Here is a 72,089-nt window from a genome sequence, read left to right on the forward strand (position 1 = left end):
TGCTTCTAGGATTCTATTCCATGACATGAATCTAGACAAAGCTGAAGCCATTAGAGAAAGTAATGCAATAAGACTGTCCAAACCATCCTCGTTTTTATTGAGTCTATATTGTCAGATAGATTCTAAGGATATTGACACTGATTAATGTAAATGTTATATAGTCCTGTAACAAATTGAACACATGCTGTAAAAATTTTCCAATTATAGTCTAGTGTATTATAAAATTTCTTTCAATATTTAAAATCTCTTTGCTATATTCAAAATGTATGAATTACAGGTACTATAATATGAAGGAAAACATCAAACCAAATATACACACATTACCTGCCATTTTTTACACCCAAAGAAAGTTGAATATACACCCAAAAATCTATCCTCCTGATGCTTTATCCCTAAAATCCTGAACACGAAACACTTAAAACCTAAACCCTAACCCCTACCCCGTAAACCCTAAAACCCTAAACCCTAATACCTAAAACCCTTAAACCATTGTAAAAAAAACAAACAGTATTTTATAACATAAAAACAAGATTCTAAAGTATATATATATCTATATATATGTAAAATGTGAAATACAAGAAAATTCAGAAATACACCCAAAAGAACACTGCTTTTACACCCATATTTTGTAACTATACACCCAAAGAGTTATCCACTGCTGCTGGTACCCTAAACTGATAATTCATAACACGTCTTTGATATTGGCTGGAATTTGAATGCACCGCTGATGCAGCATCAAAGAGGTTTAACTGAATATAACAAACTCACATATTAGCTAAACTATTAACGAGAAAAATAAACTCAATCACCACATATTTAAAGAACATCACTTTTACCTCGTTTAAACCTTTTGTTTTCTTCTTTTTTGTGGCATTTGCAATCTGTTTCTCCAACTTTGAACCTAGCCTATTTTTTGGACGTCCTCTTGTTCGAATCCTTGGAGGGCTTTGAAGCTCGTTAACGGATTCCAAATTGGCGTCTTCGTGAGATAAAAAATATGTTCCCTTCCTTTTGGCTTTCAATGATTCCATCTCAACCATGACGTTATCGTACGCACGGTACAGAATTGTAGTCAGCTCCTCCGATTCTGATGCAAATTCGCAAATATTTTGCGAACGAAAAATCAATTGGTCAAACCTTTTGCTTCTTGGCTCCAACAGTGGCTCGTCATGGCTGCTCTTGATGTGTGTGTGTAGCCTCTTTACCTTTTTGCTCCATTGTTCCAGTATATATCTAGGTGACACTTGGCTTACTTGTTCAAAGCTTAACACGCTTAGTGCGTGACGGCACAGTATCCCTTTTGACTCGAATAATAAGCATTGGCATTTTACCTCGGCTACTACTGAGTCATAAGTAACCACAAACTTGTTGAATATTAAGCTGGAAACTTGTTCTCCAACTTCGTATACTGAATAGCCTAGATCGGAATTTGTTAATCTAGTTATGCAATTCTCCTTTCCTCTGAATTGTGCTTGGACTTTCCTAAACTTTTGATGAGTGTACACATCTTGAAATTGAGCTTCAATGGAGGATTTGGTTGCACACGGTATGACCGTATGAAAATCTGCAGCATATGATTCTCTCTCTGCTTGCTCCCTGCTTTCGAGGCAATTATCGTATTGTTTGACAAATTGAATAAGCGAGCTGTTCCGGGTAATAAATTTGTTAAAAAATGAATGCATGCTCTCACTCCTTTGCGTGCTTCTCATCCCTGCTCAGAATTGATGATCCAAATAGATTGGAACCTATATATGACGGTCTTCATAGAGATCTGTAGAATACATCCAAACACAGACTATAAATACACCCGAAGAAAATTAAATTTACACCTCTGCTGCAGATTTTAAACAAACATTACCTGAAAGCCACTTGTTGTCCACAAGACCAAAATTCAGCAGAAATTCATTCTAATTCCTATCAAATGAGTCTTTACTATGAGAGTTCCAAACAACTTCGCTCATTTCTTGTTCAATTTCTGCATGTCCCTTGTACTCATTTAATTTGCTTGGAATCTTCTTCATGATGTGCCAAATACACCAACAGTAAATTATTGTTGGCATACAGGCCTCTAAAACCCTTTTCATTGATGCGCATTGATCGGTGAGAAACCCTTTCGGAGCATTTCCTCCCATGCAACGAAGCCAACATTGAAATAACCATTTGAATGATTCAATTTCTTCGTTTTTCATTAAAGAGCATCCAAGAAGTGTTGACTGACTATGGTGATTCACCCCGACAAAAGAACCACAAACCAAATTATACCTGAAACAAATTACCATAGTGTAGAATGGAAAATCATTACGTACACCCAACAAATGCTTTGTATACACCCGAAAAATACCTAATATACACCTCTGCGGCAGATTCATAAAACACATTAATTTAGAATCATAAAAAGGGACAGTTTATTACCTGTTTGTATTGTATGTGGTGTCAAATGAAATAACATCTCCGAAATACTCAAAGGCAGCTCTACTTCTTGCATCGGCCCAAAAATTCAGCTTAATCGATTGATCCTTCTCGAGTTCAAGCTCAAAAAAGAAATTCTAATTCTTCTCTTTCATTCGTAACAAATATTTTCCGAATTCCTTTGCATCTTCTTGTTCAGAAACATAACGCACTTCTCTCATAATGTAATTCCTCACATCCTTTCAATAAAATTTAACTCGCGATGACCACCGGCAGCTGCAACAAATGATTGGTAAGTTTTGCTTGGTCTAATACCAACCTCCTCGTTATTCTCTATTGTACGACGAATGGACATGCTTAGTTCCATGTGTTGTTTGAGCATCTCTGCTTTACTTGGACAGCAAGGGTGTGAATGATCCAGCACAACCTTTGAAATGATCCAAGCACCAACATCCTTCAATGTGTGTATATAAATTCTTGCAGGACAGTTTAAACCGGCTGTCGAATTCGTCTTCTCGGTCGGAGATATTTTAGATTTCCATTTTCCCTCTCTGCTACATGTAATCAATTGATTCTTAATCTTGTTTCTCTTCCTATTTATGCTCCGAACTCTTGTAGAAAACCCTGCAGCCTTGGCGTAGTTCCTATAAAATTTTCCAGCATCTTCAAGGGTGGTAAAGGTCATTCCAACGTTGGAAACAAACTGGTCATCAGCAACAGAGAGAGGCTGTAGAATTACACCCAATCAGGTCTAATCTAATACACCCGAACGACAATAACTCAACTAAAATAACAAAAAATCATAAACTGTAAATACACCCATGCTCCCCCAAAAAATACACCCAAAAAATTCTGATCTACACCCGAGCGTCTGCTATAAATTGCAGATAATTAATAAAAACTAATACATTAAATTCAATCCATAGATTTATGTTCACACGTTAGTTTCACAGTCAATGTTCACGAATTATTCAGCTACACCATGTCAAAAACAAAAAATACACCCAATCAGGTCTAATCTAATACACTCGAACGACAACAACTCAACTAAAATAACAAAAAAGCCATAAACTGTAAATACACCCATGCTTCTCCAAAAAATACACCCAAAAAAAATCTGATCTACACCCGAGCGTCTGCTATAAATTGCATATAATTAATCAAAACTGATACATTAAATTCAATCCACAGATTTATGTTCACACGTTAGTTTCATAGTCAATATTCATGAATTATTCAGCTACACAATGCTAGACAAATAACTGCAACAAAATTCAGAGTAAATCGTATGTAAATCAAACCTCAGCAACTACGTCAGATTCAAATTCATAATCCACTTTGCCCTGATTCAACTGATAATCTGAGGTTGAATCATCCATTATCTTCAAAACAAGTTCAAACTTTGATTTCAAAAACCAGAAAATCAAAAAGAAAACGAAACTGGAGTTACAGAGAGAGGAACTAACGTCAATGGCAAAGAACAAACCAGTGAGAAAAGAGGGAAAAAGAACGATCGAAAAAACAGGGGGAGAAGCGCGAAAAGAAGAACGAAGAAATTTGAAAAGAAGGAGAACGAAGAAGGAAACAAATCTTTTAAATTTGGAAGTTATATATAGCGCGTGTAACGGACGTAGCACTTGGAGCGAATTCTGGGGGGTTAGGGGTAAATTAACTTGTAATGCTTACAAGCCCTAATCGCATGTATGCAGAACTTTTTTGTTTGTTAAATTGCATTAGTTCAGTTTTCATAATACCAGTGGCATTAGTTAGCATCAGTTCATTTATGCATCAAGTTAACATTAGTTTATTTGTGCATCATTCATGTATTAAGTTAGCATTAGTGCATTTGTATATTATATTAGAACTAGTATTTTTATCCATAATACCATTACGAGAAAAAAAATTTTTAAATTATAGTTTACTTTGTTCTAACAATATAAATTATGCATGGCACTAAAGATTTATAAAATCAAACTACTTTTACAAAAAAGTCATAAGTTAACAAAAGTCTCTGGCTAAGAAGACCAAGATATCTGCAGATAAAAAATTAAATAATAAGATTTTTAGTTATTATTTTTATATAAAAAAGTATAATTTTTATTAATAATTAATTTTAACATTCGTTATCTAAAATTTAAAATAATTTAATGTGTATACTTTTATATTTAAAATATTTTAATTGTAAAAAAATATCGGAGGACATATTTTGATTTGTCAAATTACTAATATAAAATATAATTATATATAGAGTAAAAATAGTAGAGAGAAATAGAAAAATGGAGAGAGGTAGATGAGAGAATTTAGGAAAGGAGTTTATTAATTTTGAAAAAAAAAATTTCTCTCAATTTTAATAAGAGTGTCATGTGACACATTTGATTATTAAATTAGATAGTAATATATGATACATAATATAGGTATATTTCAATTAGATAGTAATATATGATACATATAGAAGTATAGTGAACTAAATTTTCAATGACCTATTTGTCCTTCGAACTTTATTTGCAAAATAACGTCAAGGACTTATTTGTCCTTCGAACTTTATTCCCCTTCCAACGTGGTACCATAACGGACACCTCGACACCGTTTCAGCCACATCAGCCAGTTCCATTTGGCGTATGAGAGACAAATAGACAGAAAGACTAAATTATCATCCGTTTGTTAAAGTCAAAGACTTTTTTATATTTAAATTTTGTTAAGAATGTATTTGTTAAAAATTTAAAAAGTCAGGATCTATTTGTCTTTTTCCCTAATTTTAGTACACCATTCCACGTCCCAAACAAAAATGTTGATATAAATGGCAGTATAGAACTATATATAGAAGGAATAATACAACTTTCATCAGATTGTATCACCTCTGCGATTTTGAAAAAATGATTCTGAAATTATTTTTTCATTTATTTACTATATATTCAACAATATTATGCTATGGCCTTTGACTTATACAAAATACTTATAAATGACTGATTACATACAAAAGATGACTAAAATATACATTTCACCTTACACCAATACCTAGCTGGTCATGAACACAGTTCATACTTCATAGGTAGTAAAACAAAATCTAAATTTTGGATCCTGAATTTTTTAGCAAAACAGCCACTTCAATTAGCCATTATACGGTGCTACGGGGTATTGGTTATACCACCTCAATTTTTTAATTGCTGACTTATATCTGAAATTGGGCCAAAGACATGTTTATAGTCCAAAATTTAATTTAGATGTCTAAATTATTACAATTAGAATTTCAATAATCAAATTGATACACAGCACAAATTTTAGAAATTACTTTAGAGATTTTCCTAAATTCTTCAGCAGTTGCTATTGCATCTTTAGCAGCAACTGTTTTCACTGCAGCCAAAGATCCACCCAAAGCTCCACGCTCCTCCTCTTCTTCCACGACAGCCTAAACTCTCTCAAGAAACTTGTCATCCTCCTCAAGAAGAAATGGACTGCATAATTTGTAAAGAACTAAGGTCGCATCAAGTATGAAAGAAACTGAATGTTACATTATATATAGGGTAAAACACATGCATAAACTAAATACAGAATAATATTACGTGAAAATCAAATAACGTTACTACATGTATGTTTTCGTTCATAATTTTATATAAATTGAATTCATTGAATTTAAATTAGTCATTATAATACTAAATCGAATGATACAATTTCCTCTATGCAGATAGAATTAGGTAACTGCAATTAGATTCGATTTACTTGATTGGCACCTGCAATCCATGTAAATAGATATTTATCAATTCGATTTACTCTTGGATTTTGCTTTTTTTTTTTTAATATTTTTAATACTTTTGAATTTTTATTATTATAAATTTTTAGTATTTTGTATACTCCTTGTATTAGAGATTTTTTATATTCTTGTACTATTAGTGCTCATTTTTTAATAAAAATATTATATATACATTAAAAATTAAATATTAAATTATTCGATTATACAATTATATATAAATATTGTTTAACTTGTTTTAAAGTCTAAATTATACTTCTAACTTAATTTTTTTATTTTGAGTACTTTTATAAATGACACTATTTCTACTTATTATCACTCCTTTTTATAAAGTAAAAAAATTATAAATCTAAAATTGATATAAAATAAAAATATTATATATATATATATACATATTTATAACAATATTGGATAAAATATATTATATATAATTTTTTTTACTGTAATTCTATTATGAGCCAACAAGCTCCGATACTAAATACTAAAAAAATATAATAATTTATAGTGTTTGTTTGGGCATTATTAGTTTGATAAAAAAATCTTTTTTCAATGAAAAAAAAATCTTTTTTATTTTTTAGCGTGTTTGGTAAATTTCGAGTAGTAAAAGTAAAAGTACGAGAAAAATCAAAAAAATATCTTTTTTGAGAAGTTGTAATTTACATTTTTTTAAAAGATATTTTTTCCTTAAAAAAATATTTTTCATGTAATAAATAAACAAAAAGTAATTTTATATTGTTATATCCAAATATAATTGATAGATAAAAAGATCTTTTTGTATGAGATACCCAAACATGAAATTACTTTTATTTTTCCATAAGATCTTTTAAAAAAAAAACTCGAAAAAAGATCTTTTTTCTTAGAAACTCACCCAAACAAGCCATAATACAGAACACATTTGAGAGGAATACTTTTTTTTCTTTTTTTAATAGTTTAAATTCACCTAGGAATCAACTAGTGAAACAAATATAGAAAAAAAACACAGCACAAAATACATCAATGACTGAGCAAAGAAAGCATAAAAAAACAGACTCATGCAAAGAAACAACACCTAATAACATCACACCTATAAGCACAAATCAATGACTGAGCAAAACATCACTCCTTCTCTATGCAGCAATTTTTCTTAATAAATATACAAACTAAAGAATAAGTACTACTCATTATGTATAAACAACTTAAGTTTAGATTCAAATTAAATGCTCTATGTAATCAAAATATCAACATACAATAGTAAATATAATAATGCAAAATAAACTATAGGAACTTATTAATTTGCGATGGTAAAAAGGATTAAATGCCATATGAGGATTAGTGATGATGAATCATTATTATTGTTGTGGTGAGCATACTTACACCTTCTATCTTGCACTAAAGGAAAAAAAAAAATTGGAATTTGTTTTAGTAGCTGCATATGCATATAAGAGATTAGATTAAGCATAGCGGCTTAATTTGTCTGTAAGTAGCTGTAGGTAGTTATACTCAGTAAAATGCAAAATCACATGAATAATATTAAATAAAAAATAAAAAATTAAATTTATGTTCAGTAATTCATCAAACATGTAATGTATAAAAACAACAAAATAATTCACCAATCAATACAATAAGTTGAATCAATAAATTTAAATACCAATCACAAAAAAAATAATAACTCAAAATTTAAAGTAATTCACCGTATATATAATGTACAAGGAGCTTGCAAAAGGAGCGTATTAGTGAAAATAATTGCTTTAAAATGAGCATTAATTTTAGAAAGAAAAATAAATGAATTAAAGTTAATTCACATAAAAAAATGCTATGAATTTAATTATATAATATTAGCATATATCAACTAAGCTCTAAATAACCAAATAATTTAATGTGCATAATAATTTTTTTCTAAATATAAGTTATTTTATTCCATTAAAGTAATTGAATATAAGTGATCCAAAAAGAAAATAATAACAAGGTTAAAATGGAAAATTTCATAAGATGATATTTTCTAACAACTATCAGATAGCTTACCTATCATCAAAGGATTAATCGTACTTTTTCTTGGAATGCATACTTGGCGAAACTAGCTATTTCTATGGGTGACATTGTGACAACCAATTCTTCTCGAAGACCAGCAGGTTTCCCGCTATCCATAGCTCCAAACTAGGTGTGCCGCTCTATTCTTGTCTTCGTTTATGTGTTCTTCTTAGAAATTATTCCACCATTTCCAAATTTTCTCAGAAGCGTCTCTCATTGGAAGTTCAGCTACGTCTCCCACTAGAAATTCAGCTTATCTTCATGCACCAACAATTGATTCAGGACATGAGACCAACAAGTGAGTAACTGATTCTTCCGATTGATTATATTTGGGATACATTGAATTTTTTGATTTGAGTTTTTTTTGCCAGAACCGCGATTTTATTATGCATGATTTTTCATAGAAAATTTTTATTCTTAAGCTCTAAATAAATAAATAAATAATTTAATATTCTTAAATTGTTTTATTTTTTTAAAGATAGGTTATTTATTCAACTAATGCAATTGAATATAAATGATCCAAACGAGAACAAAAACAAGATCAAAATGAAAATTTTTACAAGACGATATTTTTTAATAATTACAAAACACGAGTTTATCCATCATCAAAATACAGATACTAATCAAACTTTTTCTTCAAATGCATTCATGGCGAAATGAGCTAATTTCCATGGGTGACAGTCAAACGAGCTACTTCCATAGGTGCAGCTTCTTCTCGAAGACTAGTAAGTTCTGAATTTTCCATAGCTCCAAATCAGGTGTGCTGTTATATTCTTCTTTTTCGTCGGCTCTTCGAAGTTCTTCGCAGAGATTATCCCATGAGTAATTGATTATTTTGATTTATTATATTTGGGTACATCGAGTTATCACTGAAAATTTTCCATAGAAAATTTTTATTTTTTAGCTGACATCTCAGTTACCAAATTAAAGAGTACAAAGGCATTTGTCTGTACTGTTCTGGTAATTACTCTAATGGGAGATAGAAGAGCTGATAAGCCAATGAATATGCCGAAAAGATTGAGTACTGCGAGTTCTACTCTCTTGACCTGGTAAGTATGTCTTCTTCGTCTAAGATAGAGTCATCTAAAGAATTGCTTGTACCAAATTGTGATTAAAAAGTTGAATTGTTTGGTGTTTTCACTATCTGTCTGCTATAATTAAGACTGAAACCTAGATAAGTTGTTGATTTGGACTTTGCGACAATAATTTTTTGATGGGGTTAAATTGTTTAAGCCAAAAGTCTGGTATGTTTTGACTTGACTTGATTGTCTTCTTATCTTCTAGCAAACTCCTCCAATCTTGTGAGGAATTTATTCCAATGTCAGTTTTAGAATGTAGAATTTGGCATACTTCAAAGTAAGAGAGTGCAACTTAGTTTACAATCTCTAGTCCTATTTTTTTAAGAGTGTCAAATTAAACACTTTTAAATCAAAATTCAATTCACCTTGAACTTTTGGTCTACTGATTATCTCTCAAATAACCTAGTGCATTCTTCTTCCATTCTCTTTTAACCCCACAAAAACGGTAGGACAACTCTATGAATTTCATCGAAGTCTAGTAAAACTTAAAACAACTAAGAGTATAAATAGAAACAACCAGAGTTTAAATTGTTTCGTAGTTGAAGGTTATTTGACTAGTAACTGGGGAGAGATAAAGCATTTTAGGGGTAATGTTACAAGAACAAACATGACTGGAGAGGTCATACTCTAAAGATTGGAAGATACAATTCAATTATTGTTAGAAAAAGATGGTGCCATACCAAATAAGTTACTATGATAGTTAATTACAAAAATATTGTTAAATGAATTGAAGGAAAAAATAATATTAGCTGGTAATTATGATTCTTGAGAAACAAAACAAAGAATTTATCCACATTTTTCAACATATGAAAGTGGTATACAAGGAAGACAAATGGTTTCCGACCATGGGAGCAAATTGCTTTAAATAAAGCTAGTAGGTGGACAACTATGGAGTTCATGAATCAAATGATATATGCATTCACAATAAAAGATAAAGATGCTTAGTAATATAATAAGGTGTTTATGTAATATATACATATATGTGATTGGTGAGTCATGAAATTGTGATAATTTGTAACGTTAGGTGGATAGGTGTTACTAAAAAATTGGAAAATATATTCAATGTGCTGAGTTGGATTCAATATCCATGTGATCTAAATTTTTTTTATAGCATTATCAAAGGGGATTATTAGATTCATAAGAAACTCTTTTATAATTCTCCATCTTGAGTCGAGACTTTTAAGTTTGATCTATAAAAAAGAGACATTTAGGACAACTTCTTTAACTAGAACTTCCTTTCCATTATTGAAGAGTGGTGATATTTTTGAATGTTGCAGCTTCTTAATCACTTTTTTGTCTTTGATATATCCAAATGTAACCTTTTGGACCTCTGGACCACTGACAGAAATCCAAAATGTTTGTCTTGACTTTTAACATTATTGATCTGTAAAATTTCGGCCAACCTTTCTATAATTTTTATAGGAGTGTTATTGTTGAAAAATACATAAAATTTATCTAAATTTACCACTTAACAACTAATTTCACGGTAGCTTTGTAGTATGTTCAACATATTGAAGCATTTTGTCTCCTTACTTTATAAAATAAAATTGAGCCATTTGTAAAAAATAAGTGACTTACCTTCGAACGTCTATGATTCAATCTCATTCGAGTAATCTTCTATGATTCAATCTCATTCGAGTAATCTTTTGTATTTTTTTTAGTGTAAAAGATTTATAAATAACTAATCATATATTATTATATTAGTAAAAATAATTAATTTTCACAATCATTATTTAAAAAGTCATATATATGCATGAATTTAATTAATTTGTAATTATACAAAAAAGTTTATATTAAAATTAACTCACATATATGTAAAAAGATAACAACAACAACAACAAAACCTTGTCCTACTAGATGGGGTCAGCTACATGAATCAAACGACGCCATTGTACTCTATCATGTATCATGTCTACAGAGAGACCGTTTATATCATAGTTGTCAGAACCGAACCGGTCAAGTTACTGGGTTACTGGGTCATTAGTTGAACCGGTTAACCCGGTCCTGTGTAAATAAAAAATAAAAAATAGTAAAAAATTTTAAAGTTAAAATTTAAAATAGATATTTTTACTAACATTTTAAGAATATTCAGCTATTTTAAAATAATTTGAAACATAAATAATAAGCATTTTATTAATTTTACTCTATCATAAATATTTTATTTTGTTTTTATATTAAAATAATAATTATTTTCAAAATTTAATAATTTATTAATAAATTTATATCTATTATACTATTATATACTACAAGTATTTATTAAAAAATAATATTAATAAATATTATGTAATTATTAAAAGAAAAAATAAGTGAATTTAAAATTATTTTTAAATAAAAATATAATTAATTTAAAGATAAATGAGTTTATAACTAAAATTAAAATAAATTAAATAGAAGTAAATATATTCAATAAAGATATCTATATATATAATAATTTGTAAACACATTAATTAGAATTGTGATATCCTGGTGGTTGTGGGTTGTTCTTTTTATATTGAGGATAGGGGTTCGAATCCCACCTCATCCATTTTGCAAAATTTTAATTTCCAGCAGTTCGGTTGGATCAGTTTGACAGGTTCACACCGGTTTACTTCCTTATTCGGTCTAATTGACGGACCGGACTGGTTCAGGATCCAGTTTATCAGTTTTTCGGTCGAATCGACTGGTCCGGTCCGATTCACACCGGTTTACTTCCTTATTCGGTCTAATTAACGGACCGGACTGGTTCAGGATCCAGTTTATCAGTTTTTCGGTCGAACCGACTGGTCTGGTACGGTTCGCCTTTCACCCCTTATTCTGTCGGTCTTCTTCTGTGCTATTCCAACTCTCTCCCTTATATCTTCGTTCCTTAAAAATATAAATATTATTGAGTTTTTGCAAAGATCAAAATTGACAAATGTAATATTTACTTAAATTGATAATAATAATAATAATAATAATAATAAATTGTAGTTTTATATGAATAAATATTTTATTTGATCACCTACTAATTTAAAAACTTAGCTATACAAGGATATACATAAAATATATAATAATTAAAGAAAATATCTAGCAAAAATTGAATAAAATAACAAAAGAAGACAAAAATGTAAATCTTCTCCTTGCTGAGCCGTTTTTTCAAGATTACAACCTTACCACAAACACAATACTTACGTAGCCCAAAGATTGATTTTTAGTTTTTTGAAATCAATTATAAAATGAGGGAAAGAAAATAAATGAGAAATGAGAAATGAGAAATAATAATAATAATAATAATAATAATAATAATAGTAATAATAATAATAAATTGCAGTTTTATATGAATAAATATTTTATTTGATCACCTACTAATTTAAAAACTTAGCTATACAAGGATATACATAAAATATATAATAATTAAAAAAATATCTAACAAAAATTGAATAAAATAACAAAAAAAGACAAGAATGTAAATCTTCTCCTTACTGAGCCGTTTTCCAAGATTACAACCTTACCACAAACACAATACTTACGTAGCCCAAAGATTGATTTTTAGTTTTTTGAAATCAATTATAAAATGAGGGAAAGAAAATAAATGAGAAATGAGAAATGAGTTCTTGATTATTCTTTTTTTTTAAGATACCTATGTCCTAGCAAAACTTAATTATCTATAAATCTCTTTGAGATTCATAAGTTTTTCTATTAAGGTATATAAGTTGTCCTAAGTTTTCAATAGTTAAAAATTTATGAATGATTCATTTTATAATTCGAATTTATATGTTTTCATAAAAAAAAAGGTTAAAAACTTATTATTTGTTTTTATATTTAATTATATAATATTAATATTATACATAATTATATTAAAAAGAATGATTTAATTAAATAATAATATAAATATGATACTAAAATAACATAATAAAATCAAACTCATGATATTTGCATTGTATGTTTAATTAGACATGCTATGGCAATTACTAAAAATAACAATGAAAAATGATTTTTAAGACTCTTTTTGGACTGTATCTTTAAATATAGATTAAAGAAATGGAGACAAAAAGTAGAACTATGATGCGTGGATACTGACACGAATACAGGATACGCGAATTTAAAATTCTTATAAGACACGAGGACATAGTATATATATAAAATATAAAGTATTTAAAATATATTTTGTTTTAATCATTAATAATATATACTATTTCTAAACTCATTTTAAGAATACATATTAAGAATAAGTCTAAATTTGCTTACATATAATGGTATTTAGGTGTGTTCAAACGTGTCTGAAGAAAAATTTTTAATTTTTTATTAAGTCACGATTAGACACAGAAGATACGCGTGCGTCTGTGCTTCATAGGCTTAGAACGAGAAACAGAAAGATAAATACATAAAAAAAGTCTCGAAAATAGAAAAAAAAATTGTCACTCCAAAATAGGACGAAAAACTCAATCAAAAGAAAGAAATTTTTGTTAACTTTTTTTTTGTGTTGTTCTTGTAAAAATGACAAATTTTTAAATTTCAACTCTCTCTTCCTTTTTGTTTAAGAAAAGAAAAATTGATTTAATTTCTTATTCAAATTGATAATTTAGATGTTATATTTTTTAATTTGTGAATTTTGATTTTAACCATATGATTTCTTTCTATCACTAAAATTTGAAAATTTCTCATTTTTACGAGAACAAAATTAACAAAAATTTCTTTCTCTTGATTAACTTGTGTCCTAACTTTTGGAGTGACAAAAGAAAAAGATTTTTTTTTGAGACTTTTTTTTATATGTATTTATCTTTACTTCTCATTCTAAATATTTTTTTTGTCTCTATTTTATTTGACACCGTTCAGAAAGAGTCTTAAGAATCATTTTGATTGTTATTTTTTTTCCTATTAATTGCTATAGCATGTCTAAGTAACCATACAAATATCATGAGTTTAATTTTATTATATTATTTTAGTATCATATTTTTTTTATTATTTAATTTAATCACTCTTTAAATAAATTATGTATATTGATATTATATAATTAAATATAAAAACAAATAATAGGTTTTTAACTAATTTTTATGAAAACATATAAATTCGAATTCAAATGAATCATTCATAAGTTTTTAACTATTGAAAACTTAAGACAACTTATATACCTTAATAGAAAAACTTATGAATCTCACATTTTTAATAATTAGAGATTTATAAATAATTAAGTTTGGTTAGAACATAGCTATCTTCAAAAAAAAAAAAAATCAAGAACTCATTTTTCCTTTATTTTCTTTCTCTCATTTTATAATAGATTTTAAAATGAACTTTATGTTAAACTAACTTTATGTTTATAATATGAACTTTGTGTTTATAATATGAATTCCTGTTAATATTATGAACTTTATGTTTATAACATGAACTTTTATGTTATAAACATAAACTTTTATATAAAGGCCAAATAATTAAATGTAATTTCTATTTAATTTGACTCTTGACTTATAATTGGTTTTTTTAATTAAAATGAATTTATTCTTAAATTATAATATTATACACTTATATTATCTTAAAGTATTGGATAAAAATAAATTTTTTATCTTTAATATTAATTAATTATTTTTTAATTAATAAATAATTAGTCATTTTTTTATCCAATTTTATCATATTAACCATGATTTTAATTTTGACGCCACCACCTCCCAATGCCAGTCTCATTACCGTCATCATTAGCTTAACACTGGATCATAAACCTCTACAATTTGTTGCAGATTATAACTAAATCGCTACAAATCATAGCTATTTATGCTATATACGTGTTCATATGTATTCCGCAACGGGTAGAGACATTGCACTCGTATGCAAAGAAAAAATTCAATTGTTAGAACTTGTATATTAGATCATCAAATAATTTAATAATGTAAATTATACTTAAAAAAAGAAGAAAAAGGAAACTACAACTTCGAAGAGTTCTAGCTGAAGCTAGAGACTGAAGTTTGAGGCGGTCAAGAGTTTACGATGACAAAGTCTTTCTATTTTTAGTAACTCTTAAGTCGTAGGCTCCGCTTACACTAGCTTTTTGTCTCTCTTCTGGTTCCTCTTCCTTTATATAGAAGTAATCTTTCTTACACTGTCTTTTCAATCCTCAGTCTCATTCCCTTTATGTCTCCTTACAATGTACTAAAATAGATAAACAGATTCTCTTTTATGTCTCCTTACAACGTACTAAAATAGATAGACAGATTCCCTTTTATGTCTCCTTACAACATACTAAAATAGACAGACAGAGAGGTAGATTGTTATTTATTCACAGTTTTCTGATGTGTTTTGAAAATTTTCTTAAGTAGTTGTTTTTTCGTATGTTCTAGGTTTCTCTTTTGGCTCTCTTTGTGGAGTTGGTGAATTCTGGATTTTGATTGTAATGTTTGAAGCTTTTCTGAGTTTAAATGTGGGACTTTGCATTGATACTTCACATCAAGTGCAACTCAGCAGTTGCACCATTCTGAGCGCATTTGGTTCTTTATGTGCTGCACTAGTTTTGGTACATTTGCCATGGTTATTTGGAATTTGGGGCCAAATATTCAGGTTTTTCTAGGTTGAATTTTATAGTTAAATAGTTATAGTCAACAGTGAGATAAATAGCTCTAGGTTGAATTTTATAGTTAAATAGTTATAGTCAACAGTGAAATAAATAGTTTTAGGATGTTTTTATCCCAGTTTTTGTATAAAATCATCAATAATTTAGAATAAATATTGTAAATAATTTTTTATATAATTTTATTATTTTTATTCTCATAAGATAATCTAATTAATAATAAAAATTAATACTATTTCTAGTGTATTGTCTGTGAAATTATGCATTGATTAAAATGAAAGAAAAAACGTTTATTATTTATTTTTTTAATAACATAATAATATTATATTAATAAAATATTATTAAATTTTAAGTGATTCCAATATATCTTACCTGCATATAACCATATACTATATATTATAGGAAGATGTTCACATATGTCACTCTATTTGTTTGGAATATGGTATTTTAATTTCTACAACTATTGAGATATATATTAAATAATATATGTGGTCAAGATTTAATGAATAAAAATATCGTGCATATCAATCAAAAAAGGTATACAAAAAGCCTGCAACGGATTTTTTCTTTTTTCAGTTTGGAATGGATGAAAATGTCTAACTTACCCAACTTGGACCGTTTCATTGTAATATACAATGACTCCTTTTCTCAATGATTTATATGAATTATGTCCAGCCATTTTTTTCTAAGCCATTTTTAACAATAAAACTTTATTTTTTTTATTATTTTAAATTAACTCTTAAATATATATATTATCATAAATTTTATAGAATTAAAAGTTTATTAAAAACCGTTGAAAAATAATATTAGAATATTTAATTTTGCTCTTTTTTTATTTCTCTAAAAATTTTTTAATTTGTGAAAAATTTTAAAATTTATTATTTTATATATCATTTTCATATTTCACTGACAAAATAACAAAATATATATTAAAAATTTTAGTCATATTTTGCAATTTTATATATGAAAAATATGTAAAAATATTTTACTTAAATATTTCACTTCTATATAAGTGAAATATACACAAACTGAATCAAAGAAAAAAAAAATATTTGTTGGATCCTACTATAAAAAATTGTATTTTACGTTAAATGTATTTTTTATTTTTTATTTTTATCTGAACTATTTTTCAAATGTTACATTAAATAGCTTAAATTTATTATTTTTTGCACTTTAAATTAAATTAATTGAGTTATTTTTTTTACTTTGTAAATCTCAATTCTTTTTCACAATTTTTATTAATTATTAAGATTTTTTTTACAAGTTTAAAACTATTTTCAATATATATCGTGAAATATATGTTTTTTTATTTTTGTTTTTAGCATATACGTTTGTTCATTATAAATAAAAAGTCTATCTTAATTAAATTATGTATTTAATATTAACAATTAAATAATATTTTTTTCATATATCATTTTATTAATCTTTTATCTTTTGAGACTAAATTGGTAATTTTTTTGTAAATTTTGATTTGATATATTCATAATTTATTTTTACGGATTTTATTTTTTAAAAAGTAAAATTATTAAATTCTCGAGTTAACTTTTAAATTCTTACAAGTTTATGAATTTAGATTAATAAAATAAATAAATTTAATAATTAATAATTTAGATTTGAATAAGTTAAGATGAATTTGAGTAAATTTCATAAATTCATAAATTTACATAAATTTGTATAAATTGGATAACTCTCGAATATACTATATATTTTAAATCTATTTTGGCCTCTTAAGTATTAAAAGTTATAATTTTAAAATAAAAAAACATGATATCTAACTATATCTAATAAATTTTAGTTTTTAATATTGCACGATTTATGATTTGTTCAAAATAGATAATCAGGAGAGAGAAAAAATATTTAATAAAATAAAGTAAAATTTTATATATTGAATTTTGATTGCTTGATTGATGGGAAAAAAATAAATTATAAAAAGCTTGAAATTTTTTTATAGCAAAATATCTATTATCTATTATATATCTCTAATTTTACAACCAAAATGTGTCACATATAACTCTTATATTGCAATTAGAATTAAATCTTTCCCTCCAAAATTAAGAAATTTTTCTCTTCTCCTTACTAATTTTACAACCAATCTTATTACGATTGAATTCAAATCTTTCCATCCAAAATTAAAGAATTCTCCTATCCTCCCTCTTCCCTTCCACTATTTCTCTCATTCCTTCAACCACTCTATCTATTTTATATATCATTATCAATATCAATGACTACTTACTAATTTGACAATTAAAATGTGCAACATAACATTCTTTAATTGCATTAAAATTAAAATTAAAATTAAAATATACATATATTATGTATCATATATTACTATCTAATTTAACAATCAAATGTGTCACATGACACTCTCTTATTAAAATTGAGAGAAAACATTTTTTTCAAAATTAATAAACTCCCTTTCTAAATTCTCTCATCTACCTCTCTTTATTTTTCTATTTCTCTCTACTATTTTTATTCTATATATAATTTATATTTTATATTATTAATTTGACAAAGCAAAATATGTCATTTGATATTTTTTATAATTAAAATAAATATTTTTTCTTCCAAAATTAATAAACTCTCACTTTCACTCTCATTTTTCATCTTTATCTTCCTCTCTCTTTTCTCCCATTCTCTATTTTTTCTATTTTGCTCTTCTACAGAAAACAAAATGAACAAAATAATATAATTTAAATAAAAATATTATTATTAGTGTTATTATATACATATATAGTTTTTTAGTTTTTTATTTAGTTTTAAATTTTCACCAGTTATCTTTTTAATCTATATATTCATTTCTCTTTTTTCAAATATTTATTACATATAATTTGGAGAGAATACTAATATTATAATTAAAAATTAGAATCAAGATTCAAATGTTTTAAAAATATTAATTTTGAGTTAATTTTATAACTATCAATATAATTTTTTATGCTAATATCTAATTATATTTTTATATACATAGAGAGAAAAAATATTTTTTTAAATAGTAAATAGAAAAATTAATTATTTTATTTGTACAACAAACTTAACAGTTAACACCTAATTAAATGTAAAAGCATACACGTTAAATTATTTTAAATTTCAGATAACGAATGTTAAAATTAATTATTAATAAAAAATTAGACTTTTCATATAAAAATAATAACTAAAAATCTTATTATTTGATTTTTTATCTACAGATACCTTTGTCTACTTAGCCAGAGACTTTTGTTGACCTAAGACTTTTTTTTGTAAAAATAGTTTGATTTTATAAATCTTTTATGCTATGCATAATCTGTACTATCAGAACAAAATGTACCGTAATTTTAAAAAATTTATATTTCTATAATGTTATCACGAGTAAAAATACTAGTTGATATATAAACAAAAATATTTGCATGTTTTAACTTTCAAGTAATCTTTAAAATAAATTCAAATTCCATTTAGATGATTTATTTGATCAAATCAAACTTTATAATTTAATTATCAAAATAATAATTAAATAATAATTTAAAATATATTAAAATACTTGTTAGTATATCAACTTATAAATTTTAAACACTAAACGAATAGTAAACAAATCAAACTAAATTTGCCAATTAAAATTACTATTTAACAAAAATTCTCAAAGACATGATAACATGAAGTAATTATCATAATAGTTGGATGCCAAAAAAATTTTAGTATTATTTTTTTATTAATAAATATTCTATTATTGATAAATGTTAATAATTATAACCATAAATAATGATCATATTGTGAGTCAATTTAATAATCATATTTATATGTATTTTAATTTAATAAATAAGATATATTAAATTTTTTTAATGAAAATTATTATTATTATTATTAATCTATCTAAATTATTAATATTTTTTAATAAGTTTTAAAATGTTTATTTTTCACCTTATTATCCATATCATAATGATAAAATCCATGTGAAATAATTACATAAATTGTTAAAATGTGTTTAATAGCTAATATAGATATATATTCACAATATATAATTATATATATAAAAATATATAAAAAATACGTATGTATTTAGCATATTTTGTTTTTTGGGCACGCTACACTTTTTTTTCATCTAACATTTTAGATTCATTAAGAAGGTTAGTCTTGTCCTTCAAATTTTACTACGTGATAAATTTGTCTAAGGCTATTTGTTAGTACAAAGAAATGTACAAACTCACGTGCAGTCAATTTTACGTGAAATTGATAACTGAGAGCCGTTAGATGATTTGACTGATTTAACTAAATTTTCATCTAATGACTCTCAGCTATCAACTTTACATGAAGTCGACTGCACCTGAGTTTTCACCACAAAAAAGGGACAAACTCACGTGCAGTCAATTTTACGTGAAATTGATAACTGAGAGCCGTTAGATAATTTGACTGATTTAACTAAATTTTCATCTAATGACTCTCAGCTATCAACTTTACATGAAGTCGACTGCACCTGAGTTTTCACCACAAAAAAGGTACAAACTCACGTGCAGTCAATTTTACGTGAAATTGATAACTGAGAGCTATTTCGAGTGCTATATTATCTTCCTATATTATCTTCCCGCGTCCCTGCACGTTTCACTCATCTTCCCAAAATTTAACCCCAAACCTTCAGAAAATAAGAGTCTAGAGTAACTCTTCTTCTCCTCCAACGCCTGAGAGTAGTCACGGTCATGGAGAAACGCAGAGAGCAGAGCTTCTTCTTCTCCGACTCCTGAGAAAACCCGCCGTCCTCCGCCTTAGAGCAGAGCTGCTTCTTCTTCTTGTGATTTGTGAATCTGCATGTAAGTCCCCCGCGTTTGTACACAATGCTTCTTCTTCTTCTTCCACAGACTCCTCGTTGCAACGTCTTTGCCGGTCGCCGTCGCTGTGAGCCCTTCGCCATTGCACGTCGCCATCGAAGCTTCTTGTAAGTTTCTCTCTGTCTCTCCCTGATTATTATGTTTATTTTTTCAATTTTTGTATCTACTATTTTCATCATGAAATTCTGATTTGCTGTTAGATCTTCTTATTAGTATTAGTTTTTTTTTCTATCCTGAGGTTAGATCTTCATCCTTGTTACTACTCTTCTCTACTTTCTGCTATTCATTAGTAAGATCTTGATTTCTACCTCAATTTGATTCTGGTGCTGATTTTTGGTTTCTATGCATGAGCTTTTAAGATTGGTTATTTCTCTGTTGATTGCTTTGCTTGCTGAAAAAATCAGAGATTGTGGATTTTTTTTTTCTTGTAACTTTCACTACTTCGATTTTTCTGAATTAGCTCAATTTTACTGAGGATAAAAGAATGAGCATAGGAAATGGTAGCTGAAATTGTGTTTTTTTTTAGCTGCATAATGTTGTGCTTTTGATTGATTTGTGTATAATTGAGTTAGAGGCTTGTGTGTGTTATGCATGAGCAATCATTTTGGTTTTCCAATGATTTTTTCCCCGATATCAATGGAATCTGTGTTGGTGGCACTTTTGCAGGCGCTTTTTTTTTTTCGTTTTCACTTGCTTGGAGCACTTTTATCTTTCCCCTTTGTTCTGAGATTTGAAGAAATCTCTGATTTTGAATTACAATGGTGTTTATTTTTGTGTTGATATGCTGATAGAAAAACAATGATAAAAGGGCAGTCAAGTCAAATTGATTATATCTGTATACATTGTAGTAATGTTAAGGGCGAATGCTAGCTTTTGTTTTCTACAAACATTTATTTTTCTTTGAATATGAATGAGTTAAAAGATTAACTGATGCATGTTGACATTTTATAATATTCAGTAGAATATGTGATAGATCAGGATGAAAAGTTGCAGAAGTGTTCCAATATGAATGCCAAAGGGTAAGGACATTGGTTGAAATTGTCATTTCTCTGCGCATACATAATTACAAATCGTTTAACTCATCCTGCTCTTCGCATTCTTCCCTAATTGAAGCACACCTCTGGATTGAGTGTTGACAAAAATGTATGCTCTGTTAACTTAAATTGAATAATGCTGAAGTAGGCACAAACCTTAGGTATAATATAATTTGATTGTTGTTCACTTGTTGAAACGATTCAAACACTTTTTTTCCTTTAAAAAATTATGAGTAAATTGTATTTGCTCTGCGAACTAGTGCAAGTCAACTTGCAAGCCTGATTTGAATGGTGTTTTCGTATGAACATTGAACACTCATCTGAATTTATGTCATTATTTTGTAATGGTTTGTGACCTTACATATGAACTATAACATGTATTGGAATTTCACATTGCTTTTACTTGTACTTAATTGAATCCATTAATTTTCAATTCAGGTGATTGCTAAAATGACCAATGGTGGTGTCGATCGGAGTGTTGAGTGTACCGGAAGCCTTAGTGCTATGATCTCTGCATTCGAATGCGTCCATGATGTAAACTTCCTCAATCCTACTTACCATCAAACTCTTCTACTTAGGAGGGGACTTCTTCCAGTTGTGAATTTAAACTTTTCTGTGTAAATTTTGTAGGGATGGGGTGTTGCTGTGCTTGTTGGTGTGCCAAACAAAGATGATGCGTTCAAAACACATCCAATCAATCTCTTGAATGAGAAGACTCTAAAGGGTGCTTTCTTTGGTAACTATAAGCCACCTTCTGATCTCCCATCAGTGGTGGAAATGTACATGAACAAGGTTAGTTGACTTCATAATTAATCTATATAATGTTCACCATATTAATTTCAGATATATGGAATTTGTTTTTATCTTCTGATTTACCATGTAAACATTTTCTGATTAAAATAATGTGTACAGGAACTTGAACTGGAGAAGTTTATCACACATGAAGTGCCATTCTCAGAAATCAACAAGGCCTAAATAGAACACTTTATATTGAGATTGCCATATCACTTGAAGTTTGTAAGTGCAATAATCTAATATCTTCTCTTCTGCTTTTTGATGTGATATATAAAGGACAATGCTATAGAAATTAAATCCATAACTTTCTCACCTTGGCTTGTTACAGACATGCCCGAAAGTGGGAAAAAACGATGAGGTAAAAGTACGAAGCATATTTGGCCTGGAATGGTGTGAGCCATTAGTGACATTTGCACTATCCTGTGGAAGATGGTCTTCACCTGCGGTATGGTCTTTTTTTTTTTCTCGCTTTAGCTACTATTTAGCATATAATAGATTGGATTGGAATGACAATTTATGAATTATGAAGTATGAACAAATCATATATTCCTGCACTGTGTTAGAGAATTCAGAAAGCGTAAGTTAAAGAGCATTGTGACATTGCTATACGAGGATTTAACACACTGCACAAAATAGGACGGTGATTATTAAAAGGAAATAGAGTGACAGATATTTATCATTATTCTTTCTTAAATCAAGTTAGGATGAAAGTTTATTTATTTATTTTTATATTTAAAAATTTATTTGTCTTGTTATCTAATATTTTGTATATATTTTATTTCTATATTTAAAAGTTTATTTGCATTGTTTACTATTTTTTAAATAGAAAAAATAATTAAAAAAATATAGTTATTAAAATCGACGGTACCATTGTCGCTTTTTAAATTTAAAATAGACCAATTAAATCGACGGTCATTGTGTCGATTTTATATAATAATATCGACGGCAATGTTGTCGATTTTATTAACCAAGTAAAATTCACAAACTTATTATAGACAAAAATATTGTCGATTTTATTAAAACAAATATCAACAAAAAAGTTGTCGATTTTATATAATAATATCGACGGCAACTTTGTCGATTTTAGTAAGAAGGTAAAATTCTCAAACTAATATTATAGACGGAAATATTGTCGCTTTTATTAAATTATTATCGACGGCTAGACAAACCGTCGATTTTATTAGAATTTTAAAAAATTGACAAGCTTAACCGCGACTACCATCGCCGTCCATTTTGCCGTCCATTTTTAATATTATTGACGGCCTAGCCGTCAATTTGGCCGTCGATTTTAACGATGTTTCTTGTAGTGATCTCCTATTTGAATTGGCCTTAATTGATCTCTTATTACTTCTCCTAAGATACATATTACTAAGAGATAAGGATGATAGAATTTGAAATTCAAAATTTATTATTTTTGAATTACCAATTTAGTATTCCATTCAAAATACTTTTTCTTATAAAATAAATAGATTCTAAAATAAATATTTATATGAGTTATAAATAAAAATTTTTATTTAATAGAATTATTTTTATTTAAAGATTCTATTAAAATTAAATAAAAATGATTCTAAAATTTTATTTCTTTGATTTTATTAAAAAATATAACTATTTAAAACTATTTTAGTTAATATTATATACAAATTCTATATTCTATTAGAGAATATAATCTAACTAATTCAAAGTATTCCAACGTTTGTATTTTCTTATAAAAAAAAAAACTTTTTAAATTTCTTGTAGAAATTGATTGCACCTAAAAATCTTTTCTATTCCAAAGAGTTTTTGGGATTTTTTTAATCTCGAAGTGCATTTATTTGGAACTGTCATGCATCTAATACAGTGATAGTGATTGTGCTGATGAATAAGCTTTCAATGTTGTCCAAAAACCTTTCCTTTTACAAAGAGCTTTTTGGATTTTTTTATTTCGATATGCGTTTCTTTGGAACTGCTGCCATGCATCTAATATAGTGATAGTAATTGCGCTGTCCAAAAACCTTTCATTTTACAAAAAGTTTTTTGGATTTTTTATATGCATTCCGTGCGTTTCTTTGGAACTGCCATGCATCTAATATAGTTTATTTTTTTAGATCTCGAGATTCGTTTCTTTAGAATTACCATGCATCTAATACAGTGATAGTGATTGTGATTGCGATTGTGATTGCGCTGATGAATAAGCTTTCAATATCCAAAAATCTTTCCTTTTTACAAAGAATTTTTTGGATTTTTTTTATTTTGAGATGCGTTTTTTTTGGAACTGCCATACATCTAATATAGCGATAGGATTGCGCTGTCCAAAAACCTTTCCTTTTACAAAGAGTTTTTTGAATTTTTTGGATTTTTATATTTCGATAGGCATTTCTTTAGAATTGTCATACATCTAATACAGTGATAGTGATTGTGCTGTCCAAAAACCTTTCATTTTACAAATAATTTTTTGAAATTTTTTTTATATGCATTTCGTGCGTTTCTTTGATTATAAGTAAAAATTTTTATTTAATATAATTATTTTTATTTAAAGATTTTATTAAAATTAAATAAAAATAATTTTAAAAATTGTTTCTTTGGAATTTTTTTATCTCGAGGTGCGTTTCTTTGGAACTACCATGCATCTAATATCGTGACAATGATTACGTTGATGATTAAGCTTTGAATGCTTATCCAAAAATCTTTCCTTTTTTCAAGAATTTTTTAGATATTTTTTTGTATCTCGAAGTGCGTTTCTTTAGAACTGTCATGCATTTAATATAGTTTATTTATTTTTGGATCTCCTTGACAAAGAGAAATTTTATCATTCGACTAATTCTTATTTTTAAATTGTATTTGATATGTAATATATCAATTTTTTTTGTGTTTTAATTTTATATAGATTACTCTATGCTTTTAATGTTAATATGATTTTTTAAATATTATTTTTCATATTTTCTTATTCTTTAATTTTATATAAGTTTCTATATCCTTTCAATGTTAATAAATTCTTTTTAATAGGTATAAATTGAGTTAAATTCTAATTTATTCTCACATTTTATATTTACTTTTTGTTATATCACTATATAAATCAACATTCACTTTATATAATTTTTTTTATCCCTCCTCACATAATATCATATCTCTTTTTTTTTCTACCACTTTTGTTAAATATACGTAGTAAGTGACTATGTAATTGTATTTATTAGAAAGAAAGTGAAGAAGAAAATGATAGTGACTCAATCAACCATGAAAAAGAAGACTTGACTTAAATTACTTTTTAATCCTTTTGATTTTAATTGAATTACTTTTAACTATTTTATTTCTACTTCTCATGTGCCTTATTATTATAGTTTGGGATTTTTTTTTTCATTTTCTTTCTCACTCTCATGACATTTATTTTTCTTTAGTTTACTCTATAATTTCATATTCTCTTCTTCTCTACTTTTATTTAGGATATTATATGTCTTCAATATTAATATTATTTCTCTTTATTAGCTATAAATATAATTCATCCTCTTTTATACTCATTCTTTCTTATAGTTATTATATAGTGTTACAATCTAGGATTCTTCTTCATTTTTCTTTTCACTCTTATGTCATTTATTTTGTTTAGGTTACTCTGTTTTTTATAGTCTCTTACTATTTATTTTTATATAAGATACCATATGGTTTTAATAATGTTAATATTATTTCTCTTTAATAGGTATAAATTGAGTAATAAAATATCATTTATCTTCTTCTTTCATACTTACTACTTATATTTTTTATATAGATCAACATTTATTTGATACCTCTTCTTTATCTTCTCATTCACATAATATCATGCCACTTATTTTTGTCATCAAAGGATTAATCGAACTTTTTCTTGGAATGCATACTTGGCAAAACGAGCTATTTCTATGGGTGACATTGTGACAACCACTTCTTCTCGAAGACCAGCAGGTTTCCCGCTATCCATAGCTCCAAACCAGGTGTGCCGCTCTATTCTTAGAAATTATTCCACCATTTCCAAATTTTCTCAGAAGCGTCTCTCATTGGAAGTTCAGCTACGTCTCCCACTAGAAATTCAGCTTATCTTCATGCACCAACAATTGATTCAGGACATGAGACCAACAAGTGAGTAACTGATTCTTCCGATTGATTATATTTGGGATACATTGAATTTTTTGATTTGAGTTTTTTTGCTAGAACCGCGATCTTATTATGCATGATTTTTCATAGAAAATTTTTATTCTTAAGCTCTAAATAAATAAATAAATAAATAATTTAATGTTCTTAAATTGTTTTATTTTTTTAAAGATAGGTTATTTATTCAATTAATTCAATTGAATATAAATGATCCAAACGAGAACAAAAACAAGATCAAAATGAAAATTTTTACAAGACGATATTTTTTAATAATTACAAAACACGAGTTTATCCATCATCAAAATACAGATACTAATCAAACTTTTTCTTCAAATGCATTCATGGCGAAATGAGCTAATTTCCATGGGTGACAGTCAAACGAGCTACTTCCATAGGTGCAGCTTCTCGAAGACTAGTAAGTTCTGAATTTTCCATAGCTCCAAATCAGGTGTGCTGTTATATTCTTCTTTTTCGTCGACTCTTCGAAGTTCTTCGCAGAGATTATCCCATGAGTAATTGATTATTTTGATTTATTATATTTGGGTACATCGAGTTATCACTGAAAATTTTCCATAGAAATTTTTTATTTTTTAGCTGACATCTCAGTTACCAAATTAAAGAGTACAAAGGCATTTGTCTGTACTGTTCTGGTAATTACTCTAATGGGAGATAGAAGAGCTGATAAGCCAATGAATATGCCGAAAAGATTGAGTACTGCGAGTTCTACTCTCTTGACCTGGTAAGTATGTCTTCTTCGTCTAAGATAGAGTCATCTAAAGAATTGCTTGTACCAAATTGTGATTAAAAAGTTGAATTGTTTGGTGTTTTCACTATCTGTCTGCTATAATTAAGACTGAAACCTAGATAAGTTGTTGATTTGGACTTTGCGACAATAATTTTTTGATGGGGTTAAATTGTTTAAGCCAAAAGTCTTGTATGTTTTGACTTGACTTGATTGTCTTCTTATCTTCTAGCAAACTCCTCCAATCTTGTGAGGAATTTATTCCAATGTCAGTTTTAGAATGTAGAATTTGGCATACTTCAAAGTAAGAGAGTGCAACTTAGTTTACAATCTCTAGTCCTATTTTTTTAAGAGTGTCAAATTAAACACTTTTAAATCAAAGTTCAATTCACCTTGAACTTTTGGTCTACTGATTATCTCTCAAACAACCTAGTGCATTCTTCTTCCATTCTCTTTTAACCCCACAAAAACTGTAGGACAACTCTATGAATTTCATCGAAGTCTAGTAAAACTTAAAACAACTAAGAGTATAAATAGAAACAACCAGAGTTTAAATTGTTTCGTAGTTGAAGGTTATTTGACTAGTAACTGGGGAGAGATAAAGCACTTTAGGGGTAATGTTACAAGAACAAACATGACTGGAGAGGTCATACTCTAAAGATTGGAAGATACAATTCAATTATTGTTAGAAAAAGATGGTGCCATACCAAATAAGTTACTATGATAGTTAATTACAAAAATATTGTTAAATGAATTGAAGGAAAAAATAATATTAGCTGGTAATTATGATTCTTGAGAAACAAAACAAAGAATTTATCCACATTTTTCAACATATGAAAGTGGTATACAAGGAAGACAAATGGTTTCCGACCATGGGAGCAAATTGCTTTAAATAAAGCTAGTAGGTGGACAACTATGGAGTTCATGAATCAAATGATATATGCATTCACAATAAAAGATAAAGATGCTTAGTAATATAATAAGGTGTTTATGTAATATATACATATATGTGATTGGTGAGTCATGAAATTGTGATAATTTGTAACGTTAGGTGGATAGGTGTTACTAAAAAATTGGAAAATATATTCAATGTGCTGAGTTGGATTCAATATCCATGTGATCTAAATTTTTTTATAGCATTATCAAAGGGGATTATTAGATTCATAAGAAACTCTTTTATAATTCTCCATCTCGAGTCGAGACTTTTAAGTTTGATCTATAAAAAAGAGACATTTAGGACAACTTCTTTAACTAGAACTTCCTTTCCATTATTGAAGAGTGGTGATATTTTTGAATGTTGCAGCTTCTTAATCACTTTTTTGTCTTTGATATATCCAAATGTAACCTTTTGGACCTCTGGACCACTGACAGAAATCCAAAATGTTTGTCTTGACTTTTAACATTATTGATCTGTAAAATTTCGGCCAACCTTTCTATAATTTTATAATTTTTATAGGAGTGTTATTGTTGAAAAATACATAAAATTTATCTAAATTTACCACTTAACAACTAATTTCACCGTAGCTTTGTAGTATGTTCAACATATTGAAGCATTTTGTCTCCTTACTTTATAAAATAAAATTGAGCCATTTGTAAAAAATAAGTGACTTACCTTCGAACATCTATGATTCAATCTCATTCGAGTAATCTTCTATGATTCAATCTCATTCGAGTAATCTTTTGTATTTTTTTTAGTGTAAAAGATTTATAAATAACTAATCATATATTATTATATTAGTAAAAATAATTAATTTTCACAATCATTATTTAAAAAGTCATATATATGCATGAATTTAATTAATTTGTAATTATACAAAAAAGTTTATATTAAAATTAACTCACATATATGTAAAAAGATAACAACAACAACAACAAAACCTTGTCCTACTAGATGGGGTCAGCTACATGAATCAAACGACGCCATTGTACTCTATCATGTATCATGTCTACAGAGAGACCGTTTATATCATAGTTGTCAGAACCGAACCGGTCAAGTTACTGGGTTACTGGGTCATTGGTTGAACCGGTTAATCCGGTCCTGTGTAAATAAAAAATAAAAAATAGTAAAAAAATTTAAAGTTAAAATTTAAAATAGATATTTTTACTAACATTTTAAGAATATTCAGCTATTTTAAAATAATTTGAAACATAAATAATAAGCATTTTATTAATTTTACTCTATCATAAATATTTTATTTTGTTTTTATATTAAAATAATAATTATTTTCAAAATTTAATAATTTATTAATAAATTTATATCTATTATACTATTATATACTACAAGTATTTATTACAAAATAATATTAATAAATATTATGTAATTATTAAAAGAAAAAAAATAAGTGAATTTAAAATTATTTTTAAATAAAAATATAATTAATTTAAAGATAAATGAGTTTATAACTAAAATTAAAATAAATTAAATAGAAGTAAATATATTCGATAAAAGATATCTATATATATAATAATTTGTAAACATATTAACCAGAATTGTGAAATCCTGGTGGTTGTGGGTTGTCCTTTTTATATTGAGGACAGGGGTTCGAATCCCACCTCATCCATTTTGCAAAATTTTCAGCGGTTTGGTTGGATCAGTTTGACCGGTTCACACCGGTTTACTTCCTTATTCGGTCTAATTGACGGACCGGACTGGTTCAGGATCTAGTTTATCAGTTTTCGGTCGAATTGACTGGTCTGGTCCGGTTCACACCGGTTTACTTCCTTATTCGGTCTAATTAACGGACCGGACTGGTTCAGGATCCAGTTTATCAGTTTTTCGATCGAACCGACTGGTCCGGTCCGGTTCGCCTTTCACCCCTTATTCTGTCGGTCTTCTTCTGTGCTATTCCAACTCTCTCCCTTATATCTTCGTTCCTTAAAAATATAAATATTATTGAGTTTTTGCAAAGATCAAAATTGACAAATGTAATATTTACTTAAATTGATAATAATAATAATAATAATAAATTGTAGTTTTATATGAATAAATATTTTATTTGATCACCTACTAATTTAAAAACTTAGCTATACAAGGATATACATAAAATATATAATAATTAAAGAAAATATCTAGCAAAAATTGAATAAAATAACAAAAGAAGACAAAAATGTAAATCTTCTCCTTGCTGAGCCGTTTTTTCAAGATTACAACCTTACCACAAACACAATACTTACGTAGCCCAAAGATTGATTTTTAGTTTTTTGAAATCAATTATAAAATGAGGGAAAGAAAATAAATGAGAAATGAGAAATGAGAAATAATAATAATAATAATAATAATAATAATAATAATAAATTGCAGTTTTATATGAATAAATATTTTATTTGATCACCTACTAATTTAAAAACTTAGCTATACAAGGATATACATAAAATATATAATAATTAAAGAAAATATCTAGCAAAAATTGAATAAAATAACAAAAAAAGACAAGAATGTAAATCTTCTCCTTGCTGGGCCGTTTTCCAAGATTACAACCTTACCACAAACACAATACTTACGTAGCCCAAAGATTGATTTTTAGTTTTTTGAAATCAATTATAAAATGAGGGAAAGAAAATAAATGAGAAATGAGAAATGAGTTCTTGATTATTCTTTTTTTTTAAGATACCTATGTCCTAACAAAACTTAATTATCTATAAATCTCTTTGAGATTCATAAGTTTTTCTATTAAGGTATATAAGTTGTCCTAAGTTTTCAATAGTTAAAAATTTATGAATGATTCATTTTATAATTCGAATTTATATGTTTTCATAAAAAAAAAGGTTAAAAACTTATTATTTGTTTTTATATTTAATTATATAATATCATATTAATATTATACATAATTATATTAAAAAGAATGATTTAATTAAATAATAATATAAATATGATACTAAAATAACATAATAAAATCAAACTCATGATATTTGCATTGTATGTTTAATTAGACATGCTATGGCAATTACTAAAAATAACAATGAAAAATGATTTTTAAGACTCTTTTTGGACTGTATCTTTAAATATAGATTAAAGAAATGGAGACAAAAAGTAGAACTATGATGCGTGGATACTGACACGAATACAGGATACGCGAATTTAAAATTCTTATAAGACACGAGGACATAGTATATATATAAAATATAAAGTATTTAAAATATATTTTGTTTTAATCATTAATAATATATACTATTTTTAAACTCATTTTAAGAATACATATTAAGAATAAGTCTAAATTTGCTTACATATAATGGTATTTAGGTGTGTTCAAACGTGTCTGAAGAAAAATTTTTAATTTTTTATTAAGTCACGATTAGACACAGAAGATACGCGTGCGTCTGTGCTTCATAGGCTTAGAACGAGAAACAGAAAGATAAATACATAAAAAAAGTCTCGAAAATAGAAAAAAAAATTGTCACTCCAAAATAGGACGAAAAACTCAATCAAAAGAAAGAAATTTTTGTTAACTTTTTTTTTGTGTTGTTCTTGTAAAAATGACAAATTTTTAAATTTCAACTCTCTCTTCCTTTTTGTTTAAGAAAAGAAAAATTGATTTAATTTCTTATTCAAATTGATAATTTAGATGTTATATTTTTTTTGTGAATTTTGATTTTAACCATATGATTTCATTCTATCACTAAAATTTGAAAATTTCTCATTTTTACGAGAACAAAATTAAAAAAAATTAACAAAAATTTCTTTCTCTTGATTAACTTGTGTCCTAACTTTTGGAGTGACAAAAGAAAAAGATTTTTTTTTTGAGATTTTTTTTTATATGTATTTATCTTTACTTCTCATTCTAAATATTTTTTTTTGTCTCTATTTTATTTGACACAGTTCAGAAAGAGTCTTAAGAATCATTTTGATTGTTATTTTTTTTCCTATTAATTGCTATAGCATGTCTAAGTAACCATACAAATATCATGAGTTTAATTTTATTATATTATTTTAGTATCATATTTTTATTATTATTTAATTTAATCACTCTTTAAATAAATTATGTATATTGATATTATATAATTAAATATAAAAACAAATAATAGGTTTTTAACTAATTTTTATGAAAACATATAAATTCGAATTCAAATGAATCATTCATAGGTTTTTAACTATTGAAAACTTAAGACAACTTATATACCTTAATAGAAAAACTTATGAATCTCACATTTTTAATAATTAGAGATTTATAAATAATTAAGTTTGGTTAGAACATAGCTATCTTCAAAAAAAAAATAAAAAATCAAGAACTCATTTTTCCTTTATTTTCTTTCTCTCATTTTATAATAGATTTTAAAATGAACTTTATGTTAAACTAACTTTATGTTTATAATATGAACTTTGTGTTTATAATATGAATTCCTGTTAATATTATGAACTTTATGTTTATAACATGAACTTTTATGTTATAAACATAAACTTTTATATAAAGACCAAATAATTAAGTGTAATTTCTATTTAATTTGACTCTTGACTTATAATTGGTTTTTTTAATTAAAATGAATTTATTCTTAAATTATAATATTATACACTTATATTATCTTAAAGTATTGGATAAAAATAAATTTTTTATCTTTAATATTAATTAATTATTTTTTAATTAATAAATAATTAGTCATTTTTTTATCCAATTTTATCATATTAACCATGATTTTAATTTTGACGCCACCACCTCCCAATGCCAGTCTCATTACCGTCATCATTAGCTTAACACTGGATCATAAACCTCTACAATTTGTTGCAGATTATAACTAAATCGCTACAAATCATAGCTATTTATGCTATATACGTGTTCATATGTATTCCGCAACGGGTAGAGACATTGCACTCGTATGCAAAGAAAAAATTCAATTGTTGGAACTTGTATATTAGATCATCAAATAATTTAATAATGTAAATTATACTTAAAAAAAAGAAGATAAAGGAAACTACAACTTCGAAGAGTTCTAGCTGAAGCTAGAGACTGAAGTTTGAGGCTGTCAAGAGTTTACGATGACAAAGTCTTTCTATTTTTAGTAACTCTTAAGTCGTAGGCTCCGCTTACACTAGCTTTTTGTCTCTCTTCTGGTTCCTCTTCCTTTATATAGAAGCAATCTTTCTTACACTGTCTTCTCAATCCTCAGTCTCATTCCCTTTATGTCTCCTTACAACGTACTAAAATAGATAAACAGATTCTCTTTTATGTCTCCTTACAACGTACTAAAATAGATAGACAGATTCCCTTTTATGTCTCCTTACAACGTACTAAAATAGACAGACAGAGAGGTAGATTGTTATTTATTCACAGTTTTCTGATGTGTTTTGGAAATTTTCTTAAGTAGTTGTTTTTTCGTATGTTCTAGGTTTTTCTTTTGGCTCTCTCTGTGGGGTTGGTGAATTCTGGATTTTGATTGTAAAGTTTGAAGCTTTTTTGAGTTTAAATGTGGGACTTTGCATTGATACTTCACATCAAGTGCAACTCAGCAGTTGCGCCATTCTGAGGTCATTTGGTTCTTTATGTGCTGGACTAGTTTTGGTACATTTGACATGGTTATTTGGAACTTGGGGCCAAATATTCAGGTTTTTCTTGTTTTTACCATTTTTAAGAACTTGTATTTAGCTTGAGCGCTGTTTTTCAATTAAGTTGCTGTTGTTATGATTTTGAAGCAGTTTCTGTCCAAAATTTGATTTTGAAGCAGTTCTGTACAAAATTTATCTTTGATGCGGTTGAACTTGTGCCAATTTTGAGGATTGAAATTATTTTGGGAATTTGTCAATAGTTTTGGAGGGTGATTTTTGAGCTTTCTTCAATAGTTGGCCTGTGGATTTTGAATATAGGATATTTTGAGTGACTGATATATGACTTTTGATAGTTTGAAAAAAAAAAGGAAAATAGTTAATGAATATTGATTTTGATGGCTTTGAAAAAATGATTTTGAAAGAAATGATGGGTTTTGTAACAGTGAGATTGGTTGAAGTTGAGTTAGCATGGTAAATTTTAGAGAGCAATTTGTATCAAGTCAACAAAGTGTTCCGTAAATTTTCAAATTGTATATAATTCAATTTAAAATCCAATTTGCTTTATTTTTCTGTACAAATTTCCTTGGCTTAAAATTTATGTATGTCTGATTGTATGTACCTGAGACTAAGTTTTAATTTGGTCCTTAAAGTTTGAAACGTTATGTTTTAGTCATATTTTATTAAAAAAAATTTTTCAAAAACGGATTATAGTACCAAAAAATAGATATGACTTAACAATAAAATTGTTAGCGTCCATATCAATCGTTCCATTAACTATATGTTAATTTTAATTGAATCCGTTTAAAACCTTTTAAAACAACATAGAAATTTAAAAGGTTAAAAACTAAATTAAAATCTAACCCAAAAGTTGGGGACCAAAATAGCAGTTTACCCAATTTTTTCTATTTGTCTAGAGAAGATTTGTAGTTTAAGTTTTGATTTAATTTCCTACTCTTTACTGATGACTTGGCAGAAGTGTTAACTTTTCAGGCTTGTCGGACGCTGGTAATCTGGGAAGGAATTTCAAGTGGAAACTTGCCAACAAAAGAACTCTAACACAGGCTGAATTTTGATTTGAAGTTTGTTTTCTAACATAATCATGGAAGATAAGTTTTTCTCTGAGGGAGAGGGAATTGGGTATTGGACACCTCCTGGCGCTCAATTCGATGGACCAAGCATGATAGACAACGGAATAAAAAATCTTGTATCAGAGGAGATGCTTGACAACCTCCCTGATCTCATGAACTTCAATAACCTTGCTGGTTGGGGTAATATTCCATGTGTGACTGATCATAATTTAGATAATGGAATTTCATCACTTGCCTCTATGCCGTATTCTCCACCTGATGCATTCAGTTTAGTGGAACAGGACAATGATCCATACTTTATGACAAAAGATTGTGGAAATTATAATGCTATTGAAACCTCCTTGGGTTTCGATGAGAAGGCTGTGTTACAGCAATTGGAGACCCAACTTGGGTTGTCAGAAGATGCAAATGATATGAATAACATAAATGAATCACTTCAAGAATTGAGTGCTGCTGACATGGGAAATTGCTTGGTGCCTAGACCATTTGCTTGGTCGCTTAATGAGAGAATGCTGAGGGCTATGGACTTGTTTAAGGAATTAGTTGGTGATGGAATATTGACACAAGTTTGGGCACCAATGAGGCATGGTAATGACTTCATCTTAAGCACAAGTGAGCAACCCTATTTGCTAGATCACATGCTAGCTGGATATCGAGACGTGTCGAGGGAATTTACCTTTTCTGCTGAAGATAAACCAGGGTCTTTTCCAGGGCTTCCCGGACGTGTGTTTATCTCCCAAATTCCTGAATGGACCTCCAATGTTGGGTACTACAATAAAAGTGAGTTCCTGAGGGTGGAGCATGCAATTCATCACGAGGTTCGTGGATCAATTGCGGTTCCCATAATTGATACGCTCGCTGAACCACCTTGTTGTGCTGTACTAGAACTTGTCACTACAAAGGAAAAGCCTGATTTTGACAAAGAACTAGAAATTGTTAGCAGTGCACTCCAGGTTGGTTTCTCTTTTACTCCCATTTGCTTGTTTCACTTAATATTATATAATGTTTGGGAAACATGTTAAATGTGTTTTTTGTTTGATGTTTCATATTCTTTTCACATTGTCATTAGAGACTTGGATGTTTTACTCCAAGGTTGTCATGTAGAAATTTCTGCCCTGGCTAACAAAGTATCTTATGCATTCAATATGATGTTGTAACCATAGTTGAGGAGCAGTTAGGCAAGTAGAAAAAATTCTCTGCATATGAAATTAGTCCTACTTTGCCATAAGTGAAACTATAGAAATCATATGCAGTAATCTTTTGAATGCTATACTCATACATGCACATCTATTTATAGTGGGAAATCTTTTGATTTGTTTTTGCAGCTTGTTAATTTAAGGACTACTACGCCTCCAAGACTTATGTCCCAGGTACTCTGTAAAGAACATGCTTCCCCCAACCGCCCCAACAACAATAAATAGAAGACAAGGGGCAAAAACAAAGTTGAACTTTCAGAATGATGTGTTTTTATCTGGATTTAAAAACTTCTTACTCAGATTGATTATTTTATGTGCAGTGTCTATCAAATAACAAAAGAGCAGCTTTAACAGAGATAATTGATGTGTTGCGAGCTTTGTGTCATGCGTATAGTTTGCCACTGGCATTGACATGGATCCCCTGTTGTTATACTGAGGGAGTAGGAGATGAAGCTTCAAGAATACGGATTAAAGATGGGGGTAAAATTCCTGGTGAAAAAACTGTACTATGCATTGAAGAATCAGCTTGCTATATAAATGATATTGTGGTAGGAGGATTTGTTCATGCATGTGTTGAACATTATCTCGAGGAAGGGCAAGGTGTAGCTGGGAAAGCTCTTCAATCAAATCGTCCATTCTTCTATTCCGATGTGAAGGCCTATAATATTAGTGCATATCCCCTTGTTCACCATGCGCGAAAATATAAGTTGAATGCTGCCGTTGCAGTCAGGCTAAGGAGTATTCATACCAATGATGATGATTACATAATAGAATTCTTTCTACCTGTCAATATGAATGGAAGTGAAGAACAGCAACTTTTATTAAACAATCTATCAGATACTATGCAGAGAATGTGTCAGAGTTTGAGGACAGTTTCGGATGCTGAATTATACGGGATAGAAGGTTCGCAAGTGCAGTTTTCAAAGGAAGAAGGCTCTCATATGGCGCCGGATGGTGACCATGATTCGGTCCAGCCTATGTCATTGACAAACAATGAAACTGAAGCTGCTCATAACCAGGTATATCTTAACAGTTGCTTCATTTGAGAAATCATTTATTATAATTTGATTCAACTTTGTAGGCAATGGATGGATCAAGAAAGCAGATTGAGAAAAAGAAAAGTCCAGCGGAGAAGAATATTAGCTCGAGTGTTCTCCAGCAATATTTCTCCGGTAGTCTTAAAGATGCGGCTAAAAGCCTTGGTGGTAAGACTACTACAGCTTTGTCCCTGCAGATTTCTTTTAACTTATTCAATCAGCATATTATTTTGGGTTAGATGATAGATTCTGGTTCTAAAAATATATAGGTGATAAATATTTGTGAAAAACACCAAGATGATTATTATTGACAAGTGATTCTTCTTTAACAGTTTGCCCAACAACCCTGAAAAAGATATGCAGGCAACACGGAATTTCAAGATGGCCATCGCGCAAGATCAATAAAGTTAATCGTTCGTTAAAAAAAATACAAACCGTGCTTGACTCAGTCAAGGGTGTGGAAGGAGGACTGAAGTTTGATCCTTACAAGGGGGGATTTATGTCGGGAGGATCAAGCAACCAAGAAATTAATGCACATAAAAGTTCTCTCTTCCGGAAGAAATGTTCTGTAAAATATCCTGATCCTGCAGCTGGTAGCAAAGGTGAGAATTTAGCTTCTGCATTCAGACATGCTTATATGTAATTCCAAGGGTGAGTTGAAGAAAAACAAAGCTTTTTTCTGTTGATGTAGATTCAAAGCCAATAGCCATGGATGATGGTGGATTACGCCAGGAACCCTTTCCGGTTTCTATTTTGGAAAGTTCTTGGTGTGATATAGCATATCACAGTCCAAACACCCTGGTTGCCGATGAGATGGCTGACAAGCTCGGCGAGCATCACAATCCCACTACTTCAAGCATGTCAGACTCGTCGAATGGCTCTGGCTCAATTTTGCGTGGCTCTCGGAAATTTGAGAATCGGAAACATTTGAAAGCCAAATCACCTTGTGTTGATAATGGATCAAAAATTGTTGTCAAAGCTGCCTACGGAGAAGATATCTTCCGTTTCAAGTTTGATCCTGCAGCTGGCTGTCTCCAGCTCTATGAAGAAGTTGCAACAAGATTCAAATTACAAATCGGATCTTTCCAGCTCAAGTATCTCGACGATGACGAGGAATGGGTGAGGATGGTAAATGACTCAGATTTGAAAGAATGCATGAAAATATTGGATGATCATGGCACCCGTGCTGTGAAATTTCTTGTTCTCGACATCCCTAGTGGTTTGAGCAGCCGTGGCAGTAACACTTGATGAATTCAATGAACCACAAGAAATCTTTGATCCAAATAACCCTAATGACACATTTAAGATACTCTATAGAAATGTCTTCATCTGACTTGTGTGGCTAAAAAACAATACTATTGAGATATTGTTGACGGAGGGACGAATTCTATACAGCAACTGAATTCTTCTATCAACATATTTCATTAACATTGCTTTTTAGGCACACAGTCGGATGAAGACGTTTGTATGAAGTTTTTTTGGATGTAGCATTGAGATTATTTGGATAAAAAATTTGTTGTAGTTTAATCTTCATAGAAGAAAGAACCTTGAAGTATGATATGTTTTTTCAAAGAATCTATTTTCAGAAGGTAGGATAATAGTCACAAATAAGCACTAGAATATTAAATACATAGTTCTATACATGACGGATACAGTTTATAGCGTCATGTAGCTGCATAGATCTATAAGCTGCATCCGTCATATATAGAACTATGTATTTAACATTCTAGTGCTTACTTGTAACTATTATCCTACCTTCTAAAAATAGACGTTTTGAAGAAGCATGATCATGCTTCAAAGTTTTTTCCTCTGTGAAGATTAAATAGCTTATAGAGTTCTCTAGTTAAAAAATTACAGTCAACAGTGAGATAAATAGCTTTATGTTGAGTTTTATAGTTAAATAGTTACCGTCAACAGTGAAATAAATAGTTCTAGGTTGCTTTTATCCCAGTTTTTGTATAAAATCATCAATAATTTAGGATAAATATTGTAAATAATTTTTCATATAATTTTATTGTTTTTATTCTCATAGAATAATCTAATTAATAATAGAAATTAATACCGTTTCTAGTATATTGCCTGTGAAATTGTGTATTGGCTAAAGTAAAAAAAAATATGCTTCTTGTAAGTTCCTCTCTGTCTCTCCCTGATTATTATATTTATTTTTGCAATTTTTGTATCTACTATTTTCATCATGAAATTCTGATTTACTGTTAGATCTTCAAATTAGTATTAGTTTTTTTTTCCTATCCTGAGGTTAGATCTTCATCCTTGTTACTACTCTTCTCTACTTTCTGCTATTCATTAGTAAGATCTTGATTTCTACCTCAATTTGATTCTGATGCTGATTTTTGGTTTCTATGCATGAGCTTTTAAGATTGGTTATTTCTCTGTTGATTGCTTTGCTTGCTGAAAAAATCAGAGATTGTGGATTTTTTTTTCTTGTAATTTTCACTACTTCGATTTTTCTGAATTAGCTCAATTTTACTGAGGATAAAAGAATGAGCATAGGAAATGGTAGCTGAAATTGTGTTTTTTTTTTTAGCTGCATAATGTTGTGCTTTTGATTGATTTGTGTATAATTGAGTTAGAGGCTTGTGTGTGTTATGCATGAGCAATCATTTTGGTTTTCCAATGATTTTTCCCCGATATCAATGGAATCTGTGTTGGTGGCACTTTTGCAGGCGCTTTTTTTTTTTTTCGTTTTCACTTGCTTGGAGCACTTTTATCTTTCCCCTTTGTTCTGAGTTTTGAAGAAATCTCTGATTTTGAATTACAATGGTGTTTATTTTTGTGTTGATATGCTGATAGAAAAACAATGATAAAAGGGCAGTCAAGTCAAATTGATTATATCTGTATGCATTGTAGTAATGTTAAGGGCGAATGCTAGCTTTTGTTTTCTACAAACATTTATTTTTCTTTGAATATGAATGAGTTAAAAGATTAACTGATGCATGTTGACATTTTATAATATTCAGTAGAATACGTGATGGATCAGGATGAAAAGTTGCAGAAGTGTTCCAATATGAATGCCAAAGGGTAAGGACATTGGTTGAAATTGTCATTTCTCTGTGCATACATAATTACAAATCGTTTAACTCATCCTACTCTTCGCATTCTTCCCTAATTGAAGCACACCTCTGGATTGAGTGTTGACAAAAATGTATGCTCTGTTAACTTAAATTGAATAATGCTGAAGTAGGCACAAACCTTAGGTATAATATAATTTGATTGTTGTTCACTTGTTGAAACGATTCAAACACTTTTTTTTCCTTTAAAAAATTATGAGTAAATTGTATTTGCTCTGCGAACTAGTGCAAGTCAACTTGCAAGCCTGATTTGAATGGTGTTTTCGTATGAACATTGAACACTCATCTGAATTTATGTCATTATTTTGTAATGGTTTGTGACCTTACATATGAACTATAACATGTATTGGAATTTCACATTGCTTTTACTTGTACTTAATTGAATCCATTAATTTTCAATTCAGGTGATTGCTAAAATGACCAATGGTGGTGTCGATCGGATTGTTGAGTGTACCGGAAGCCTTAGTGCTATGATCTCTGCATTCGAATGCGTCCATGATGTAAACTTCCTCAATCCTACTTACCATCAAACTCTTCTACTTAGGAGGGGACTTCTTCCAGTTGTGAATTTAAACTTTTGTGTAAATTTTGTAGGGATGGGGTGTTGCTGTGCTTGTTGGTGTGCCAAACAAAGATGATGCGTTCAAAACACATCCAATCAATCTCTTGAATGAGAAGACTCTAAAGGGTACTTTCTTTGGTAACTATAAGCCACCTTGTGATCTCCCATCAGTGGTGGAAATGTACATGAACAAGGTTAGTTGACTTCATAATTAATCTATATAATGTTCACCATATTAATTTCAGATATATGGAATTTGTTTTTATCTTCTGATTTACCATGTAAACATTTTCTGATTAAAATAATGTGTACAGGAACTTGAACTGGAGAAGTTTATCACACATGAAGTGCCATTCTCAGAAATCAACAAGGCCTAAATAGAACACTTTATATTGAGATTGCCATATCACTTGAAGTTTGTAAGTGCAATAATCTAATATCTTCTCTTCTGCTTTTTGATGTGATATATAAAGGACAATGCTATAGAAATTAAATCCATAACTTTCTCACCTTGGCTTGTTACAGACATGCCCGAAAGTGGGAAAAAACGATGAGGTAAAAGTACAAAGCATATTTGGCCTGGAATGGTGTGAGCCATTAGTGACATTTGCTCTATCCTGTGGAAGATGGTCTTCACCTGCGGTATGGTCTTCTTTTTTTTTTTTCTCGCTTTAGCTACTATTTAGCATATAATAGATTGGATTGGAATGACAATTTATGAATTATGAAGAGGTGGGTTTTTATATGGATTTAAAAACTTCATACTCAGATTGGTTATTTTCTGTGCGGTGTCTATCAAATAACAAAAGAGCAGCTTTAACAGAGATAATTGATGTGTTACGAGCTGTGTGTCGTGCGCATAGTTTGCCACTGGCATTTACATGGATCCCCTGTTATTATAGTGAGGGGATAGGAGATGAAGCTTCAAGAATACGGATTAAAGAAGGGCGTAAAATTCCCGGTGAAAAAACTGTACTATGCATTGAAGAATCAGCTTGCTATATAAATGATATTGTCATATTGTGGTAGGAGGATTTGTTCATGCATGTGTTGAACATTATCTCGAGGAAGGGCAAGGTGTAGCTGGGAAAGCTCTTCAATCAAATTGTCCATTGTTCGATCCCGATGTGAAGGCCTATAATATTAGTGAATATCCGCTTGTTCACCATGCGTGAAAATATAAGTTGAATGCTGCCGTTGCAATCAGGCTAAGGAGTACACATACCAATGATGATGATTACATAATAGAATTCTTTCTACCTGTCAATATGAATCGAAGTCAAGAACAGCAAGTTTTATTAGACAATCTATGCAGAGAATGTGTCAGACTTTGAGGAAAGTTTCGGATGCTGAATTATACGGGATAGAAGGTTCGCAAGTGCAGTTTCCAAAGGAAGAGGTCTCGAGTTTTTCCTCTATGTCTACGGGAAACTCTCATATGGCGCCGGATGGTGACCATGATTCGGTCCAGCCTATGTCCTTGACAAACAATGAAACTGAAGCTGCTCATAACCAGGTATATCTTAACAGTTGCTTCATTTGAGAAATCATTTATTATAATTTATGATTCAACTTTGTAGGCAATGGAGGGATCAAGAAAGCAGATTGAGAAAAAGAGAAGTCCAGTGAAGAAGAATGTTAGCTTGAGTGTTCTCCAGCAATACTTCTCCGGTAGTCTTAAAGATGCGGCTAAAAGCCTTGGTGGTAAGACTACTACAGCTTTGTCCGTGCGGATTTCTTTTAAGTTATTCAATCAGCATATTATTTTGGATTAGATGATAGATGATAAATATTTGTGAAAAACACCAAGATGATTATTATTGACAAGTAATTCTTCTTGAACAGTTTGCCCAACAACCCTGAAAAGGATATGCAGGCAACACGGAATTGCAAGAAGGCCATCGCCCAAGATTAACAAAGTTAATCGTTCGTTAAAGAAAATACGAACCGTGCTCGACTCGGTCCAGGGTGTGGAAGGAGGACTGAAGTTTGATCCTTACAAGGGGGGATTTATGTCAGGAGGATCAAGCAACCAAGAAATTAATGCACATAAAAGTTCTCTCTTCCGGAAGAAATGTTCTGTAAAATATCCTGATCCTGCAGCTGGTAGCAAAGGTGAGAATTTAGCTTCTGCATTCGGACATGCTTATAACTAATTCCAAGGGTGAGTTGAAGAAAAACAAAGCTTTTTCTGTTGATGTAGATTCAAAGCCAATAGCCATGGATGATGGTGGACTACGCCAGGAACCCTTTCCGGTTTCTATTTTGGAAAGTTCTAGATGTGATATAGCATATCACAGTCCAAACTCCCTGGTTGCCGATGAGATGGAAACTTATCTGAATGGGGCTGACAAGCTCGGCGAGCATCACAATCCGACTACTTCAAGCATGACAGACTCGTCGAGTGGCTCTTCCGGCTCTCGGAAATTTGAGAATCGGAAACATTTGAAAGCCAAATCACCTTGTGTTGATAGGGGATCAAAAATTATTGTCAAAGCTGCCTACGGAGAAGATATCATCCGTTTCAAGTTTGATCCTGCAGCTGGTTGTCTCCAGCTCTATGAAGAAGTTGCAACAAGATTCGAATTACAAATCGGATCTTTCCAACTCAAGTATCTCGACGATGAAGAGGAATGGGTGATGATGGTAAATGACTCAGATTTGGAAGAATGCATAGAAATATCGGATGATCTTGGCTCCCGTGCTGTGAATTTTTTTGTTCACGACATGCCTAGTGGTTTGAGCAGCCGTGGCAGTAACAGTTGATGAATTCAATGAACCACAAGAAATCTTTGATCCAAATAACTCCAATGACACATCCAAGATACTCTATAGAAATGTCTTCATTTGACATGTGTGGTTGAGTTCTTCTGTCAACATATTTCTTTTATAGATAAATAGTTGTGGTCAAGAGTGAGATAAATAGTTTTAGGTTGTTTTTATTCCAGTTTTTGTATAAAATCATTAATATTTTGGGATAGATATTATAAACAAGTTTTTCTATAATTGTGTTGTTTTTATTCTTACAGGATAATCTAATTAATAATAAAAGTTAATACCTGTGCTTAATAACTGTTATTTTTGGTGTATTATTTATCTAAAAACTTGCGTAACAAACAAAAAAGTAACAGATAAAAGCAAGAAAATATAGTAGAGACATTTTTTCTGGGTAAAAAAGATCTCTGAGATTATTACATTATTTTTTTATAATCTATTTATCTATAAGTAACATATTATAATAGAGTTAAAGATAACTTTCATATTTATTTTTAACTTCTTAGAATTTTAATATGATGCCATGTCAGTTTTTAGTGATTCTAGATTCATTCTTAACTTTTTAGAATTTTACTGTTCAAGAGGTCAAATTCAGCCCTATTACTTAATTATTTCATTGTCATTCTCAATATAACAAGAATGGAACCAGACTATGTAAGATTTTGGAGATTCACATTCTATCGAACTAAACTAAAAATACTTATTATTTATTTTTTTAATAACATAATAATATTTATTATTAAATTTTAAGTGACCTCAATACATCTTGCTCATATATCATATACTATATATAAATATTGATATATATATATATATATATATATATATATATATATATATATATATATATATATATATATGTATCTCCGATTTAAATCGATTTCAATTGATCCTTTATTATTTCTCCTCTAATAAGTATTAGTTCAAGATAGAGATGACATGATTTGAAATTCAAAATTTATTATTTTTATATCACCAATTTAGTATTTCATTCAAAATATTTTTTTTCTATAAAATAAATAGATTCAAAAATAGATATTTATATGAATTATAAATAAAAATTTTTATTTAATAAAATATTTTTATTTAAAGATTTTATTAAACATAAATAAAAATAATTCTAAAATTTTATTTTTTTTTAATTTCATTAAAAATATAACTATTTGAAATTGTTTTAGTTAATATTATATACAAATTTTATATTCTATTAGAGAATAGAATCCACCTAATTCAGAGTATTCTAACATTTATATATTTTTTTACAAAAATAACTTTTTGAATCTTTGGTAGAAATTGATTGCATTGATGAATAAGCTTTCAATGCTATCCAAAAACTTTTCCTTTTTCAAAGAGTTTTTTAAATTTTTTTGGATCTAGAGGAGCGTTTCTTTGAAATTGCCACGCAACTAATATAATTTTTTATTGTCTTACGTAAAGATTTGTCCAAAAAACCTTTCCTTTTTCAAAGAGTTTTTTTTGGATCTTGAGATGCATTTCTTTAGAACTGCCATGCAACTAATATAATTTTTTATTGCCCTACGAAAAGATCTATGCAAAAAACCTTTCCTTTTTTAAAGAGTTTTTCGAATTTTTTTGGAAATCGGGGATGTGTCTCTTTGGAAGAGCCAAAAACCTTTTCTTTTCCAAAGATTTTTTCTTTGTATCTTGAGATGCGTTTCTTTGAAATTGTCATGCAACTAATATAATTTTTTATTGCTCTACGAAAAGATCTATTAAAAAATTTTTCCATTTCCAAAGAGTTTTTTGAATTTTTTTTATCTCGATGTGCATTTCTTTGGAACAACTGGGACGTATTGTGTCGATTCTTTTGAGTAAGGGCAGGGGTGGATAGCGGTTCGACTATATCCACATTTTTTAATTGTATTTGATACGTAATATATCAATTTTATTTGTGTTTTAATTTTATATAGATTACTCTATACTTTCAATGTTAATAGGATTTTTTAAATATTATTTTATATATTTTTTTATTCTTTAATTTTATATAAGTTATTATATCCTTTCAATGTTAATAAATTATTTTTAATAAGTATAAATTGAGTTAAATTCTAATTTATTCTCACATTTTATATTTACTCTTTGTTATATCTCTATATATAAATTAACATTCACTTTACACAATTTCTTTATCCCTCCTCACATAATCTTATATCTCTTCTATTCTTTTTAGTGTAAATGATTTATGGATAACTAATCATATATTATTATATTAATAAAAATAATTAATTTTCACTATTATTACTTAAAAAGACATATAAATGCATGAATTTAATTAATTAGATAATTATATACAAATTTTTTTATTAAAATTAAACTCATATATATGAAAAAATAATAAAATAAAATATAAATATTATTAAGCTTTTGCAAAGATCAAAATTGACAAATGTAATTGTTATGGTAGGTAACCGGAGATTAATACGACGAATGACGTTTGGCGGCCCAAGTGTGTGATGGAGGAGAACTCCGGGTAGGTCCGCAACTCGGGAGGCTCCGTCCGACTTGTGCTCGCGTGTGAATGGGGGGTGGTACCTGCAAAGACACTCCGATGCCTAAGTTAGCAAGAGTGTGAGCAGGTCTAGAGAGTATTGGACTTAGAGATACCTGAGGGGTGTCAGTGTATTTATAATGGTGAGCCAATAACCACCGTTGGTGTAGTGCCGTATCTTTAGGGTGGTAACCGTCCCTATTATCTTGGGGAGGTTAAGATATGGCTTTATGAGGCGGTTAGAGAGATTTTAGGGGCGGTTACTCATTTGAATGAGTGTTTATCTGCCAGCTAATCTCACATCCGACCTCTTCAGACCAAGTCGTGGTTGGCACCGACTTCTTATGTGAAGGTCGGCACTTAGCAAGGCTCTAATCCTTTAGATTAGGCCTTTTAGTTGGACCCGGGCCTTTGCATTGGGCCAGGGTATGAACAGTGCCCCTACTTGAGCCCAAATTTTCTCAAAAGTTTGGGTTCAAGTATTCAACTCGGGTGCGTAGTCGACTTGTTTGAAGAAAACGTGGGTCTTAGAAACCGACGTGATTTTCGCGACCTTTTGTTTCTGACAGTTACGTCAGTTCAAGCGTCGTGTCCGTTGGGGAAGTGTTGAGGGCTTTGGTAACGGTGCAATCTCATTAATGACTGCTTCGTTTTTACCATTATGCCCCTGGGTGTATTTATAAATACTTTCCCTCTCTTTCTATTTTCCGTTTCTGCAATCTTTCAAACTTCTCCTTATCTTGTTCGTGCTGCATTCTTGCGTTCGAAGACTTCTGTTCTTCTCCAACCTTCATTTTCGGATAAAGGTTAGTTTTGCTTTCTCCATGTCATGTTTGCATGTTTTGTTTAGCGAGTAGATAGGTTGACCCATAGACCTCAGATTCGTATCTCTTCTCTTTAGGGGCCGTGTTTTTTGATTTTTTCTTTTCTTTTTCCCTTTTTGTAGGTTTCTGCCACTTTTCTTTATATAAAAAATGGCCTCCGTAGACATTCTTTCTCAGTGGGTTGACGTTACGGTCCTTGGGGAGGAACCGTTGGTCGACGCTGAGTTCATCACTCACCTTCGTACTCATCACAGGCTCTGTACTTCGGAGGAGGACGAGCCCAAATATGAACTGATAACCCCGGGTCTTGAAGACCGGGTCTGTTTTGGGAGAGTTAATGAGGCGGCCCCTCATTTTTTCTTCATGTATGAATGTATGATCACCCGCTTGGGTGTTTTCCTCCCTTTCTCCGATTTCGAGATATCCGTTTTGCACCACTGTAAAGTTGCCCCTACTCAGCTTCACCCCAATTCTTGGGGTTTTTTGAAGATTTATCAGTTTATAAGCCATGCTCTGGACTTCCCGACCTCTTTGAGGATTTTCTTTTATCTTTTTCATATGACTAAGCCCTTTAGTGGGCTAAACAACAAACAGCAATGGGTATCCTTCCGAGCCATTCAAGGTCGGAGGATTTTCACCCTTTTTGATAAATCTTTTCACGACTTCAAAAACTTCTTCTTCAAAGTTCAAGCCGTAGAGGGTCACCACCCCTTTTTTCTGGACGAGCATTCCTCCCCTCGCTTTCTCCTTTACTGGTTGCCGGCCTCCCCTTGCGAAAAGATTGGTCTAGATGACCTAGACGAGGTGGAGGCGGCCATTGTGGGGTTTTTCCGAGAAGCGTGGGGGAGGGCCCCATACTTAGATACGAGGAAAATCCTTCAGGGGACGTCGACTTTTGTTCAATCTTGCATAGGTAGTGCATGCATTTCTTTTTTCCGAGTTGTTTCCGCCGACTTGTGTTTTACCGACTTGTAACTTGGTTGTTTCTTTTGTAGATATGGCAAAAAAGAATGCTCAGGAGTCTTACCAACGGGTGCAGGAAGCTAAAGCGAAGTCCCGGGCCCGGTCCGGGGGTGCCAAGGCGGTCGTCTCTCCTCCTCCTCCTCCTCCTCCTCCTCCTAGAAATGTGGGTACCCCCTCTCAACCTATTATTATTTCCTCCTCCTCAAGTTTGGCTCGACCACTCCCTTCTGCCCAACTACTTTCCGAGCCGGAGAAGAAGAAGCGCAAGACTTCAGAGTCTGGCCCCTCTTGGGAAGGTGGGGTTAAGGCGGATGCTCTTGCATTCGTCCGAAAGAACATCTATCCTCTTATAAATATGGATGATGTTTCTGTTCGGAACCACCTTACCGCTCTGGCCGAGGAAAGTTTTAGGGCGGCGGGAGTTTGTGGCAAACTTTTGGACATATTTGAGAAGACTCCCCTCAGCTTCTTGGGGACTTCCCCAAAGGTTGAGGAGCTGGAGGAGAGGCTTCTTATGTTTGAAAAACATGAGAGGGAGTTGAAGGAGGAGAGGGATAAACTGAGGAAGGAGAGAGATGTCCTCCGGGAGAAGGAGAGCCAGCTGCGAGCCCAATGCACTATGGAGGTGAATCTGAGGAAGGCAGCCCAGGAGAGTTATCAAAGCTTATTTAAAGATATGGTGGAGGTGAGGAAGGATTTGATGAACTCTCGGAATGCTTATACTGAGTTGGAGGACTCTATCGCCGAGGGCGCCGAGGAGTCTTGGAGAATTTTCTTGGAGCAGGTCAGGGTCATAGCCCCCGACTTGGACCTTTCTCCACTACATCCTGACAAGGTAGTTATCGATGGCGCTATTGTTGATCCTCCTGCCCCCGAGGTCGTTTCCGAGTCAGACCTAAAGACTCGGGGGCAGAGGATTATTGAGTCTCCTCCTCATTCCAAAGATGCTCCGAGTTCTTCAACCCTTGCCCCGACTTCCTCTTTGGCTCCTCTTCCCGGTCCTGGTGGCGCTTCTCCTGGTGGTGGTGATTCCTCTACTCCGATGAAAAAATGACTTTTATTTTGTGGCTATATGGGGACCCGGCCTGTGGGTCCCCCTTTTTTAAACTTCTATTTATTTGTTGGTGGTTGTGAACAATTTCCTTCTGGCCTTTTAAGGCCGTAAACAAAATATTCCTATCCGCCTCCTTTTTTGGATAAGGGTTTTAAACGAAATAAATGCCCTTTTTTGGATAAGGGTCTAAGTTACCTTATGCGTGCACATGCTTTTCTGTTTTGGATATGTTTGATCTTTTCGGAGAAAACCTTTTGTTAGCTTGCATTGTTTTCTCGAGCCTTTTTCGTGCAAAGGCTTGTATGCAACCTTTAAGCTTTTTCGGGTTTTCCTATCTCTTTTGTTATCCTTTATACTCGACTTTACTTTAGTGAGTTTTTATGACTTAGGTTATTTTTGCGATGCGTTTTTCATTTACTCGGAATATATCCGAGTTTTCCTACTCGGGTTTTTGTCTTCGACTTATGAGTCGGACTGTTCCCGAGTTTAATACGATCAGCTCATATAACCTCTTTACGCCGACTTGTACCTCGTCGTTTTATCCTGACGACCATGTTAGGTCGGTTCATGGGATTTTTACGTTTTGTCGAGCTTAAGTCGGCGCGTTTCGTAGAAAAAGTTATAAAATAAAGGAGGATTTTAAGAGAGATATTGTAAAGAAGATCTTTATTAATTGGGAAGGTACCTTTTTGCTACTAAGGGTCTTGACAGCATGTTTTCCCTTAGCCTCTACTATGATGCCTCGTTAAAAACCCCTCTCCAGAAAAAACCCCTTTTTTTTTTTGGGAAAAAATCATGAAGCTGGGAAAAGAGTACATCAGGGAGTAGAGTTCGCTTCTAACTGTAGTACCTTTTCATATTACAAGCATGCCACGACCTTGGTAGCTCAGTGCCGTCCAGGTCGGTTACTTTATAATAACCTTTCCCTAACACTTCCTTGATTTTGTATGGCCCTTTCCAATTTGCGGCGAGCTTTCCATCTCCTGATTTGTTGACTCCAATGTCGTTTCTGATTAGGACCAAGTCGTCTACAGCAAATGTTCTTCGAATGACTTTCTTGTTGTATCTGGTTGTCATTCTTTGCTTTAATGCTGCTTCTCTTATCTGGGCATCTTCTCGGACTTCGGGGAGCAAGTCGAGCTCCTCTTTGTGCCCCTGTACATTTCCGACCTCATCATGGAGAATTACCCTTGGGCTTTGCTCACTGATTTCTATAGGAATCATGGCTTCTACGCCGTAGACTAGTCGGAAGGGTGTTTCTCCTGTGGCGGATTGGGGGGTCGTCCTATAAGCCCATAGCACTTGGGGGAGCTCGTCAGCCCAAGCTCCCTTTGCTTCCTGTAATCTCTTCTTCAGTCCTGCCAGTATGACTTTGTTAGCTGCCTCGGCTTGCCCATTGGCTTGTGGGTGTTCTACCGAGGTGAATTGATGTTTGATTTTCATACTGGCTACCAAACTTCTGAAGGTGGCGTCGGTGAATTGGGTTCCATTATCTGTGGTGATGGAATAAGGTATTCCATACCTTGTGATAATATTTTTGTAGAGGAACCTGCGACTTCTTTGAGCGGTGATAGTGGCTAGTGGTTCTGCTTCTATCCACTTTGTGAAGTAATCTATTCCCATGATCAAGTATTTGACTTGCCCTGGTGCTTGGGGAAAAGGACCTAACAAATCCATTCCCCATTTTGTGAAAGGCCAGGGGGAAGTTATACTGATGAGCTCTTCTGGTGGAGCCACGTGGAAATTTGCATGCATCTGGCATGGCTGGCATTTTTTCACAAAGTCTGTTGCATCTTTCTGCAAGGTCGGCCAATAGAATCCTGCTCGGATTACTTTCCTGGCCAGCGACCTTGCTCCGAGATGGTTTCCGCAGATCCCACTATGTACTTCCTCCAACACCTCGGTGGTTCTTGAGGTCGGTACGCACTTCAGCAATGGCGTTGATATCCCTCTTCTGTAAAGGACATTTCTCACCAAAGTATAATGTTGTGCTTCCCTTCGGATCTTTTTAGCCTCTTTCTCCTCTTTGGGGAGGATGTCGAATTTCAGGTATTCGACTAAGGGATTCATCCATCCGAGGTTTAGGCCGACTACCTCAAGTACCTCTTGTTGATCCTCTGTTTTTGATACCGAGGGCTCTTGGAGGGTTTCTTGGATCAGGCTTCTATTGTTCCCTCCGGGTTTGGTACTTTCTAACTTGGATAGGGCGTCAGCTCTGCTATTTAGATCCCGAGTTATGTGCTTAACCTCGGTTTCCGCAAAGCGCCCGAGGTGTTCCAAGGTTTTTTCCAAGTATTTCTTCATATTGGGGTCCTTTGCCTGATATTCTCCACTTATTTGGGAAGTCACCACTTGTGAGTCGCTGTAGATTATCACCTTTGTAGCGCCAACTTCCTCAGCTAACTTTAATCCGGCAATCAAGGCCTCATATTCTGCCTGATTGTTTGAAGCCGGAAATTCAAATTTTAAGGAGACCTCTATCTGGGTCCCTTTTCCATCTACCAATATTATGCCTGCGCCGCTCCCTGTCTTGTTGGAGGATCCGTCTACATAGAGTTCCCATGTAGTCGGTTTTTCCTCTTGTTCACCTGCGTATTCCGCAATGAAGTCGGTGAGGCATTGGGCTTTAATTGCAGTCCGAGTTTCGTATCTCAAATCAAACTCGGAGAGCTCTATTGCCCATTGAACCATTCTCCCTGCAACATCCGTCTTTTGGAGGATTTGCTTCATGGGTTGGTTCGTATGGACTCTTATTGTGTGAGCCTGAAAGTAAGGTCGTAGCCTTCGTGAGGCTATTACTAAGGAGTAGGCAAACTTTTCTAGTTTGTGGTACCTTAGCTCAGGGCCTTGTAAGACCTTACTGGTAAAGTAGACCAGGTGTTGACCGACCTCGTCTTCTCTGATCAGGGCTGATGAGACAGCCCTGTTTGCCACGGATAGGTATAGGACAAGGTCTTTTCCCGGTACTGGTCAGGTTAAGATAGGAGGTTGGCTTAAGAATTTTTTGAACTCTTGGAACGCCTCCTCACATTCCGGAGTCCATTCAAACTGGCATTCCTTCCTTAATAAGGAGAATAATGGAAGGGATTTTAGTGCCGATCCTGCCAAAAATCTGGAGAGGGCTGCAAGTCGGCCATTGAGCTGTTGAACCTCTCTTAGACAAGTCGGGCTTTTCATTTCTAAGATGGCTCTGCATTTGTCGGGATTGGCCTCAATCCCCCTTTGTGTTAGCATGAAGCCTAGAAATTTCCCTGCTTCTACTGCGAAGGCGCATTTTGCGGGATTTAGTCTCATCCCATGCACCCTTATAGTGTTGAAGACTTGCGAGAGATCGGTTAAGAGGTCGACTTCTTGCTTGGTTTTTACTAACATGTCGTCGACGTATACTTCCATTAGGCTCCCTAGGTGGGGGGAAAACACTTTGTTCATCAGCCTTTGATACGTGGCTCCTGCATTCTTTAGTCCGAATGGCATGACCACGTAGCAATAGTTGGCTCTTGGTGTGATGAACGATGTTTTCTCCTGGTCGGGTTCATGCATCGGGATTTGGTTATATCCCGAGTAGGCGTCCATGAACGATAGGTATTGGTACCCCGAGCTGGAGTCCACCAGGGTATCAATACTCGGTAGGGGATAAGGGTCCTTAGGACATGCCTTATTCAAGTCGGTATAGTCGACGCACATTCTCCATTTACCATTCTGTTTTTTGACTAGCACTACATTGGCTAGCCATGTTGGGTATTTGGCCTCTCTAATAAAGCCGGCTTCCAGAAGCGCCTGTACTTGCTCCTCTACTATTGAGGCTCGCTCTGGGCCGAGCTTGCGTCTTCTTTGCTGTATAGGTCGGGACCCTGGGTAAACCGAGAGCCTATGGGACATGAGCTCGGGATCAATCCCGGGCATGTCGGAAGCCTTCTAGGCGAAGATGTCGGAATTAGCTCTTAGGAGTTCGCCCAATCTTTGTTTCAGGGTTTCCCCTAGGTTGGCTCCTATGTGAGTGTTTTTTCCTTCCTCTTCTCCGACTTGTATCTCCTCGGTTTTTCCTCCCGGCTGGGGTCGTAGCTCTTCTCTGGTTCTTGCGCCACCTAACTCTATGGTGTGGACTTCTTTGCCCTTCCCTCTCAGATTTAGGCTTTCGTTATAGCACTTCCTTGCCAATTTTTGATCTCCCCTTACCGTTGCTATTCCTCCTGGAGTCGGGAATTTCATGCAAAGGTGGGGAGTTGATACCACTGCTCCAAGACGATTAAGGGTAGTCCTGCCAATTAAGGCATTGTAGGCTGACCCTTCATCGATGACTATGAAGTCTATGCTTAGAGTCCTTGATTTTTCCCCTTTTCCAAAGGTGGTGTGAAGGGGTAAAAATCCTAGTGGTTTTATTGGCGTATCCCCTAGTCCGTAGAGGGTGTCGGGGTAGGCTCACAAGACATGCAAGATGAATCTCTTATATCTACGTCAGTATCTGATTCATGTAAAGCAGGTTTGTTGACAACATTCTTAGTATATTCTCTGTCGTCGGTTGAAGCACCACAAAACCTCCCTCCTTGTTGTAGGTGGACAGAATGAAACATCTTCCTCTTTAATGGAAGTAGAGGGTTGAAACAAAACTAGTGCAAAATCCCCAATACTTTCTGCTTCATAGTTTGAATGAATATATTCTATCCTCCTGAAGTTTATCATGATCATTATCATCAACACCATTGTCACTATCATCACTCTCTTCGCAGAGATTATACCATGAGTAATTGATTATTCTGATTGATTATATTTGAGTACATCGATTAACATTGTAAATTTTCCATAGAAATTTTTTATTCTTTAGCTGGCATCTCAGTTACCAAATTAAAGAGTACAACGACATTTGTTTACACTGCTCTGATAATTGCTCTAATGAGAGATACAAAGGCTGATAAGCCCATAGATATGCCGAAAAGATTGAGTACTGCAAGTTCTAACCTGGTAAGTATGTCTTCTTCATCCGAGATAGAGTCTGTAATCTGAAAAATAGTTTGTGCCAAATTGTGATTAAAAAATTGAATTATTTGGTGTTTTCATTAACTGTCTGCTATAATTAAAACTAAAGTCTAAAAAAGTTTTTTATTTGGGCTTTGCTACAATGATTTTTGATGGGGTTAAATTGTTTGAGCCAAGAGTCTTATATGTTTTGACTTGACTTGATTGTTTTCTTACCTTCTAGTAAACTCCTCCAATTTCCTATTCCAATGTCAACCTTTAGGAATGTACAATACCTAAAATACTTACTTTGTATACTTCAAAGAAAGTGAGTGCTACTTAGTTTACAATCTCTAGTTCTATTTTTTAAAGAGGGTCAAATTAAACACTTTCAAATTAAAGTTCAATTTACCTTAAATTTTTGCTCTGCTGATTATCTCTCAATTAACCCACTGCATTCTTTTTTCACTCTTTCTTGACCCCACAAAAATTATAGGATAAGTCTATGAATTTTATCGATTAAAGTCTCGTAAAACTTAAAACAACTAAGAGTACAAACAGAAACAATAGAGTTTAAATTGTTTTGTAGTTGAAGGTTATTTGACTAGTAACTGCGGAGAGATAAAGCACTTTAGAGATGATGTTACAAGAGCAAACATGACTGGAGAGGTTATACTCTAAAAATTAGAAGATGCAATTCAATTTTTATTAGAAAAAGTTGGTGCCATACAGCCATAGCAAATGATAGTTAATTATAAAAATATTGTTAAATGGATTGAAGGGAAAAATGACATTAGCTGAGAATTACGATTTTTGAGAAACAAAATAAAGAATAAAATCCATATTTTTCAACATATGAACGTGGTATATAAGGAGGACAAATGGTTCCAACCATGGGAGTAGATTGCTTTAAATAAAGCTAGTAGGTGGATAATTATGGAGTTCATGAATCAAATGATATATATAAAGGATATATATACTTAGTAATATAATGTGTCTTTATGTAATATATGCATGTATGTGGTTGGTGAATCATAATATTGTTGCAGTTTGTAATGTTGGTGGGTAGGTGTTACTAAAAAAAACGAAAAATAGGTTGAATGTGCTGAGTTGGATTTAAGTCCATGTAATCTAAATTTTTTTATGGCATTATCAAAGGGGGTTATTATATTCATAAGAAACCCTTTTGTAATTTTCTATTTTGAGTCGAGACTTTTAAGATTGGTCTAAAAAAGAAAGAGACATCCAAGGGATGGATCTAAAAATTTTAATATGTAGAAGCTGAATTTTAGATAATTTTTTTCATTCCATAAAAATAATTAACATATAATTATTAGAGTTAATTTTTTAAAAGATTTATCAAAATATATATATATAATTATAATTTTTTTTACAATTTTATTTTTAATATGATAATTACATAAACTGATAAAAGGTAACTGATAAAAGTAAGAAAATATAGTAGACATTTTATTAGGTATAAAGAAAGATCCTTCCGATAATTATATTTTCTTCTCACAATCTATTTTTTTTGTGACTGAAAATAACATAAAGAAAAAGGACCTAAGAGAAAGAGTAGGACTCCTCTCTAATAATAATGTCTAAACTATTAGGGGGCAGCAACCACTCCAAGTACACCTGCTTGTTAAAAGCATCAGTTTTAGCCATTAAATCAGCCATTCTATTTGCTATGCGCTGAATGAGTACTACCGTAACTGTCCAATTACGCTGGAGCATCTCTTTAATTTTGTCAAGCAGATCAAAGTCAGTCCTAATCATGCTGGTTGTGTCTTGCGAAACAAGAAGAAACGCATCAAGATTATCAGTTTCACATATGACCTCTTTGCACTCGCAATCCCAAGCCATAACAAGCCCTCTCCAAATAGCATGAAGCTCACAACAGAGAACACTAGAAAGAGGCATACTGGCAGAACAACCTTTTATCCAAATTCCCATGCTGTCTCTAATAATACACCCAAAGCCAGCTAATTGCTCATTTTTAAAAACGCTTGCATCGTAGTTCACTTTATAGACATTCATCGGAGGTGGTTCCCAGTTATATTACAAAGAGGAAGGAGTAATATGTTTTTGGGTGATAATTACATTGGAGAAATCTCAAGCAGCATGTTTAGCCAAGTGAACAATTTTCTCCCTACTCCATGGATCATCTTGATGGAAGATGTCATTGTTTCTATCCCTCCAAATTCACCAAAAGGCCGCTACAAAAAGGAACTTATTTTTGTTGAGGTTAGAACGAATCCAAGACACAAAATCCAAACCAGAATCTATAGCGGTCATTTCCAAGTTTAAGCTAATCCAAATCTAACGAGCTTTTTGACAAGTCCTAAAGCAATGATCAATATCCTCTAGAGCAAGATAACATCTCTGACAAAAATCAGAAGTAGCAAGACCTCTTTAAAACCGGTAGCTAGTTGTGGGAACTCTGTTGTTGAGGCAAAGCCAGAGTAGACACTTTATCTACTCCGGTATTCTCAAGCGCAAAGCCAAAGCCAATTTTCATTATCATTCCAGCCAAATTTCTTCTTCAATAGCCACTCATACCCGCTTTTAGTCGAGTAGGTGAGAGTATTTGAGTTTGTCCAAAATTAACCTATTTTATCTTCTGCTTGCTTGATAGGATCAAAGAGCATCAGATCAAGTTTAATTTCTTCTGGAATCATTGTGCAAAGCATATCCCACCGCCAATGTCCATGGTGCCAGACATCTTCTAGCTTCAAGAGAGAATCAGAAATGTGTACAAAAGGAACCAAAGGAGCTAGCATTTCAGATGGTCGTTAAGCATGATACCAAAAGGATTGAGACATCCTGCCTATACACCATTCAAAACCATTACGAAGCTTTTCGATTGTCTTATAAATTTCTTACCAAGTGCTTGAAACATTATTAGAAAAATTGGATGAAAAGCAAGAAACCCAGATAAATATTTTTCCAACATAATCCTTACCCAAAGCTTATCTTTATTATGTAGTAATTGCCAAACAAGTTTTCCCAATAAAGCAAAATTCACACATTGAGTATCTCTAATTCCCAAACCTCCATATTTTCTTGGAGTGACAACTTTGCTCCACTTGACCAAGCTTAAGCAACGCTCCTTCACCTTTCCCTTCCACAAGAATTGTCTAAGCACAGAATCAATCTTTTGACAAATCGAAGTAGAAAAAAGAGTCACTTGCATCTGGTAAATAGGAAGAGAAGAAGCAATAGATTTAATTAAGCAAAGCCTGCCTGCTCTGTTAAGGAGTCAACCTTTCCAACTAGCCATCCTATTCTTGATCTTCTCTAAAGAGTCCGAAAAAACAGACCTAGCAACTCGAGGATGATTAAAGTTCACCCCCAAGTATTTGCCTAGGTCACTAGTAAAAGGAATATGAGAAACACCAGACAACATTTCCTTCCTTCTATTAGAGATTTTTCTAGAATAAATAGCTTTGAATTTTTCAATGTTAACCTTCATACCTGAAGCTTTGCAGAACAACTCCAAGGTGTGTGCGACATTCTGAACTTGATTTTTCTCCACTTTACAAAAAAGGAGGAGGTCATCGGCAAACATCAAGTGAGAAACTCTAGGTCCTCCTCTAGAAACAGCCACACCATCCTAAATACCCTCGTCAACTTGTTTGGAAATGAAGCACGCCAATCTCTCCATGCACAAAACAAATAAATAAGGAGAAATTAGATCTCCTTGCATGAGTCCTCTGCGAGGTTGAAAGCTATCCATTCTATTTCCATTCCAGAGGATGGATAGATTTGAGGCCTGAATACAATTCATTATAAGCCGAATAATTAGAGAAGAAAAGCCAAAAGATTCAAGAGTGTGCTCAAGAAAATTCCAATCAACTCTATCATAAGCCTTTTCTAAATCAATCTTAAAAGGCATAGCTCCTTTTCTAGACTTTTCCGCTTAAGAAAATGAAAAACTTCTTGGGCGACAATAATATTATTAGGCACTCCTCTACCATGAATAAACCCTCCCTGAGTTAGGCTAACAATCTCATCCAAGAAAGGTCGTAATCTATTAACCAGCACTTTAATCACAAGCTTATAAATGACATTACAAAGGCTTGTTGACCGAAAATATTTCAATCTAGTTGGAGGGTCGCACTTAGGAATAAGAACAATCAAAGTTTCCAACAAAGAATGACTTAACGTCTCCCTTAAGAATGCTTTCTGAACAGTATGCCACACCTCATGACCTACCACATCCCAATATTCCTTGAAGAAAAATACTTGAAAACCATCTGGCTCAGGAGCTTTGAACGAGCTCATATTATCCAGAGCTTTTTTAACCTCCAACATTGTCACTGGTTTAGACAAATCATCACAAGCATCTTGGCTAAGAGTTGGCATAAGAATTTCTCCCATGCAATTAACCTCAACAGGCTCAGTAGAATAAAAAATATTTTTGAAGAAATGAACAGCCTCTCTTTGCAAAACTTTCGGATCATTAGACCAAGACCCATCGCTGACCAGCAACCCATGAACCTTGTTCGATTTTTTTCTAATAATGATTTGCATATGGAAAAAACTAGTATTTCTATCACCATACCGGACCCATTGATCTCTTGACTTCTGGTACCAAAACAACTCTTCCTGAGCCAATCTTAGATTATACCCAGTCTCAATTCTTCCTCTTTGTGCTTCAAAATCGGATCATCGTCAGTTTTCATTTTCCGTTGGATACAATTCAGATAAGCCTCCAATTCCCTCTTTTTAATAAAAATATTGCCAAAGACCGTAGAGTTGAATTCCAACGAAGCTTCTTGAACCCCCAGCAACTTCCTATGGATGCCAAAATCTGTACTATCCCAAGATTTTTGAAGAATGGCCTTGTAATCAGGATGCGTCGCCCCATGCCGCTCGGAATCTAAAAGGTCGATTTCCTTTCTTGACAGGAACTCCTTGACATCGGATAAGGAGAGGACAGTGATCAGAGTGAGAACGGCTGAGAACTTCAACAAATACTTCTGGAAAAAGAAGGCGCCATTCTATAGTACAGCAAGCTCTATCCAATCTCTTTGCAATTTCTTTATTTCCTTGAATTTTACGAAACCAAGTAAATCGTCTTCCAGAGGTTGTTAGATAAAAAAGACCACAAGAATATAAAGTGCTTGCAAAGATACTACTACGATTCGAATAGAAATTACCACATTTCACCTTATGAACACTCAAAATATCATTAAAATCCCCTACCACCACCCACGGGTCCTGAATGCACAAGCCAATATCAAGCAGATGACTCCATAAATCTACTCTACTAGCGACTTGAGGGCTACCATAAACCGCACTACAAATTCATCTTCTCCCACCACCATCAATTTCCAATGTTACACATTGATTCATAGCCCAAATAATTTTATAAGAAAAATTTTAAATTAGCAGAGAGGAACCAAATTCCTCCCTTGTGCCCAACAACATCTACAATCCATACAGGATAATAACCTAATCTCCCCCAAAAATCTTTCATAGTTTCAAACCCAATATGAGTTTCCACCAAAATAAAAAAGGTTGGTTGATATTTTCGTACCAACTCCTTACAGTGCACCTGAGACATCTTATTTGACGTCTCCCTTACATTCCAACTAATAATATTTAAATGGTCACAATCCATAAAAATAAATTAAATAATTGGAATGTTTAATATCCTACCTCACGTTGATGGGCCTTTTCTCCAAGCTTCTTCTCTTGAACTTGCGCCACAGAACCATCATTCTTCTGTTGAGGTTGGTTCTCTGGGTTTGTTGTTGCACCGACTTTATCAAACTCTTTTTCTGCTCGAAAATTCATTGACAATGCTTCAATAGGTGAGTTTTGAAGCAAAATAGGACGTTGCCTTTTGTGCCCTGCTTTGAAAAAGGGAGTGCTCTGATCCTTGAAAGTCACCTGTGCTGTTCCCAAAGAGCCAAGGGTGGGTGGAGAATTCTTCTTTTCCTTAGACCCCACCTTTGCATTTGATAAGGACTTCACCTTTGCATTTGATGAGGATTCAGCATGTATGTTAGTAGGTTCAATACAAAATTTCTTACTCACCAAATTAGAGCATATTGCTATGTTGGCCTTTTTTGGTACCACTCTTGGACCTTTACCCACTTTTTCCTTTCTTTTTCTACTAACAGTAACCCATTCACCCTCTTTTTCATGAGTATCTTTATCCATGCGTGATTCTTGCAAATTATCATGTCCAAGATCCGTTGTTCCATGCTTCTCCATAATTAAAATTGATTTGGCATTAAATCCAAATTCAAAAGTTGAATTTTGATTTTTTACTAGGATTTGACTAACTTCTGCCATTTTCTCGTTGTTATCCACCAAAAATAGTGACGGCAAATTTTTTTCCTTCACCGTGCTTTCCTTCTCAATACCATTGTTGTTCTCTTTCGCACATTCTCTTGTTACGTGCCCAAAGCAGCTACATTTTTTACAAATTAAATTCAAGTGCTCATATTCTATGTTATACATATGACCATCAACTTGAATTCTCTTTATGACTAGAAGTCCCAAGTTGATTTACACACATGCTCTTGCATACTTTCCCCTCTCCGCAGACTTTGTGGCTAAGTCGCTGCGGATCGGTTTTCCAACCACTGACGCAATCATTTTCATGGTTTTCTCTTGATAGTAGCTAATGTTTAAACCTGTGATCCTTATCCAAACCATGGTAGACCTAAATGTGTTTTCACAAGGTCTGAATGAAGAACTCCAAGGTTTAACCGCAACATAACTGCCGGTAATCATCCACAGTCCTCCAAGGAGAACTTTTTTTCGATCCTCCAAGAGATCAAATTTGACTAAGAAATAGCCAAAACCGACATCTAGTACCTCACATCCTCCTTTAAGCCTGTGCGTGATCGCCATATAGCTAAAATTTTTTTCAAGAACTTTGGTCACGATGGCATCTTTGTAGGGCTCTACCAATATCTCTTTTACTTCTTCCGTGAACGTCAACAGTTGGTATCTCTGAGTCACCTTATTTACCAACTACTGTAGCCATCTTATCCCCATCAAGAGAATCAGCAACCTCCAAAACTCTCCTTACTGAAACACCAACAACTTTATCTCTAAATGATACCCTTTGATTTTGAGTCTTGTTATTGTACCCTTTAATCCCCTCCTTTTCACCTGATGCATGCCCTCCCCCGCTCTCCCCCTTATTGCTTCTGCCGATATGGCCGGCTACCTCGCTATCTGTCACCCTCAAAGACTCTCTCCCACTCTCACCGCTCTCCATTTGAGAATTAGGTTTTCTCACAATCTATTTATCTATTAGTAATATATTATAATAGAGTTAAAGGTAATTTCCGTATTTATTCTTAACTTCTTAAGTTTTTAATATGGTGTCAGGTCAGTTTAAAGTGGCTCTAGATTCATTCTTAACTTTTTAAAATTCTACTATTCTTTTCTAAAATTCTACAATACTGACGAAGTGATTCAGGAGGTCTGTAAGATTTTGGAGACCCATGTTCTACCGAACTAAACTAAGAGCACTTATTATTTATTTTTTAATAACACAGTAATATTATATTAATAAAATATTATTAAATTTTAAGTAACCCCAATACGTTTTGCCTGTATATACCATATACTATATATAAATATTGATATATATGTATCTCTGATTTAAATCGATCTCAATTGATTCCTTTCTCCTACGATAAGTATTAGTTCGAGATAGGGATGATAGGATTTGAAATTCAAAAAATTATTATTTTTGGATCACCAATTTAATATTCTATTAAAATACTTTTTCTCTATAAAATAAATAGATTCCAAAATAGATATTTATATGAGTTATAATAAAAAATTTTATTTAATAGAATTATTTTTATTTAAATATTCTATTAAAATTAAATAAAAATAATTCTAAAATTTTATTTTATTAAAATATATAATTATTTGAAATGATTTTAGTTAATATTATATACAAATTCTATATTATATTGGAGAATAAAATCCAGCTATTTCAGAGTATTCCAACATTTGTATGAATTTTAATGCTATCTAGAAACCTTTCCTTTTTCAAAGAGTTTTTTGATGGACAGAGAGGATAGCGAGAATCAAACCCGCGTCTTAATATTAATTTTATTTGTATTTTAATTTTATATAGATTACTCTATACTTTCAATGTTAATAGAATTTTTTAAATATTATTTTTTATATTTTTTATTCTTTAATTTTATATAGGTTACTATATCCTTTCAATGTTAATAAATTTTTTATAATAGGTGTAAATTGAATTAAATTCTAATTTATTCTCACATTTTATATTTACTCTTTATTATTTCTCTATATAAATCAACATTCACTTTATATTATTTCTTTATCCCTTTTCACATAATTTCATATCTCCTTTATTCTTTTTAGTGTAAAAAATTTATAGATAACTAATCATATATGATTATATTAATAAAAATACATATAAATACACGAATTTAATTAATTAGATAATTATACAAAAAAAATTATATTAAAATTAAACTCATATATATGTAAAAAAATAACAAAATAAAATATAAATATTATTAAGCTTTTGCAAAGATCAAAATTGACAAATCAAATGTAATATTTACTTAAATTGATAATAATAATAATAATAATAATAATAATAATAATAATAATAATAATAATAATAATAATAATAATAATAATTAATTGCAGTTTTATATGAATAAATATTTTATTTTATCACCCACTAATTTAAAAACTTAGCTATACAAGGATACATATAAAATATATAATAATTAAATAAAATATCTGGCAAAAATTGAATAAAATAATGAAAAGAAGACAAGAATCTCGATCTTCTCTTTGTTGGGTATCCATTTTCCAAGATTACAATCTTACCAAATTAATATCCACACAAAAAGAAGACTTACTTAGCCCACTTATTGATTTTTTGTTTTTTTGAAATCGATTATAAAATAAGAGAAAGAAAATAAATAAGAAATAAATTCTTGATTTTTTTTAAATACCCATATTATAGCAAAACTTAATTATCTATAAATTTTTCTGAGATTCATAAGTTTTTTTTTATTAAGGTATATAAGTTGTCTTAAATTTTCAATAGTTAAAAACTTATGAATGATTCATTTTAATTCGAATTTATTTGTTTTTATAAAAAAAATATTTAAAAACCTATCATTTGTTTTAATATTTAATTATATAATATTGTATTAATATAATATCAATATACATAATTATATTAAGAAGAATGATTCAATTAAATAATAATATAAATATATATGATACTAAAATAACATAATAAAATTAAACTCATAATATTTGTATGTTTAATTAGACATGCTATCGCAATTAATAAAAAAATAACAATGAAATGATTTTTGAGACTTTTTTTTGGATTATATCTTTACATATAGATTAAAAAAATAGAGAAAAAAAATACTTACAATGAGAAACAGAAAGATAAATACATAAAAAAAAGTTTCAAAAAAATTATCGCTCCAAAAATTAGGACAAAAAACTCAATCAAAAGCAAGAAATTTTTGTTAATTTTTTTTTGTTTTGTTCTCATAAAATTGATAAATTTTTAAATTTTAACATTCTCTTTTTTTTAAATAAAAACTGATTTCATATTTTATTTAAATTGATAGTTAAATAGTTACAGTTAAGAGTGAGATAAATAGCTCTAGGTTTTTTTTATCCCAGTTTTTGTATAAAATCATCAATAATTTAGAATAGATATTGTAAATAAATTTTTATATAATTTTGTTGTTTTTTATTTTCACAGGATAATCTAATTAATAATATAAATTAATACTGTGCATAATAACTATTATCTCTACTATTTTTGGTGTACTATTTATCCAAAAACCTGCACAGCAAAAAATGTAACAAATAAAAGCAAAAAATATAGAGAGATATTTTACTAAGTACAAAGAAAGATCTCTCAGAGAATTATTATCTTCTCACAATCTATTTATCTATTAGTAATATATTATAAAAGAGCCGAAGATAATTATTTTCGTATTTATTCTTAATTTCTTAGGTTTTTTATATGATGGCATGTCATTCTAAATTCATTCATAACTTTTTAGGATTCTATTATTATTTTCTAGGATTCTACAATATAATAAGAATGGAATCACGCTATGTAACATTTTGAAAACTCACGTTCTACCGAACTGAACTAAGAGTGCTTATTTTTTTAATAACATAATAATATTATATTAATAAAATATTATTAAATTTTAAATGACTCCAATACATCTTGTTTGCATATACTATATACTATATATAAATATTGATATATATGTATCTCCGATTTAAATCGTTCTTAATTGATTCTTTTCTCTTACGATAAGTATTAGTTCGAAATAGAGATGACAGGATTTGAAATTCAAAAATTTATTATTTTTGAATCACCAATTTAATATTCTATTTAAAATATTTTTTTATATAATAATAGATTCTAAAATAAAATAGATATTTTTATGAGTTATAAGTAAAAAATTTTATTTAACAAATTATTTTTATTTAAAGATTCTATTAAAAATAAATAAAAATAATTCTAAAATTCTATTTCTTTGATTTTATTAAAAAATATAACTATTTACAATTATTTTAATTAATATTATATATAAATTCTATATTATATTAAGAATAGAATCTAGCTGATTCAGAGTATTTCAACATTTGTATCTTTTATACAATTTTTTTTAATTTTTTGTAAAAAATGATTGTGCTAATGAATAAGCTTTCAATGTTGTCCAAAAACCTTTCTTTTTTTAAAGAGTTTTTTAGATTTTTTGTTGGATCTCGAGGTACGTGTCTTTGAAATTGTCATGCAACTGATATAGTTTTTTATTGTCCTATAAAAAGATCGTTTAGATTTAAGAAAGAGTCGCTTAAATTTATCCATGATTTGTTTATTCCTATCCCAAAAATTCTATTTCTTAACAAAAGAATTTTTTTATGTATACTTATACAATGAATTTTATTTTATCTATTGTGTTATATATGATCTAAATTAGATTATATATAAATTAGAAAATGTATCTATATAAATATTAGTATATGTATCATTCTTCATATTCTTTGTTGGCAAGGTGACACACAAATAATTCTTTTTTCTATTTCTTTATCTATATATATAAATATTAGAATATGTATTATTTTTTATATTCTTTGTTGGCAAGGTGACACACAAACAATTCTTTTTTTATTTCTTTGTCTCTGCATAAATCGTCTGTTTACAACAATTAACCTACGTATTTTCCTTGACAAAGAAAATTTTACCATTCGATTATATCTGCATTTTTGAATTGTATTTGATACGTAATATATCGATTTTATTTATGTTTTAATTTTATATAGATTATTCTATACTTACAACGTTAATAAAACTTTTTAAATATTATTTTTCATATTTTTAATTCTTTAATTTTATATAGGTTATTATATCCTTTCAATGTTAAGAATTTTTTTTAGTAGATATAAATTGAAACAAATTCTAATTTATTCTCACATTTTATATTTATTTTTTGTTATATCTATGTATAAATCAACATTCACTTTATATAATTTCTTTATCCCTTCTCACATAATCTAATATCTCTTCTATTCTTTTTAGTGTAAAACATTTATAGATAATTAATCATATATTATTATATTAATAAAAATAATTAATTTTTACAGTCATTACTTAAAAAGACATCTATATAAATGCATGAATTCAATTAATTAGATAATTATATAAAAAATTTTATATTAAAATTAAATTCATATATATGTAAAAAAGATAAAATATAAATATTATTAAAATTTTGCGAATATCAAAATTGACAAATAAATATAATATTTACTTAAATTGATAATAATAATAATAATAATAATAATAATAATAATAATAATAATAATAATAATAATAATAATAATTGCAGTTTTATATCAATATATATTTTATTTGATCACCCACTCATTTAAAAATTTAGCTGTGGATATGCATAAAATATATAATAATTAAATAAAATATTTGACAAAAATCAAATAAAATAAAAGAAAGAAGACAAAAATTTCAATTTTTTTTTTATTGGATATTTGTTTTTCAAGATTACAATCTTATCATATTAATATTCACATAAAGAGAAAACTTACGTAGTCTACTGATTAATTTTTTATTTTTTTAAAATCAATTATAAATTGAGAGAAAGAAAATAAATAAAAAATAAGTTCTTGATTATTTTGTAAACGATTTATTTAGATAATTACTAAATTTATTTTATTTATTTAAATAAAATTGTGTACGTATGCTGGCGCTTAAGACAGGGAGAATGAAACTACGTAACTATAGACAAGGGCTTTTGACCACTTTTTGTGAACTTGAATAGCCGCATGCATGACGTGTAAGCTAAGCTTGGATTATTGGATTGGGTCTCTTGTCTCTTGATGCTCATGAAAAGCCTAAAAAATAAAAAAGAATAATGGTAATAAAATAATAATCCCTTCATATCTCATTTCATAATCTAAATCATTTCATCACATGCATGGAAACTTATAGAATTTTATGGGCCAGTCTTGGATCCTTTATTGATTCTTGAGGTCGCTTACTTCAGCAATTTAAACCATCTAAAAGCAGCCATGATTTTTTTTTTTCTTTTTTACAACAGAAGATAATATATAGAGAAAAAGTCTAGCAAGTCAATAGTTAATTAATTTAAAAATCAGTCAATAATAAAAAGAAATAAACATAAAAAATATTTAAAATTAAAAACAATAAAAATATCTAAAGTTTATATAAAGAATATTTAAAAATAAAATAAAATAAAATCAATTTAAAATATAAAATTTAAAATTTAAAATTTAGAAATCAGAATTTAGTATTTAAAATTTAAAATTTAAAATTTAAAACTAAAAATTTAGTATATAAAACTTAGAATTTAGGATGATCGGAGAAGGTAGCAGGATGGCAGTCAATGGTGACGACAGGTGTTCAATAGTAATGATAGATGAAATTGTTATGCTGAAAGGAAGAAGAAAAAGTGAAAATTGTAATTTATTTTAATATTGGTGTTCATACCCTGGCCCAATGTTAAGGGCCCAAGTCCAACTAAAAGGCCTAATCCAATAAATTAAGCCAACCTAAGCACCGACCTTCCCGCGAGAAGTCGGTGTTTACTACGACTTGCTCTAAAGAAGTCGGACATGAGATTAGCTGGCAGATAAGCACTCATTTAAATGAGTAACCGCCCCTAAAATCTCTCTAACCGCTTCATAAAGCCATATCTTAACCTCCCTAAGATAATGGGACGGTTAATATCCTAAAGATACGGCACTACTCCAACGGTGGTTATTGGCTCACCACTATAAGTACACTGACACTCCTCAGGTATCTCTAAGCCCAATACTCCCTAGACCTGCTCACATCCTTGCTAACTTAGGCATCGGAGTGTCTTTGCAGGTACCACCCCCCATTCACTCACGCACACACGTCGGAAGGAGGCTCCAGCGTGCAAACCAGCTCGGAGACTACCATCCTTAGGCGATTGGGCTAACTAGCGCCATCCATTCAATCCATCTCCGGTTACCCACCGTAACATTGGCGCCGTTGCCGGGGACTCGAGAGATCATCCATTTATGGCGGATAGATCCCACGAAGAAGTCCATGCGGAAACAGATTCCGAAGAAGAGAATCTGGACGCAGGTAATAACAATGCGGACTTAACCCTCCATCAAGAGGTTAACGATCAGCCGAGAGAAGGCACCTCCGGGGTAAAAAACCCGAAGACAAACCCCTCAGACGAGCGAGAATCGGAAAAAGGCGGACCATCCCACGTAACTGAACTAATGGGGTTAGTCCACAGCCGCCTGGAGCAGTTAGAGCAAGAGCGGGAGAGACAAAAGGAAACAGAGAAGTACCTAAAAGAGGAGATGGAACGGCGAAAAGAGTTAGAAAAGAAACTCTCAAAGCTGGAATCTTCCCTCAAGAGTCACAACTCCCGCGACGACCAAGAAGAGTCACTCTTAGGTGAAGAAGATCCTTTCAGCGAGGACATAATGAGGGCAAAAGTTCCGAGAAACTTCAAAAGCCCTGATATGGACCTCTACGATGGAACCACGGATCTAAAGCACCACCTAAGCAACTTTAAAAGTCGGATGTACCTAGCTGATGCTTCCGACGCCACACGATGCAAAGCTTTCCCGACCACTTTATCGAAAGCAGCAATGAAGTGGTTCGACAGCCTTCCCCCACGATCGATCACCAGCTTTGAAGACCTCTCAAGGAAGTTTTTGATGAGGTTCTCAATTCAAAAAGATAAGGTGAAACATGCGCCGAGCCTCCTGGGAGTAAAACAGGAGGTCGGAGAATCTTTACGAGCCTATATGAAAAGATTCAACAAAGCATGTTTGGAGATCCAAGACCTGCCCACAGAGGCAGTCATAATGGGGCTAGTCAATGGGCTCAGAGAAGGTCCCTTCTCACAGTCCATATCTAAAAGGCACCCCGTTTCTCTAAGTGATGTACAAGAGAGAGCTGAAAAGTACATCAACATGGAGGAAAACGCCAAATTAAGAGACCTGAGCGGACGACCTGGGCCCCCTCCCTCGACAAAAGAGAGGGAAAGGGAAACCAAGAAAAGGGAAGAGCTCAGTCTCGAAAGGCCAAGGAAATATCACTCTTATACTCCACTGAAAGTTTCTATAGTGGATGTGTACAGAGAGATTTGCAACACTGAAAGACTGCCACCCCCTAGACCTATTAAAAATAAAAAAGGGGGGAGCCGCAGCGACTACTGTGAGTACCATAAAATATATGGTCACTCCACCAACGACTGTTACGACCGTAAGAATGTGATAGAAAAGCTGGCTAGAGAAGGTCGGCTTGATAGATATCTCATAGAAAGGTCGGACGGCCACGGAAAGAGAAAGCGAGATGATATGGACAGAAGAGACCCACCACCGCAGACCCCAGAGAGACATATCCATATGATCTCAGGAGGATTCGCGGGAGGGGGACTCACCAAATCCTCTCGCAAAAGACATCTCAAAAGAGTCTACCAGGTCAGGGAAGAGTCACCCGACCTTCCTACAATTTCATTCACAAAAGAAGATGGGAAATGAATAATCCCTGGACACGATGATCCAGTGGTAATAACTATGATCCTAGCAAACGCCCATCTCCACAGAACCCTAGTAGACCAAGGAAGCTCGGCGGACATTCTCTTCAAGCCTGCCTTCGACAAGCTAGGGTTAGATGAGAAAGAATTAAGGGCTTACCCCGACACCCTGTATGGATTAGGGGACACGCCAATAAAACCACTGGGATTTTTGCCCCTCCACACCACTTTTGGAAAAGGGGAAAAATCAAAGACTCTGAGTATAGACTTCATAGTCATCGATGTAGGGTCAGCTTATAATGCTCTAATCGGCAGAGCCACCCTCAATCGACTCGGAGCAGTGGTATCTACCCCTCACCTCTGCATGAAATTTCCGACCTCAGCGGGAATAGCAACGGTAAGGGGAGATCAAAAGCTAGCAAGAAAGTGTTACAATGAAAGCCTAAACCTAAGAGGAAAGGGCAGGGAGGTTAACACAATAGAACTCGGCGGTGCAAAGGCCAAAGAAGAGCTGCGACCACAACCGGGAGGAAAAACCGAGGAGATACAAGTTGGTGAAGAGGAAGGGAAAAACACTCACATAGGAGCCAACCTAGGGGAAACTCTAAAACAAGGGTTGACTAAGCTCCTAAGAGATAATTCCGATCTCTTCGCCTGGAAGGCCTCCGACATGCCTGGGATTGACCCCGAGCTCATGTCCCACAAGCTCTCGGTTTACCCAGGATCCCGACCTGTACAACAAAGAAGACGCAAGCTCGGCCCAGAACGAGCCCTAATAGTAGAAGAGCAAGTACAGGCGCTCCTGGAAGCTGGCTTTATTAGAGAGGTCAAGTACCCAACATGGCTAGCCAATGTAGTGCTAGTCAAAAAACAGAATGGTAAATGGAGAATGTGCGTCGACTATACCGACATAAATAAGGCATGTCCTAAGGACCCTTATCCCCTACCAAGTATTGATACCCTAGTGGACTCCAGCTCGGGGTACCAATACTTATCATTTATGGACGCCTACTCGGGATATAATCAAATTCCGATGGATGAGCCCGACCAGGAGAAAACGTCATTCATCACACCCCGAGCCAACTATTGCTACGTGGTCATGCCATTCGGATTAAAGAATGCAGGAGCCACATATCAAAGGTTGATGAATAAAGTGTTTTCCTCCCACCTGGGGATCCTGATGGAGGTATACGTCGACGACATGCTAGTAAAAACTAAGAAAGAGGTCGACCTCTTATCCGACCTCTCACAAGTCTTTGACACCATAAGGCTGCATGGGATGAGACTAAATCCGGCAAAATGCGCCTTCGCGGTGGAGGCAGGAAAATTTCTAGGATTTATGTTAACACAAAGAGGGATTGAGGCCAATCCCGACAAATGTAGAGCCATCCTAGAAATGAAAAGCCCGACCTGTTTGAGAGAAGTCCAACAGCTCAATGGCCGACTTGCGGCCCTCTCCAGATTCTTAGCAGGATCGGCACTAAAATCCCTTCCACTATTCTCCTTATTAAGAAAGGGATGCCAATTCGAATGGACTCCGGAATGCGAGGAGGCGTTCCAAGAGTTCAAAAAGTTTCTAAGCCAACCTCTTATCTTAACCCGACCAGTACCAGGGAAAGACCTTGTTTTGTACTTATCCGTAGCAAACAGGGCTGTCTCGTCAGCCCTGATAAAAGAAGACGAGGTCGGACAGCACCCGGTCTATTTCATCAGTAAGGTACTACAAGGCCCTGAACTAAGGTACCACAAACTTGAAAAGTTTGCTTACTCCTTAGTGATAGCCTCACGAAGGCTACGACCTTACTCCAAAAGACGGATGTTGCAGGGAAAATAGTTCAATGGGCAATAGAGCTCTCCGAATTCGATCTAAAATATGAAACTCGGACAGCAATTAAAGCTCAATGTCTCGCCGACTTCGTAGCAGAATACGCAGGGGACCAAGAGGAAAAGCCGACTACATGGGAACTCTATGTAGACGGATCCTCCAACAAAACGGGAAGCGGCGCAGACATAATATTGGTAGATGAAAGAGGAACCCAGATTGAGGTTTCTCTAAAATTTGAATTCCCAGCCTCAAATAATCAGGCAGAATATGAAGCCTTGATTGCTGGGCTAAAATTAGCAGAAGAAGTCGGTGCTACAAAGGTGATGATATACAGCGACTCGCAAGTGGTGACCTCCCAAATAAGTGGAGAGTATCAGGCAAAGGACCTAAACATGAAGAGGTACTTGGAAAAAACTTTGGAGCACCTTGGGCGCTTTGTAGAAACCGAGGTAAAACACATAACTCGGGATCTGAACAGCAGAGCAGATGCCCTATCCAAGTTAGCAAGCACCAAACCAGGAGGGAACAATAGAAGCCTGATTCAAGAACCCTCCAAGAACCCTCGGTAGCAAAAACGGAAGATAAGCAAGAGGTACTTGAAGTAGTCGGTTTAGACCTCGGATGGATGAATCCCTTAGTCGAATACTTGAAATTCGACATCCTCCCTAAGGAGGAAAAGGAAGCCAAAAGAATCCGAAGGGAAGCACAGCATTACACTTTGGTGAAAAATGTCCTTTACAAAAGAGGGATATCGACACCATTGTTAAAATGCGTACCGACCTCAAGAACCACTGAGGTGTTGGAGGAAGTACATAGCGGGATCTGCGGAAATTATCTCGGAGCAAGGTCACTAGCCAGAAAAGTCATCCGAGCCGGATTCTACTGGCCGACCTTGCAGAAAGATGCCACAGAATTTGTGAAAAAATGTCAACCGTGTCAGATGCATGCAAACTTCCACGTAGCTCCACCAGAAGAGCTCATTAGTATCACTTCTCCGTGGCCTTTTGCAAAATGGGGAATGGATTTGTTAGGTCTTTTTCCCCAAGCACCAGGACAAGTCAAATACTTAATCGTGGGAATAGATTACTTCACAAAGTGGATAGAAGCAGAACCGTTGGCCACCATCACCGCTCAAAGAAGTCGGAGATTCCTCTACAAAAATATCATCACAAGATACGGGATACCTTACTCCATCACTACGGATAATGGAACCCAATTCACCGATGCTACCTTCAGAAGCTTAGTAGCCAGTATGAAAATCAAGCATCAGTTTACCTCGGTAGAGCACCCACAAGCCAATGGGCAAGCTGAGGCAGCTAACAAAGTTATACTGGCAGGACTAAAGAAGAGATTGCAAGAAGCAAAAGGAGCTTGGGCTGAAGAGCTCCCTCAAGTGCTATGGGCCTACAGAACAACACCCCAATCTGCCACGGGAGAAACACC

At 32.0% G+C, this 72,089-nt stretch overlaps 3 protein-coding genes and 1 pseudogene across 3 annotated transcripts; all 4 read left to right on the forward strand.

Annotated features, from left to right (window-relative positions):
- Positions 1 to 22,028: 22,028 nt before the first annotated feature.
- On the forward strand, positions 22,029 to 22,553 carry LOC130955451 (alcohol dehydrogenase 1-like). Its single transcript, XM_057882299.1, has 3 exons — positions 22,029 to 22,112; positions 22,209 to 22,370; positions 22,491 to 22,553. Exons 1-3 carry the CDS (start codon positions 22,029 to 22,031, stop codon positions 22,551 to 22,553), a joined length of 309 nt encoding a protein of 102 aa, XP_057738282.1.
- Positions 22,554 to 22,707: 154 nt separating this feature from the next.
- LOC130956295 (protein NLP8-like) lies at positions 22,708 to 39,039 on the forward strand. The gene is made up of 8 exons (XM_057883337.1): positions 22,708 to 22,818; positions 26,185 to 27,204; positions 34,673 to 35,723; positions 36,096 to 36,140; positions 36,287 to 36,985; positions 37,048 to 37,171; positions 37,336 to 37,605; positions 37,695 to 39,039. Exons 3-8 carry the CDS (start codon positions 34,782 to 34,784, stop codon positions 38,249 to 38,251), a joined length of 2,637 nt encoding a protein of 878 aa, XP_057739320.1. The 5' UTR covers positions 22,708 to 22,818; positions 26,185 to 27,204; positions 34,673 to 34,781; the 3' UTR covers positions 38,252 to 39,039.
- A 1,469-nt stretch (positions 39,040 to 40,508) lies between these two features.
- LOC130955452 (alcohol dehydrogenase 1-like) lies at positions 40,509 to 41,031 on the forward strand. Its single transcript, XM_057882300.1, has 3 exons — positions 40,509 to 40,592; positions 40,687 to 40,848; positions 40,969 to 41,031. The coding sequence occupies exons 1-3, from the start codon at positions 40,509 to 40,511 to the stop codon at positions 41,029 to 41,031; spliced, it is 309 nt and encodes a 102-aa protein (XP_057738283.1).
- A 28-nt stretch (positions 41,032 to 41,059) lies between these two features.
- On the forward strand, positions 41,060 to 43,596 carry LOC130956296 (protein NLP9-like; annotated as a pseudogene).
- Positions 43,597 to 72,089: the final 28,493 nt, after the last annotated feature.

The sequence above is a fragment of the Arachis stenosperma genome, chromosome 10 (assembly GCF_014773155.1).
Source record: "Arachis stenosperma cultivar V10309 chromosome 10, arast.V10309.gnm1.PFL2, whole genome shotgun sequence".
Classification (NCBI taxonomy): domain Eukaryota; kingdom Viridiplantae; phylum Streptophyta; class Magnoliopsida; order Fabales; family Fabaceae; genus Arachis; species Arachis stenosperma.

Excerpts from the sequence above, each read along its gene's own strand:
- LOC130955452 (XM_057882300.1), top strand. The coding sequence starts at position 40,509 with ATGACCAATGGTGGTGTCGATCGGATTGTTGAGTGTACCGGAAGCCTT. Across the intron at positions 40,593-40,686 it reads CATTCGAATGCGTCCATGAT|GGATGGGGTGTTGCTGTGCT; the intron begins GTAAACTTCCTC and ends TAAATTTTGTAG. Across the intron at positions 40,849-40,968 it reads TGGAAATGTACATGAACAAG|GAACTTGAACTGGAGAAGTT; the intron begins GTTAGTTGACTT and ends TAATGTGTACAG.
- LOC130956295 (XM_057883337.1), top strand. The coding sequence starts at position 34,782 with ATGGAAGATAAGTTTTTCTCTGAGGGAGAGGGAATTGGGTATTGGACA. Across the intron at positions 35,724-36,095 it reads TTGTTAGCAGTGCACTCCAG|CTTGTTAATTTAAGGACTAC; the intron begins GTTGGTTTCTCT and ends TTGTTTTTGCAG. Across the intron at positions 37,172-37,335 it reads TGCGGCTAAAAGCCTTGGTG|TTTGCCCAACAACCCTGAAA; the intron begins GTAAGACTACTA and ends CTTCTTTAACAG.
- LOC130955451 (XM_057882299.1), top strand. The coding sequence starts at position 22,029 with ATGACCAATGGTGGTGTCGATCGGAGTGTTGAGTGTACCGGAAGCCTT. Across the intron at positions 22,113-22,208 it reads CATTCGAATGCGTCCATGAT|GGATGGGGTGTTGCTGTGCT; the intron begins GTAAACTTCCTC and ends TAAATTTTGTAG. Across the intron at positions 22,371-22,490 it reads TGGAAATGTACATGAACAAG|GAACTTGAACTGGAGAAGTT; the intron begins GTTAGTTGACTT and ends TAATGTGTACAG.